General features: G+C 41.4%; 1 protein-coding gene across 1 annotated transcript; it reads right to left on the bottom strand.

Annotated features, from left to right (window-relative positions):
* Positions 1-54,340: 54,340 nt before the first annotated feature.
* Positions 54,341-55,657, bottom strand: LOC147435856 (uncharacterized). The gene is made up of 3 exons (XM_086488058.1): positions 55,342-55,657; positions 55,041-55,219; positions 54,341-54,953 (listed from the first exon to the last, which is right to left on the bottom strand). Exons 1-3 carry the CDS (start codon positions 55,460-55,462, stop codon positions 54,477-54,479), a joined length of 777 nt encoding a protein of 258 aa, XP_086344184.1. The 5' UTR covers positions 55,463-55,657; the 3' UTR covers positions 54,341-54,476.
* Between the last annotated feature and the right edge of the window lie 16,432 nt (positions 55,658-72,089).

The following is a 72,089-nucleotide window of genomic DNA, read 5'->3' as shown; positions in this document are numbered from 1 at the left end:
GACAAGATTTCCATTCCCTTCTTGGACATATGTCCTAACCAGCTATGCCACAAAGAAACGTTCGGCTGCTCGGTTACATTGATTACATTTTTAGAGACATTTGATACATAAATCATGTAAGGTCCTCCAGACTTTACTCGATGTGCTACTGTCATAGAACCCTTGGATATCTTCCACATGTTCTGTCCAAAAGTGGTGACGTAGTTAGCATCATCAAGTAAACCCATGCTGATCAAGCTCTTTGTAATTGCGGGAACATGTCTCACATTCTTCAGCGTGAAAGAAGAGCCATTTTGAATCTTCAATTGAACATATCCAACACCTAAGATCTCACATGTCTGCCCATTGCCTAGCCGAACATGATCTTTAGTGGTCACATAAGAGGTAAACCACTCCTTGTTTGGAGAGACATGAAGTGATGCCCTTGAGTCTATAATCAAGTCACTCAGTGCATTTCCATCAGATGCTGTAAGAAGAGCTGAGTCCATTGTATTCTTCAAAAAGTAGATGTCTCCTGACACTAGACTGTCATCCTCTGCAACAGTGTTTGTCACATTTTTTTCTTGAATCTTCACTGAGGACTTGTTCTTCTCACCATGGTCTTCAGCTTTCTCTTTGCCTTTTTCTGCTTTCCATTCTCTGCAGTCTCTTTTCATGTGACCCTTCTTGCCACAATGGTAGCATTCTATGTCACTCTTGCCTTTAGCACTGCGGGACTTGCTACGAGATTGATTCCTCTTTCCACCTTTGTACTTTTCTTTGGTCCTTCCCCTGACAACTAAGGCTGTTCCTTTGCCTTTGTCCATTGTCTTTCTATTGGTTTCTTCGGTAAGCAGACTTCCTTCTACACCTGCTATGTTCAAACCATCTAGAGGTGCAGAATTACTCAAAGCTGTGCGAAAAGTGTCCCAACTTTCCAGCAATGTGATCAACAGGAACATAGCTCTAACAGGTTCATCAAAATTGACACCTTGAGCTGACAACTGACTATAGATTGTGTTGAATTCATTCACATGATTGGACATAGGTGTCCCTTCTTTCATCTTCAAGTCAACAAGCTTCTGAAGCCAGTATACCTGTGAAGCTGCACTCTGCTTCTCATAAAGATCACTCAACTTTAACCATGCTTGATAAGCCGACATCTCGTCTGCTACATTGAAGTAAACGCTTTCTGCCAAAGTCAGCATAATGGTAGAAAGTGCCAATTCATCCATTTCACTCTATTCATCTTCGTCCATATCTTCTGGTTTTATCTTCTTGAGCTTTATAGGTTTTATCTGCTTCTGTTGTACCAACACGTGCCAAATCTGCTTCTTCCACAATGGGAAATTGGTTCCATCCAGCTTCTTGATATTGTAAAGAGCAGTGTCCTGTGATCCAGCCATAGCTACGCTTCACAGTAGTTTACTTTCCTGGGAAAAATTCGGCAGAGTTTCCCATGTAAACTGACCTCTGAACCAATATCAACCTGTCAAATGAAGCAAGAAAGCTTCAAATTCGGCAGAAATTTTGGCAGAGTCTCCTTTGTAAAATGGCTCTGGTGTACTCAAAAAACAAACCAAAAACAACTCAAAAAACCACTGTCTCTCTAACACTGTAAGCTGTGGGTAAACCTGTCCTGCACCTGTACTGTCTCTCACTGTCCTATAAGCATAGACTGCGACAATGCCTCAACGGCAGTAAAGTAAAGATGCAATCCCAACTGTCTAACTCACAATCAATACATCCTAGCTGCCTATCTAAGGGTGCTCGAGGGATTGCTCCAAGACCTGTATCACCGAAAGGATCTCAACATTCGAGAATCCCCCAGCTCAATAAAACCTCACTCGACCCTGAACAAAGGCTGCAGTAAATCTGGCAGTACATAGACTTCCCACAAAGTCATACATCCATAAATTTCCCACTATATGCTGTAACCGCTGCGGCGGTTGTTTGCTGCGTGACTCACAGCCAGCAAACCCTCAACAGACATACATCATCTCTAACAATACATCCCATGTGGAAGTACCTACAATGTCAGGATGAAATCTAGAATATCAAGCAGCAAACACAAGCTACCTGATGAGCTAGTGGATGTCACCTACAGTCTGTGTGTAGATGCGCTCGTGTCGTATGTGACACGCCTCCAAGAACTGTGAGCCGTCCTTCGATGTGTAGACAACCACAAATCAGCACTCTGGGAGTGCCGATATCCTCAGCACCTACAGTCGTAGGCCGAAACCCCAAATTTGCAGAGTCGGATCTGCACCCGCCGAGACCACGTAGTCAAAAATGGCCTGCGCAGAACTTTGTCGAAGCCGAACGGTGGCCGAGATGACCTAAGAATGAAATTCTGAGCACACCAAGCCCTTCGGGCTTGCCCACAAGATTTGGGGCCGTGTCTTTGCTTGTCGAATTTCACTCCAATCTGAGCTGGTGACTCTAGTCTCCTTCAGTGCTGCCCCGAGCCTCGATCTGAGCTCTGATACCAGTTGAAGGAGTACGAGCGGAAGTGCGACGCGAGAGAGAGTGCGAGAAGAAGAGCACGACGATATGGTGAACTTGCTCTACTGTAATGTGTAGAGCATAGTGAGTTCTTATTAGGTTTTCACAAAAGAATATGTGTACATACCTGGCGGCCCGCCCACTTACCTGGGCGACCACATTGGGCTTTATACCCCAACAAGAAAGTTAAGAGGGAAGGGAGCCAATGTTTGATGTAAGGATTCCCCCTTACTTGGGTAAATCATACCTTTTGGAAAGATGTCATCACTTTTTGAAACCAATTGTTTCAAGTTGTAATAGGTGAGGACTTTGGCCAATACTCTTCTGCCACTTTAGTTGCTTCAACGACCTGCAAGGGTGGTACTCACCCATGAACTAAAGTCAAAATATCTCTTTAGGCAATAACTTTACAATATAAGGTGTAGATTCATTAATGTTTTCGTGGAGATTGACAATGGTTGGTGGAGATTGTGTAGAAGCTTTTACATGAGGAGCTAGAAGGTTCATGTGACTCCCCCCTTCATGAGCTAGGAATAGATTATTCTCACTTCGGAATCCAAACTAGCTCCGAAACAAGTATGGAGTACTTCGTGATCTTTCCCTTCCTGCAATCCTCAATTGGCTTTGAAGTTACACGATTTTTCTTACATGGTTCTATAGGCGACAAGAAAGAACACAATTTACATTTAGGTACTTAAATTTTATCATTGTTGTCACAGTAGCCTTGGGCTTCCAATAGTCATGTAGAAATCCAACAAAATGTAACCTTGCATTTCTTGGGGTGAGTGGACGATTTTTTGCAAGGCTTCTTTTTTGAATGATTTTGAAGAGTAGAAGGGGCCATGAACAAAGCCTTTGGGGCCCATTGATATGTATCCTTGTCAAGCCATGATGAGTCTTGGGTGCAACATTATCTGTTTTAGCCATGGAAGTTGAAGCTTTAGAGGGCTGTGCCATAGAAAAGTATGTTTTAAATTTTTGGACCTGTGATGTTTTGTTATCATGTGTTTCCTCAAAATATGATAGCTCAAGGCTTGTTCCTTGCATGGTAGGACTGAGAGTTGGTTTCCATATTGTGATACTCATGGTCGCCCAATCTATAGTAGACTTAGTTGCAAACATCCAATTACACCCTAGGTTTATGTTGCACTCCATAGCACCATCATGCATCACCAAAAAGTTTTTAATTACGGTCCCATTGCCATAGATGACAGGAGTGTGTAGGATTTCAAAGACATTGGTTTTCTTCTTATTATTACCCTTGACTTGGATGGTACTCTTTAATAAAGGTGGTTTCCCCAAGTGAAACCACACTCCATAGCATAGCAAATTATGTTGAACCCATGTGTCCAATAATTCATTATATAGTACTTTTCCATAGGAGCTATTTAACTCAATTGGGTATCATAGTTCTTTTTTCCACATGGAATGCATGTGTAACTTCAAGATTACCCTCTCATTGGTGCCTAATACACTGCTATCATTCTTGAGCCTCAATTTGGGCTTGTATTTTTTCTCAATTCTACTTGTGCCTTGGCTGCCTTCTTTTGATGGATGGCATGTAATTCCCTTTGGCTTAGGGGATCATTGTATCTTTTACTAATTTCACATACATTGTGAGTACTCATTATGGTCCTTTTCCACAATATTTCAATTTTTCCTTTTTGTTATGCACTTCATAGATAAGGACTTTATCACCGACCTTGATATCCTTGTCCTTTAAATGGCAAAAAAACCACGTCTTTTTCCTATCCTTCTCCACAAAGGCATTTTGCACAACCAATTGCATCTCTTCGTCTAGCCTTTCAAGAATATATAAACGCTCGACTAATGGATTACCATCCCAATCTAATCGAGAAGCTACTCAAAGATTGGGAATGACAAACTCCCATGGCATAATTGCTTCTTGGTCATGTACCATCTTGTGCAATGTGCAATTAATAGCCACTTCTAAAGTAGTACGATAGGCCGTAAGCTTCAAATCCCAATATGTACGATAAGCCTCTATCATCTTAGTCAATAAAGACTTGTTGATGCTCTCAGCTTAGCCATTTGCTTGTGGATAACAAGGTGTAGACTTGTGGCAGGCTATCATGAAACTCGATTTGAGTTCTCTTATCACCTCATTTATAAAATGGGAACCATTATCACTTGTAATGGTAATGGCCTATGAACTTTGAGAATAGCGGAATTAAGAGAATTAGAGCAAGCATTTTCATGAGACTACTTTGAAAACATAGAGGGTGAACTTAATTAGCGGTAGCAACATAACCATAATACTTAGTTAACTTGGCATGAACAATACTTTTGCAAGAGAGAGAATTAGAGAACTTGACAACAGTTGAGGACCGTGCTTATGTGGAGCCAGTCCCCCCTCCAATAGGCTTTTGTATTATAGATTCTCCCATCAAGAGTGACTTGGTACTGTACAAACTTTGTGTTCCTTGTGACCTAAGTGATGCAATGAAGATGGAAAGCTTCATGCATCACGAGCATAACATGATCTTGTAAAATCATTAACCATCCCCGACCATGCCTCAAACACCATCAAAGGTGGAGAGAGCTAGCGGGGAATGAGGATAGGGAAAAGGGAGGAGAAGTAACATATGAGAAAGAGATAGTTCCTCACTTATCCTCACTCTTCTTTCATAACATAGCATAATAGCATAATAATGATGATGAAGAAGATGGAAAGCTTAAGCATTGGAGCATGGATCTTGGTTGGGTTTGCATTCAATAGCCAAGAGTGTTGGCGTAGGCTCTCAACTTCTCAACAAGCTTGGAGAAGGAGATGGAGCTTCTGCACTTTGCCAAGCAAGAATGAGCTTATGAGTGTGTGTGTGAGAGAGAGTATACCCCCCAAGCAGACCCCTAGCTTCACTTGGTCGACCCCTCCTTGTAGCTCATGAGAGAATTTAATTAAACCCCTACAAGCTTAGCCAATCACATGCTTTGGTTAAATCAAGCAACCATGCTAGCCTTGGGACAAGTGTCCCCCTTTCTCCTTTGAGAGAGAGACTTGATAAATGCATACAAAATTAATTAAATTAGCTAAATTATCATTGGACCCCTTGAGAGGCCAACCAATAGGCTTTAGGCACATGACGAGGGCAACATGGAGAGAAACTTAACAAGTGTCCTTGTTGCTTCTTTAGACTAAGCTTGCCTTGTGTGAGGGTGTGTGTGTTCTCTCTCATGCTCCTACAATGAGGGCTCGCCCCCCCTTGAGTAGGGATCTTGTTTGACTTTTGGAACTCCTCAAGCCCCTCAAGAAACTTAGTCATGGAGCACCTTATGTTAGGTTTAATGGCCATGTGGCTGACCGCCCATCACTAACTGCTAATAACCCTAAGTGTACAGCTATACACTTGTGTGAGCCACTAACACTAAGTACAATGTGTATTGTGACTCAGTGCATAAGATAGAGAAGAAAGAAAGGGGACACACAGTACGTGTTGGTTCTCCCCCTTCAACCTGTGTGTGTGGTTATGGTGGTGAGTGTATGTGTGCGTCCTCCTCTTCTGGTGTGCTCCTAGCTCCTCCCCTTCATATGGTATTAGAGCCATCTCATTCCCGAAATCGTGTCCGTGCACGCGTGCACTTTCAAGAGTGCAAACAGGGTTCCGATTTTGGCATCGACAAATTCAGCTTTCCGAGAGCGTTTCCAGCAGGTGTCTTGGCGTTTTACCCCCCTTTCAGAGCCATTCGAGCCATTCGAGCCATCAGAAACCCCATTCGAGCTACGGTTCAGGATCTGAAATTTTCAGCCCTCTTTTGGTAGTTTGTGCTGCACAGCTTCCATAGCCAGTTACAAGTACCATTGTTGCAGTCTCTTCCATCTACAAGAGTCTATGGCTCATTCGGGAGTGTGTAGCTTCTTTCGGAGTGACCTCATACACACACATAGAGTGGGAATTTGACGGCATTGTCTTCCTTGACTACAGGTACAAGTACAAGTACAAGTACAGGTACAGGTACATGTACATGTACAAATACAGGTACCTATACAGGTACAGGTTCATAGAGCCGCTTGATTAGCTTTCTCTGTGCTTCTCGGCCTCGATCTCAACATGGTCATCAACTCACAAGCTACAAGTTTCAGTGCTTGCAATACTCTGGTTCTAGTGGGAGCAGTTGTTTCTGTGTACATGCATATGTTGACACTTTTGACAGTGTTTGAGCTCTTTTGAGAGCGGTTTGACTCCTAGAGGGATGTTTATTTGCATGCACAAGCTTTTGATGCCTGTTTGAGCGTCATAACATACTTGTACGTCTTTGTGGATACTGCCATTGTATGCTTTTGTGGAGCCATCTTTTGGCTAGTACGGCAGTCCCGGCCATTTTTGAGACTTGGTCCGGAAGATAGCCATTTTTGAGACTTGGCTATAAATTTTGTTTTATAACCTACGTTGTTAAGGATCGATTGTGTGAGGTTTTCATTGAGCTGGGGTATTCTCAAATGTGGAGATACCTTCAGTGATACAGGTAGCTGGAGCATCCGTTACGAGGCCTCGCCATAGGACATGTATAGAGTGGTATAGGTGCTTTTGACACCGAGGTGGTGGTCTATGGTCAGTTTGATAGTTTATGCGCCTCAGTTGATCTCTATACAGTGTTCTTTTGAGAGGCATTGCTGTCTTAGATGCTTTGTAAGTGACATACTTGGTCATTTTGTCTCATATTTTGGTTGACATAGTCCCAAATACAATGGAGACTCTGCCGAAATTTTCCCAGAATCTTTTGGTGGTTTTGTCACCATGTCTACTAGCAAAGACCATGACATTTATGACATAAAGAAGTTTGATGGCACTAATTTTCAGCTCTGGAAGAACCAAATGCATGATGTGCTTGTCCAAAAGAAGCAAAAGTTGCCTATTGCCTATGCGGCTAGAACTGAAGATATGCACATGACTCAGTTTCAGTGGGAGGAGCTTGATGAGCTATGCAGGTCTATGATTAGACTGCACCTTGGTGAGTCGGTGTACTTTTTAGTGTTAGAATGCAAGACTGCTCATGCTTTATGGCAGAAATTATGCGACACTTACCAAAAGGATACGACTAGCAATAAGGTTTTCCTGATGCAAAAACTTTTCAAACTTTGTATGAAGGAGTCAACCATATCAATAATTTTGATTCTCTTTTTGCCCAGATTCGTGCACATTGCATGGTTGATGAGATGAAAGCAATCTTTTTGCTTTGTTCGTTGCCACCCTCTTGGGATATCTTTTGCATAGCTGTTAGTAACTCTGCTCCTAATGGTACGCTAAAGTACGGTGATGTTACTACTGCTCTTTTGTCAGAGGAGATGCGTCGAGAGACCATGACTAGCTCGCATTATGGCAAAGCTCATTATGTGCAAAGGGATGATAAGAAACATAAGGGCCATTCTTCGCAACGTGAGTCCAAGCAAGAGGGCAATATAGATGCATCAAAGGATAGATCAAAGTCTCGTGGTCGCCGCAATGTTCAATGCCATTATTGTGACAAGTTTGGTCACATAAAGAAGGATTGTTATGCTTGGAAGCGTGACAAAGAGAAGGGCAAAGGTAAAAGCAAAGATCAGGAAAATAAAGAGGAGAAACCAAAGAGTTCGGTTAAGATTGAAGAACTGAACATAGTTCAGGATTATAGTGATGCGCAAGACATAAATATGTTGACTAAATTTAATGATGTCTTTTATGATGCACAGGAAACTCTATCTTTGCAGAGTTCTATGCGCGCTGAACTCCTTGTTAGTGGTGAAGTAGCCCATAGATGGATCCTTGATTTGGGTGCTTTGTTGCATGTCACACCTCATAGGCATTGGTTTACTACATACGAGGAAACAATTGGCTCTGTTACACTTGGTGACAGTTACTCTGGTGACATTGTTGGTGTAGGTGATATTTCCATGGTTATGGCAAATGGGGTGAAGTTTATCATCCATAATGTGAGTCATGTTCCAGCCTTGACATGCAATTTGATTTTGGTTGGACGTCTTGATGACTTGGGTTACAAAGTCACTTTTCATCAGCAATCTTGGTGTGTTGCAAAGGGTCATCTTAATCATAGCCCATGGTTCTGAGGTTGGTTCAATTTCTGTAATCGAGCTGCCAACCGTTGCTTTGTGGCATAGCCGATTATGACATATGTCAAAGAAGGGAATGGAGACACTCTCTCATTTGGGCTACTTACCGTCTTTGTCGTTTTTTGATTTTCCCTTTTGTGAGCACTATCAATATGGAAAGCAAACACGGACACTTCGTACACATTCTTTTGACAAAGAAAGAAAACCCTTAGAGCTTGTGCACAGTGATTTATGTGGGCCTATGCCTTCTAAATCCCATGGTGGTGCGTCCTATTATGTTACATTTATTGACGATGCAACACGACATGTTTGAGTTTATGCCATGAAGTCTAAAGATGAGACATTTTCTTGCTTCAAGAAGTTCTTATCTTGTGTTGACACTCAGTCTGAACATAAGTTGAAAGCTTTGCGCTCAGACAATGGTGGAGAGTATGTCTCCAAAGAGTTTACAGACTTCTGTTCAAGTAGGGAAATTAAGCGTGAGTTTACAGCTCCTTATACCCCCGCACAAAATGGTGTTGCGGAACGAATGAATAGGACCATCCAAGAGCGGATTATGTCTATGCTATCACATGCTAATTTACCCCAAGCGTTTTTGGCTGAAGCATTATACACAACCGTGTACTTGATCAATAGATCACCACATGCTTCATTACAGTTTTGTGTACCTTTGGAGTTATGGTCAGGACATAAATTGTCTTATGAAAAACTCCGCATATTTGGCTGTGAAGCTTATGCACATGTACCAAAGGAATTGCGTGCTGAGCTAGATCGTAAGTCCAAGAAATGCGTCTTCATTGGCTATGGTGTAGATGCTCAATTTGGCTATCGTTTATGGGATCTAGAAAGTCGATTAGTGATCCATAGCAGTGATGTTGTCTTCAATGAGACTAAGATGCATAGACAGCCAGTGAAAGAGGTTGAATTTCAGAAAGTGACATTTTCGGATGTATCACCTCTTGTCCAAACAGCTCTCGAGCCACTTACTACATAGACTAGTACGAGTTCTGATCAGCCGTGGAGATCTCTAAGAGTCTCACATCTGCTAGAACGTTTTGTTCCATACGTGGATTTTGTTTTGTTGACATATAGTAGTGATCCTTCTTGCTACAAAGAGGCTATGCTGGCCAATGATAAGGTTCAATGGGAACATGCTATGAAGAGGGAGATGTCCAGTATTGCAAAGAACAAAACATGGGAACTTGTTCCATTGCCAAAAGGTAGGAAAGCATTGCCTTGTAAATGGGTTTACAAGAAGAAGATTGACAATTACAAAGCTTGTTTAGTGGCCAAAGGTTTCAAGCAAGAATATGGTGTCAATTTCAAGGAAATCTTTTCTCCAGTAGTCAAGATGACCACACTGAGAATGTTGCTTGCTTTGGTTGCCACCGAAGATATGGAGCTTGATCAAATGGATGTCATTACAACTTTCTTATATGGTGATGTCGAGGAAGAGATTTATATGCAGCAACCTGAAGGGTTTGTGCTAAAGGGCAAGGAACATTTGGTCTGTAAGCTTCTGAAAAGTCTCTATGGCTTGAAGCAATCATCTAGACAATGGTATCAAAAGTTTGATGCATTTATGCGTTCCCTAGGCTATAAGCGCAGTAATGAGGTTCTATGTCTTTATGTGAAAAGACAACCAAATGGACAACTTATTATGCTTATCCTTTATGTAGATGACATGCTTATTGCCGGTCATTCCAAGAAGGACATTGCTGACTTGAAAACCAAGCTGAAAAGTCAATTTGACATGAAAGATTTGGGTGAAGCCAATCACATTTGGGTATGCGCATCACTCGTGACCGTAAAAAGAGGTTGTTGTACCTTTCTCAAAAAGGGTATGTGCACAAGGTTCTTGATCGTTTCAATATGCAAAAGGGGAGGCTTTAAGTACTCCATTTCCTACATATTTGAAACTTAGCAAGAACGACTGTCCCAAATCTGCTCAGGAAAAAGCTGCGATGGCTAAGGTTGCTTATGCTTTAGCTTGTGATATTCTCATGTATGTCATGGTGGCTACAAGACGTGACATTGCACATGCAATGGGAGTTGTCATCAGATTTATGTCTTAACCTTGGTAAAAAGCATTGGGATGCTGTCAAGTCGATTCTCAGATACTTGAGTGGCACTGCAGATAGACATTTATGCTATGGTTGTGGAGAGTCATCCATTCAGGGATTTGTAGATGGTGATTATGCAGGCTGTGTTGACAGTTGTAAATCCACAACAGGTTGGATTTACACATTTGCTGGTTCTGCTATTTCTTGGAGATCCATTCTTCAAGATTGTATATCTATTTCTACCACAGAGGCAGAGTATGTTGCATTGAGTGAAGCATGCAAAGAAGCTATTTGGATTGCTCGCCTAGTGAAAGATCTTGGATTGGAGCAGCATACATTAGTTCTTCATGTGACAGTCAGAGTGCTATTGCCTTGGCTAACAATCCAGTGTTGCATTTAAGAATAAAACACATTGATGTGCGTTATCACTTCAGTTGTAAATGCATGGCAAACAAGAGCCTTAATTTAGTGAAGATTCCTACGTTAGAGAACACAACGGATGCACTCACTAAAAGTCTCTCCAGCCATCAGTTTCAACACTGTCGTAAGTTGATGGGCATTGGGTGAAGAGTGGTTCTCTTCCATTCTTATGGTCTCCCACATTGGCCATCAAGTGGGAGAATGTTAGGTTTAATGGCCATGTGGCCGACCGCCCATCACTAACTGCTACTAACCCTAAGTGTACAACTATACACTTGTGTGAGCCACTAACACTAAGTACAATGTGTATTGTGACTCAGTGCATAAGATAGAGAAGAAAGAAAGGGGGACACAATACGTTGTTGGGAAACAAACAAACCGAAACACCTCTATAGTGATGTCACCTAAGAGCGTTGAAAGAGAACTACAAGACACCAAAAGCTTCGCAAAATCCTTTTGAAACACCACAAGTCCAATAGGAGTATACCCTTGGGAATTTACTAGCCGTCGCCCACCCAAGAGACTATGTCACATAGGAGCAAAACCCTGCCAAAGCATGGATTTACAGCACACAGCGACCAATGCATATGAAGACAAGAGCCTCTCCTTTCACAATCAAACATCACAAACCCACAACTTCAACATCAATTCTACAATTCATAGATACATGCCCTCCGAATCTGTCTACACACAATTTGCCACTAGGCTGCCATAGCCATAACCCTGCAGAGAACTAGTCGTAACCTGATGAGCACAACTCCAATTGGGGCACTTTAAAGCTTGAGAGAAAGCTTGAAAAATGACTGGAGAGAAAGCTGAAGATGACTAAAATTGATTCCATACGCCCCCATGAGCAAAATTGACGCGAACAAAGAGCTGTCCCAGCACGACTACACGTAGAGAAGGCTAGTCGGGGCAAAAAACTGCATCCAAGAGCACCACGGAGACAGAACGAGCTAAAACCTGCAAATTTCTGATCTTTGGCTGAACTTTTTTTAGTTTTTACATGAGTTTAACTTATATACAAGGCTCACTTCAAAAAACTCACTCACGGGCACTTACTAGTAGCCCGACAACTGTCACTAGACTAGCGACTTGCAGTGCATGTACATGTGCTTGCTAAAGCAAGCTAAAAAACCCACAAAAAGAAAGCCCACACGTCCTTTTGACATCGGGCGTCATGTCCGTATGTACAAATTTACAAAAAACGGGGTGTTAGAAATGCGCCCAACATAGTTTGCCACACCCCAACCTGCTAGATCATTCATGATCAGCAGCACGAAAGAGATCCTGTAAACCACATGAGGGAGTCTTCACCTCATCTTCATCATTAACCACATGATCAACAAATTCTTCAAAAGAAGGCTCATCCTCAATCACAGTCATCAACCTTGCAATATACTTCTTCAACCTGTAGCCATTCACACGTGCTTTATGCTGGGTACCATCCAAGTCAGCAAGCTAATATGTGCCATTCGCAAACCTGTTTAAGACCAAGAAAGGACCTTGCCACTTGATTTGAAATTTCTTTTGAAAAGTGCTATCAAGCTTACTATTTTAACGAAGCACCATGTCACCCTTCTTGATGTCCTTGTTCTTTACCTTCTCATTTGCCTTTGCTTCATAATGCTCAAAAGCTAACACCCTATCCAATTGTACACATTGCAAATATAAAAGTCTTTCCTTGAATGCATCCTTGGGCTCTTCTTCAAGCTTTAGCATCATCTTCAAGGATGGTATCTCCACCTCAATAGGAAGTAAAGCCTCTTTGCCAAAAATTGGATGGAAGGGAGAAAAACCAGTACCTGATTTGATGGCAGTCCTATAAGCCCATAGAGCACAAGGTAGCTCTAAATCCCAAGTCTTCACATTGTTTCTTGTCATCTTTGTAAGCATCCTCATGATCTCTCCATTAAACCTTTCATTCATGCCATTGCATTAGGGATAATATGGAGTAGTAAACCTGCGATGCACATGAAGCTTCTCACATAGATAATCCACCAACTCTCCCCTGAAACCTGGACCCTTGTCAGAAAGTAACTCCATTGGCATGCCAAATTTGTAGCAAATATCTTCATATATAAATAAGGAAACATCTTTACTCGTGATGTGCTTAACAGCTTTGGCTTCGGCCCACCTGGATAGATAGTCAACAGCAGTAAGTATGTAACATTTGCCTCTAGCTGTCATAGGTAGAGGACCTATTGCATCAATACCCCACTTCTCAAACACATCATAAGCCACAATGGTGCCTCTAATTTATTATTTGAGAACCCTATTTGCCATGCTTTGACACTCTTTACAAGACTTGCACCAATGATGAACATCACGTTGAACACTTGGCCACACATAACCCTCCTGCAAGACTTTATGCAAAGTGATCTTTGCAGCAAAGTGACCACCACAAGAACCCTCATGATTGTCCTCTAAAATTTTGTAAATTTCCTCTTTCCAAGGCACTTTTCTCATCACAAGATCAGCCCCCTTCATATACAAGGGATCACCAAGTAGAACATACCTTTTGGCACGACGTAGGAAGGCGTACTTTTTTGGCTTTTCCAACTCTGATGGAAGCATATCTGTTTGTAGAAACTCTTCCTCCCTCTGTAAAGCTTCCCTTCCCAAATAAAGAGGAGAATCAGCCCTTATCACATACAATTGCCCAATTGAAGCTTGCGCTGCACCATGTGCTTCTTCATTTTGAGACCTGTCCACATGCCTTAAACTCCAAGCTTCAAAATGCTTAAGCAGATTCTTCACTTGAAAACACATATTTTTCAGCCTTGGATTCTTACTTTGCCACACCCCAAGTACTTGCTTAACCACCAAAATGGCATCACCTCTTACCCTCACATGACGGATGCCCAGCTCAAGGCAAAGGTTGAGACCTTTCTCCAAAGTAGCATACTCAGCTTCATTGTTGCTTTGTGCTGTAAGCTTCAAACTCCTTTTAGTTACCAAAGCACCTTGAGGATCATAAACTACCACACCTCCTGAAGCTTCACCATGCGCTTTCCTGTAAGAGCCATCAAAAAACAATAGATAGGCATTGTCTATGTCAGGAGCTTCCATGTGTTGCTTCTTTACTGCATCCTCTTTAAGAAAAAGAGGGCTTTCCTTATAGGTAAGCAAATCAGCCAATGTAGCCCTTGTACTCTCCTCAATAAGAAAAGAGAATTGGAATTTTTGTAGCTCCACAATCCACTTCATGAGCCTCTTTGACAAAGTAGGGCTATTCACCAATTGAGGTAGAAGAGTGTAGCTAGTGAGGAATGTGAATGGTTTAGGGAGAAGGTAGTGCCTAAACCTTCTACATGCATAAATCACACTCACCATAATGAGCTCCACCTCAGTATAGCCTCTCTCCACCTCTAGCTTCACTCTGCTAGCACAATAGATAGGCTTCATGTAGTGGGAATTGTTACCTCGTTGAAGAAGCATAGCTCCAATAGCATCCTCACCTACTGATGGATTCACATAAAACTCCTTATCCCAATTAGGAGCTTGCATAGCAGGAAGAGAACCAAGAACCTCTTTGATACCTTGAAAAACCTCTTCACATTCATTTGCCCATTGTAGAGGATCCAACCTTGCTACTTGTTGTAGAGGATAAAGAATTTGAGAGGAAAAAGGAATGAACCTTGCCATATACTTCACCTTTTGAATAAAAGTAGAAAGTTGCTTTGTATCTTTAGGTGATGGGAGGAGCACCAAAGCCTTCATTTTGTCAGGATCCGCTTCAATCCCATTCTCTGAGATCAGATGCCCCAAAAACTTCACTCTTGGTTGAGCAAGATGAGATTTCTTTGGGTTGAGTTGACCTCCACTTTCATCATATTGCTTCAATGCCATCCCAAGCTTTGCACAATGATCCTTTCTAGAGCTATAAACACAAAAGTCATCAATAAGATCCTTCACAAACTTGCCAAGAAAGGGAGAGAACACCTTGTTGACGCGCTTTTGATACCACGCACAGCCATTCATAAGACCAAAAGGAAGTACACAATAACAAAAGCATCCCCATGGCGTGATAAATGTGGTCTTCTTTCGATCTTACAAAGCCAAGGTGAGCTGAAAATATCTAGAGAATCCATCACATACGCTATACCTCTCATGCCCTGCAATAGAATCAAGTATGTCATCTATGAAAGGAAGAGGGTATGGATCCCTCTTCATGGCTGCGTTTAGAGGCTTAAAATCAACACATATCCTCCACTTTCCATCCTTCTTGGGTTTGACCACAACAGGACTCACCCATTCTGCAGTGCTCACAGGACATATGAAACCTGCTTCAAGAAGCTTGTCTACCTCTTCCTTTAAAGCATTAAGTTGTACCTGTCCCATTCTGCTTAGCTTTTGGCGTACGGGCTGAGCTCCTTCCTTGATTGGAATGTGGATTTCCTCTCCCTTAAAGCCTCTAATTCCCTCCTAAGAAGTGATGAATAAATGGGGAAATTGTTGTATCATATGTAGGTACTCACCCTTCTCATGACTAGTCAAGTCGGAAGACAACATACCTTGTATCAGCTCCTGTTTGACATTAGGTTGAACTTTGGGTTGCATCAGCTCTTCAATTTGCTCAGAAGGACCAGAGATATCCTCATTCTCCATAAGGCCAAGAAATCTTTGTTTCTCATCATGCTCTTCTTCAAGAAACAAGGAGGAAACATCTAGATCACTATCGCTGCTATCTTCCACTTCACTGCCCTCATCCCCATTGTCTTCTTCTTCACTTGAGTACTCTTCTTCATCACTTTTCTCATCAAAATCAGCATCCAAAGATTGCTTGCTAGCCATGTCAAACCTCTTCTTATCACCCCTTCTATTGTAGACAGTGATGGTACCATGTCCCCAATCTTGTATAGCTTTGGTTGGCTGTAACCATGGTCTTCCAAGGATGAGAGGGAAAGCACCAATACCCGCGGGCATAACATGGCAATTGACCAGCACTTGAACATCAAATACATCCACCTCCAAGTCCTTTACAACTCCCAAGCACCTCACCCTTGATTGGTTGGCAAGCTTTATGAGAAAACCTGAATTCTTCACCATGTTGAGTCCCAACTTTGATACACAAGCTTGAGTAATAACACATACCTGTGCACCTCCATCAATATAAGACTCTCCAATGCACTTCCTCTTATGCCATGCATCCATAGTAGGACATATATCAGGTAGCTCATTCAAAGACAAGACTCTCACTGACCCCCTTGCAGGCTCCTTCTTCATGGGGTTGACTACGTGCTTCCATTGCCTCTTTAACTTGGGACACATCTCCATGAGTTGCCCAAAGGTAACATCAGCCTTTCTACCCACCAAATCAGCCCTTAAACTATAATTTGGTTGCCCTTCCCCCAAAGGAAAGTCAGATGCATTGTAATGTTTCCTGGGGTTTCTCTTCTTCTTCTCTTTACCTGTACCTGTTTCAACCTGTTTCCCTCTTTTATGGCTGGGACTTGCATCACTCATGTCATGATCTCTTGTAACCCTCTTACCTACAGGCATGACCATCGCTCCCAAATCATCCTCTTTCTTCTCCAAACGGATTATGCTTACCACTTTTGTTTTGCCCTTCTCTTCTGCTGTCAATCCACTTGGTCCTGCTTCCCCTTTAATCTCAATACCATAATCTTGAGCTCGAGAAGGAATTTGTGGAGGAAGAGGAAACATGTCACCACCCATTCTTTGGCTTGTCACATTGAGGGCTTTTATGACCCCATTCACCACAATTGTAGCATTGAAACATATCCCCTCTTCCAGCCATGCCTCTTCCTCTACCACCTGTATAACCCTCATTGCTTCCATAACCACGTCCATATCCATAACTTTGATCTCTTCCACCTCCCATCATATGCACACTAAGATTCTTCATAAGACCTACCACCTCTTGCATCTCCTTGTGAAAGACATTCACATCATGAGAAGGTTGTCGATCATAACCTGGCTCCTTGATGAGGACCCTTGGTTGCTCTATCGCTTTCACTTCAAGCTTTGGCTCCACATTGATTCCAAGTTGATGAAGACGCTCTGCTTTCCACTCTTTATTCTTTGCAATTTCAACTGCCTCCTCAAAGGTCCTTGGCGGCTTAAGCTCTACCTTCAAGCGTAGGTTACTCCTCAAGCTTGCAAGAAACCTGTCCTTCTTCAACATGGCTGGAGGAATTTCAGCCCCCAAAGATGTACACCACTTTGCCCATAACGCATTGAATGCCTTGACAAAGTCTTCTATGGTTTGGCCTTCATCTTGTACTAAGCCTTGAATAGACTGCCATACCTTTTGTGGGTCTTCCACCTATTGAAAGTGTGTAAGAAAAGCATGCCTTATCATTTCATAAGTCATAACTTGAGGAGGTTGGGATGATTGTAGATCCTTTTCGTAGCCTTCCAACCATTCCCTAGCATCTCCCTTCAAACAGAAGTAGAAGATTCGTAGCACCAACGCTGGGTCTTGCTTGTCAGCAAGAAGGCAAGCAAACTCCATCCTCTCAATGAAAGCTTTGGAACTTTCATTTAATTTCCCACTAAACTCCGGAAAATTAAACGCCATGTCTTCAAAACCTGTAAACTGAAGGTAACTTGAAGCGATTCCTCGGTGGCAGGCACCAAAACACTGTTGGGAAACAAACAAACTGAAACACCTCTATAGTGATGTCACCCAAGAGCGTTGAAAGAGAACTACAAGACACCAAAAGCTTCGCAAAATCCATTTGAAACACCACAAGTCCAATAGGAGTAGACCCTTGGGAATTTACTAGCCGTCGCCCACCCAAGAGACTATGTCACATAGGAGCAAAACCCTGCCAAAGCATGGATTTACTGCACACGCTGACCAATGCATATGAAGACAAGAGCCTCTCCTTTCACAATCAAACATCACAAACCCACAACTTCAACATCAATTCCACAATTCATAGATACATGCCCTCCGAATCTGTCTACACACAATTTGCCACTAGGCTGCCATAGCCATAACCCTGCAGAGAACTAGTCGTAACCTGATGAGCACAACTCCAATTGGGGCACTTTAAAGCTTGAGAGAAAGCTTGAAAAATGACTGGCGAGAAAGCTGAAGATGACTAAAATTGATTCCATACGCCCCCATGAGCAAAATTGACGCGAACAAAGAGCTGTCCCAGCACGACTACACGTAGAGAAGGCTAGTCGGGGCAAAAAACTGCATCCAAGAGCACCACGGAGACAAAACGAGCTAAAACCTGAAAATTTCTGATCTTTGGCTGAACTTTTTTTAGTTTGTACTGAGTTTAACTTATATACAAGGCTCACTTCAAAAAACTCACTCACGGGCACTTACAGTAGCCCGACAGCTGTCACTAGACTAGCGACTTGCAGTGCATGTACATGTGCTTGCTAAAGCAAGCTAAAAAACCCACACGCCCTTTTGACATCGGGCGTCATGTCCGTATGTACAAATTTACAAAAAACGGGGTGTCAGAAATGCGCCCAATAACGTGTTGGTTCTTCCCCATCAACCTGTGTGTGTGTGGCTATGGTGGTGAGTGTGTGTGTGCGTCTTCCTCTTCCGCTGTGCTCCCAGCTTCCCTTCACCTTAGCACCTTAGTCATTTAAGCACCTCAAGCACCTTAGTCACCAAGCACGGCAAGCAGCTTAGTCAGCTAGCACGACAAGCACCTCAAGCTTGGGCCAGGTTCCCACTTCAAGCACAACCCTAGATTGCCTAAGGTCAAAGGACTTCTAACACTAACCTTTGGAAGTTTTTAATGAAGCTAACGCTAAGGTCTTTAAGCTCCATTAGCTAGCCTTGCTCTTTGACAGACCATCTCCCATTTGGACCTCTTTAACCTTGGCCCTATGTTCAGATAGATCCATAAGCACATGTCTATATTCTAACCCTTGTTCTTGTTTATTCTCCCATATTGAATGATCATTTTAATATGAGAAAATCATTTGGGATGGTTATGTTGAGATGTCGAGCTCTACATCTTGAGCTGGCCTCCACTACGGGTCCTGGCCACTTACGACATTTACTCACTGGCGCGTTAAGTGACCGACATAAAGGATCTCTGCCAGTGATTCTACAACTGGACTACACTTATAGTGCCAGCCTAGTACGCTTCTAGCGAGTTCACACTTAGTGACCGCATGTACATATGTGCTACTTTTCAGTTTTAGTACTTAGTCATTTTGTACTCTCTTTTCTGTGAGAAGAAGAAGAAGCTTTCCATCTCTGTGTGCTTTGTTCTTGTCTTGTGTAGCTCTCTTGCATCCTCATTCTTTACATGGTATCAGAGCCTGGTGTAGGCAAGAGAGGCTAAGAGAGCAAGAGCATCACAATTCCCTTGTTCGTAATCCACTTATAGCTTTATGTGGATTGGATCTCCCCTTCTATGTATGTTTTATCCTTCATTTTGTACATAAACACCTTGCTAAAATTAATAGCTTTGCCTGCCTTCACCCCACCTTCCTTGCATGTCATAACCCACAATTTTATCATCCATGACCTTACCTTGAAAGTTAAATACCTTTTTCCCCCCCCTTGTACATCCCCCAATCTTTGCCTCGCCTAGTTGGTGTCTTGTAACTAAGCTGAACCTGACCTCATAAAACTCTAATACTAGCCATATTAAGCCTTGCCTCACTTTGGTTGTCTTAAAACCTTTCATACCTTAACCTATCACCTCTCCATGCTTGTTATTTGCACCTACCTAAGTGGCTTCAATGTTATTATCATAACCAACATCTATTTTCTTGACTATCCACTCCTAGGACCCAATTAACAACCTACCTACACAGACTTGCATCCCACCTTACAATTGTTCTAAAATGTAATTTCTAAGTCTCCACATGCATCCAGTGGAGATGCAACCCTTCCAAGTTTCTTTTATCACTTTTGATTAAATCACACCAATTTTATAGCTTGTCACCGCTTTTTGCTTCCACCACATTCTTGGCCCAAAACTCAACCTAACCTTCCACTACGTTGGGCCCAAAACATAATCTAAGCTAGCCATGTACACTCCATGCACAGCTCAAGATTTCAATTTTTGTATAACAAAGTAGGGGTTACGACAAAATCTCTTGGAGAAATCTTATTTTTAAGATGACCCTTATCAAGGAATCTAGTACTTCATGAAACCCCCTAGCCATTGGTACCACTTTTTGTAATCTCTCTAACATTGCCAGAAGTTAACACCTTAATTTTTTCCACTCCCAAGAAATTGCACTTACGTTCAACAAAGCCAGGCTATTTCTTGGTATACATCCATCACCATTTAAAACTCTTGGAGATGTACACAAACCCATTGAATGCCCAACTAGAGAAAGCCAATCCCCTTGGTATACACCCATCACCTTTGTAAATTCTTGAAGTGTACACAAGCCCAACAAAGCCCAAGGAATGCCCAACAAAGCCAATCTATTTTCTTGGGATGCATCCATCACCATTTTAAAACTCTTCAAGTTGTACTCAAACCTAATAAATGCCCAACTACCCACATTTCCCTCCAAAAGTCTTAGAATTTTTTCCCTCCAAAAGTGCTTATAAAACCATAAGCCTAAAGAGAGTATTTTGTATTCATGGAATGCCCTGATGAGACTCAATAAAGTCGAAACGCGTTGGCAATTGCCATGTTTAGTGAAATCTCTCTTTTTCCTTTATGACTCCCTTCCCTTTCGTTATGCTTATGTGAAGTACTTGCACGCTTGGCTTCTATAACTAATAAAGTTTTTCTATGATAATATAAGCGTTGCTACTTTCACACCCTTGTTGCTTCCCTACCAATCTTGCGTTACCGGCTTTCCATAGCCAAGCAAAAAACCCCTATAGTGGAGCTATGGTGCTACACTTTCCTTCATCATATCCCTACTAACTCTCTTTGGCCTCCTCCAATTCAATATCCGGGTTTTACTTCGATACCCTCTCTTAAATTTTGGGAATACCATCCTCGTTTTAACTTTTAATTTCTCTTTCTACTTTAAGCCTCTCTCTAACCCTGTGTATGTTGCTGTATTGTGCACATGCCTTCAATGGAGTCTTCGACGAACAAGCTCAGGCGGCCTTTTGATTTGCAGACAGAATATCGATTCTCATACTACAAGCTGGTGCTCGTCCCTCTCCAAACCCCTCCATCAAAGACTCCCTTCCCCACTCATCCTCATCCCTTGCTCTGCAAACCCTATGCTGCATCTCTCTCTTCGAATGTAGGTCCACCATTTATGTATACGCTCGTATCATCCCAGCCTTCAACGGCCTTTCTTTCCTTCCCCAGTAACCCTTCTGGACGTCGATTGACCCGCATCCTGCTACGCTTCACCTTCTGTAGTGTCGTCTTTCTCAGGCTCTGCAGGCGATGCCTCACCTTACCACCAGGTCCACGAGCTATCTTTCTCAGGCTTTTGCAGACGACGCCTCACCTTACCACCAAGTCCCTGTTGTCGGCCAGTTTTGGATACTATTCTGTGGGCTTCCTTGTCGCCGAGCATACCCGATCCCTGTGTGCATCATTGCCCAATTCCCAACCCGCCGCCTTTGGCCCTGTACCTTGCACCACACCCATCAAACCCATGGATTTTGGATGCCAGTACACCCGTGCACCCACCACTTTAGTAGGACCAAGGCAGAACAGCAGCACCCCCTCCCTCATGTTGCTGTGTTGCTTTCTACAACCTTCAAACTTTGAAACTGGGATAGCTACGGCACCCACTTTTGAAAGTTCTACGGCTTGGAGGTTGGCCAGTTTTTTTGCATATCTGTTTTCGAGAGAGAGGATTTTTTCTTCAACATGACAGAGATACTCTTTTCTCTTCAACATGAAAGAGATACTCGGGCCTGCCATGTGTAGGCCATCCCTTTCCATGGCCTTCCATTACACAAGAGCATGCCATTTTTTACAATCAAAGGAAATGCTTCATCAACATTGGCATGTAATACCTATGATTCCGGCTCGACAAGCTATTTTGCTCTCCCAAGCTACTTCCCCCTTACTTTGGTAAGCACCTCTATCAAAACACTCTGTTTTTGCACAACCATGACCGATGGGATGCTTCATCTAACTTTGCCCTGGTATACTCGTTCATCTGCCTTGGCCCAAGTTATAATACCTTATTTCCCTCTCCAAAGCCCCTTTTCCATTACTCTGAAGAGTTCCTTTGCCAAATCTCCCTCTATACCTTACTTATGATAGTAAATTAATCTTTTCTGTGGTTATCTCCCTTGCTTTACTCTTTTGAGTAGTTACTTGAGCCAAGAAACAAGAGGTTAAACCCTGCAACATGCCCTTACTGCATTTTCCCCCCCACTTGCCCTTTCTCTATATTTTTTAACTAATCAGCAAGTTCTACTCATTATCTCCTACTTTACTTGTAGATGCAATGAGTATGTTTTGGAAAGAATGGACAAGCCAGCAAACTTTAGCTATTTCCTTAGTACCAAGAGTTTGAGTGTCTAATGTGTTAGAACCATCCAAAACTTGCATCCACAAGTGATGATCCTGGGTGTTGTGAATTCCCTTATTCCACCGGTGATGATCCATGATAGATATCGGTCCCTTGCCCTTGAAAAAATCTCAAGTCCAACCAATTCTCTTGGCATTGAGACCTATAGTGTAGCTAGCTCAAGCCTTATTCCTTTGCCGCCGCTGCTTTTGATAAACATCCGTTTGTTCCATTTATTTGCTTGCTTCTGGATACCCAAGCCGAGAAACCACCATTTCCATCAATCCCAGGAGCAGAGAAAGCCTCACTTTCCCACCTTCAAGCGCCTTGCCTAATTTGATTCATATAATACACTATTTGCTTGAGGCCGCTTTGCCTTTGACATCCACTTGTAGATATTCATATATTACATTATTTTCCTGAGGCCGCTTTGACTTTGACATCCACTTGTAGATATTTTTACCTAGCCATTGGCAATCCCTCTTCATCAAGCTCCCTAGCCCTTAACATCCACACTATTGGATAGCTATCACCCTTGAAAATCCATTTACTCTTAGGCACTTGTCCCGTGGAATGGTGGAATCCTCAGTAAACCTTGGCAAAACGACCAACACCGACCAAAACCCAGCAAAACGAGCAACCGGCGGCCAAAACCCCTCATTTTGCTATCTTTTTACTGCCCTGATTTTAGCCTCTTTAACCCTAGCCCCACCTTGTAGGTTTTTTCTTTTTGTAACAGAACTTGAGATACTTGACTATCCACTACCATAACAAATTTTTCAACATACAATGTCCGTTTTATCTTTGCTAACCCAAGGCAACCTATCTATCCATTGCTAGAAGACCTTAGTGATCAACCTACCCTCACGGCCTTGGACCCCACCTTACAATTGTACAATTTGTTTATTAATCTCCACATACATTTGGTGCAGATGAAACCCTTCCAAGTAAATTATCACTTTACCCTCATTTAAAAGGCACCAGTCTTATAGCTTTATGTGGATTGGATCTCCCCTTCTATGTATGTTTTATCCTTCATTTTGTACATCAACACCTTGCTAAAACTAATAGCTTTGCCTGCCTTGACCCCACCTTCCTTGCATGTCATAACCCACAATTTTATCATCCATGACCTTACCTTGAAAGTTAAATACCTTTTCCCCCCCCCTTGTACATCCCCCAATCTTTGCCTCGCCTAGTTGGTGTCTTGTAACTAAGCTGAACCTGACCTCATAAAACTCTAATACTAGCCATATTAAGCCTTGCCTCACTTTGGTTGTCTTAAAACCTTTCATAACTTAACCTATCACCTCTCCATGCTTGTTATTTGCACCTACCTAAGTGGCTTCAATGTTATTATCATAACCAACATCTATTTTCTTGACTATCCACTCCTAGGACCCAATTAACAACCTACCTACACAGACTTGCACCCCACCTTACAATTGTTCTAAAATGTAATTTCTAAGTCTCCACATGCATCCAGTGGAGATGCAACCCTTCCAAGTTTCTTTTATCACTTTTGATTAAATCACACCAATTTTATAGCTTGTCACCGCTTTTTGCTTCCACCACATTCTTGGCCCAAAACTCAACCTAACCTTCCACTACGTTGGGCCCAAAACATAATCTAAGCTAGCCATGTACACTCCATGCACAGCTCAAGATTTCAATTTTTGTATAACAAAGTAGGGGTTACGACAAAATCTCTTGGAGAAATCTTATTTTTAAGATGACCCTTATCAAGGAATCTAGTACTTCATGAAACCCCCTAGCCATTGGTACCACTTTTTGTAATCTCTCTAACATTGCCAGAAGTTAACACCTTAATTTTTTCCACTCCCAAGAAATTGCACTTACGTTCAACAAAGCCAGGCTATTTCTTGGTATACATCCATCACCATTTAAAACTCTTGGAGATGTACACAAACCCATTGAATGCCCAACTAGAGAAAGCCAATCCCCTTGGTATACACCCATCACCTTTGTAAATTCTTGAAGTGTACACAAGCCCAACAAAGCCCAAGGAATGCCCAACAAAGCCAATCTATTTTCTTGGGATGCATCCATCACCATTTTAAAACTCTTCAAGTTGTACTCAAACCTAATAAATGCCCAACTACCCACATTTCCCTCCAAAAGTCTTAGAATTTTTTCCCTCCAAAAGTGCTTATAAAACCATAAGCCTAAAGAGAGTATTTTGTATTCATGGAATGCCCTGATGAGACTCAATAAAGTCGAAACGCGTTGGCAATTGCCATGTTTAGTGAAATCTCTCTTTTTCCTTTATGACTCCCTTCCCTTTCGTTATGCTTATGTGAAGTACTTGCACGCTTGGCTTCTATAACTAATAAAGTTTTTCTATGATAATATAAGCGTTGCTACTTTCACACCCTTGTTGCTTCCCTACCAATCTTGCGTTACCGGCTTTCCATAGCCAAGCAAAAAACCCCTATAGTGGAGCTATGGTGCTACACTTTCCTTCATCATATCCCTACTAACTCTCTTTGGCCTCCTCCAATTCAATATCCGGGTTTTACTTCGATACCCTCTCTTAAATTTTGGGAATACCATCCTCGTTTTAACTTTTAATTTCTCTTTCTACTTTAAGCCTCTCTCTAACCCTGTGTATGTTGCTGTATTGTGCACATGCCTTCAATGGAGTCTTCGACGAACAAGCTCAGGCGGACTTTTGATTTGCAGACAGAATATCGACTCTCATACTACAAGATGGTGCTCGTCCCTCTCCAAACCCCTCCATCAAAGACTCCCTTCCCCACTCATCCTCGTACCTTGCTCTGCAAACCCTATGCTGCATCTCTCTCTTCGAATGTAGGTCCACCATTTATGTATACGCTCGTATCATCCCAACCTTCAACGGCCTTTCTTTCCTTCCCCAGTAACCCTTCTGGACGTCGATTGACCCGCATCCTGCTACGCTTCACCTTCTGTAGTGTCGTCTTTCTCAGGCTCTGCAGGCGATGCCTCACCTTACCACCAGGTCCACGAGCTATCTTTCTCAGGCTTTTGTAGAAGATGCCTCACCTTACCACCAAGTCCCTGTTGTCGGCCAGTTTTGGATACTATTCTGTGGGCTTCCTTGTCGCCGAGCATACCCGATCCCTGTGTGCATCATTGCCCAATTCCCAACCCGCCGCCTTTGGCCCTGTACCTTGCACCACACCCATCAAACCCATCGATTTTGGATGCCAGTACACCCGTGCACCCACCACTTTAGTAGGACCAAGGCAGAACAGCAGCACCCCCTCCCTCATGTTGCTGTGTTGCTTTCTACAACCTTCAAACTTTGAAACTGGGATAGCTACGGCACCCACTTTTGAAAGTTCTACGGCTTGGAGGTTGGCCAGTTTTTTTGCATATCTGTTTTCGAGAGAGAGGATTTTTTCTTCAACATGACAGAGATACTCTTTTCTCTTCAACATGAAAGAGATACTCGGGCCTGCCATGTGTAGGCCATCCCTTTCCATGGCCTTCCATTACACAAGAGCATGCCATTTTTTACAATCAAAGGAAATGCTTCATCAACATTGGCATGTAATACCTATGATTCCGACTCGACAAGATATTTTGCTCTCCCAAGCTACTTCCCCCTTACTTTGGTAAGCACCTCTATCAAAACACTCTGTTTTTGCACAACCATGACCGATGGGATGCTTCATCTAACTTTGCCTTGGTATACTCGTTCATCTGCCTTGGCCCAAGTTATAATACCTTATTTCCCTCTCCAAATCCCCTTTTCCATTACTCTGAAGAGTTCCTTTGCCAAATCTCCCTCTATACCTTACTTATGATAGTAAATGAATCTTTTCTGTGGTTATCTCCCTTGCTTTACTCTTTTGAGTAGTTACTTGAGCCAAGAAACAAGAGGTTAAACCCTGCAACATGCCCTTACTGCATTTTCCCCCCCACTTGCCCTTTCTCTATATTTTTTAACTAATCAGCAAGTTCTACTCATTATCTCCTACTTTACTTGTAGATGCAATGAGTATGTTTTGGAAAGAATGGACAAGCCAGCAAACTTTAGCTATTTCCTTAGTACCAAGAGTTTGAGTGTCTAATGTGTTAGAACCATCCAAAACTTGCATCCACAAGTGATGATCCTGGGTGTTGTGAATTCCCTTATTCCACCGGTGATGATCCATGATAGATATCGGTCCCTTGCCCTTGAAAAAATCTCAAGTCCAACCAATTCTCTTGGCATTGAGACCTATAGTGTAGCTAGCTCAAGCCTTATTCCTTTGCTGCCGCTGCTTTTGATAAACATCCGTTTGTTCCATTTATTCGCTTGCTTCTGGATACCCAAGCCGAGAAACCACCATTTCCATCAATCCCAGGAGCAGAGAAAACCTCACTTTCCCACCTTCAAGCGCCTTGCCTAATTTGATTCATATAATACACTATTTGCTTGAGGCCGCTTTGCCTTTGACATCCACTTGTAGATATTCATATATTACATTATTTTCCTGAGGCTGCTTTGACTTTGACATCCACTTGTAGATATTTTTACCTAGCCATTGGCAATCCCTCTTCATCAAGCTCCCTAGCCCTTAACATCCACACTATTGGATAGCTATCACCCTTGAAAATCCATTTACTCTTAGGCACTTGTCCCGTGGAATGGTGGAATCCTCAGTAAACCTTGGCAAAACGACCAACACCGACCAAAACCCAGCAAAACGAGCAACCGGCGGCCAAAACCCCTCATTTTGCTATCTTTTTACTGCCCTGATTTTAGCCTCTTTAACCCTAGCCCCACCTTGTAGGTTTTTTCTTTTTGTAACAGAACTTGAGATACTTGACTATCCACTACCATAACAAATTTTTTAACATACAATGTCCGTTTTATCTTTGCTAACACAAGGAAACCTATCTATCCGTTGCTAGAAGACCTTAGTGATCAACCTACCCTCACGGCCTTGGACCCCACCTTACAATTGTACAATTTGTTTATTAATCTCCACATACATTTGGTGCAGATGAAACCCTTCCAAGTAAATTATCACTTTACCCTCATTTAAAAGGCACCAGTCTTATAGCTTTATGTGGATTGGATCTCCCCTTCTATGTATGTTTTATCCTTCATTTTGTACATCAACACCTTACTAAAACTAATAGCTTTGCCTGCCTTGACCCCACCTTCCTTGCATGTCATAACCCACAATTTTATCATCCATGACCTTACCTTGAAAGTTAAATACCTTTTTTCCCCCCCCTTGTACATCCCCCAATCTTTGCCTCGCCTAGTTGGTGTCTTGTAACTAAGCTGAACCTGACCTCATAAAACTCTAATACTAGCCATATTAAGCCTTGCCTCACTTTGGTTGTCTTAAAACCTTTCATAACTTAACCTATCACCTCTCCATGCTTGTTATTTGCACCTACCTAAGTGGCTTCAATGTTATTATCATAACCAACATCTATTTTCTTGACTATCCACTCCTAGGACCCAATTAACAACCTACCTACACAGACTTGCACCCCACCTTACAATTGTTCTAAAATGTAATTTCTAAGTCTCCACATGCATCCAGTGGAGATGCAACCCTTCCAAGTTTCTTTTATCACTTTTGATTAAATCACACCAATTTTATAGCTTGTCACCGCTTTTTGCTTCCACCACATTCTTGGCCCAAAACTCAACCTAACCTTCCACTACGTTGGGCCCAAAACTTAATCTAAGCTAGCCATGTACACTCCATGCACAGCTCAAGATTTCAATTTTTGTATAACAAAGTAGGGGTTACGACAAAATCTCTTGGAGAAATCTTATTTTTAAGATGACCCTTATCAAGGAATCTAGTACTTCATGAAACCCCCTAGCCATTGGTACCACTTTTTGTAATCTCTCTAACATTGCCAGAAGTTAACACCTTAATTTTTTCCACTCCCAAGAAATTGCACTTACGTTCAACAAAGCCAGGCTATTTCTTGGTATACATCCATCACCATTTAAAAACTCTTGGAATGTACACAAAAACCCATTGAATGCCCAACTAGAGAAAGCCAACCCCTTGTATAAACCATCACCTTGGTAATTCTTGAAGTGTACACAAGCCAACAAAGCCCAAGGAATCCCAACAAAGCCAATCTATTTCTTGGATGCATCCATCACCAATTTTAAACTCTTCAAGTTGTACTCAAACCTAATAAATGCCCACTACCCACATTTCCCTCCAAAAGTCGAGAATTTTTCCCCTCCAAAAGTGCTTAAAACCATAAGCCTAAGAGAGTATTTGTATTCATGGAATGCCCTGATGAGACTCAATAAAGTCGAAACGCATTGGCAATTGCCATGTTTAGTGAAATCTCTCTTTTCCTTTATGACTCCCTTCCCTTTCTTATGCTTATGTGAAGTACTTGCACGCTTGGCTTCTATAACTAAATAAAGTTTTCTATGATAATATAAGCGTTCTACTTTCACACCCTTGTTGCTTCCCTACCAATCTGCGTTACCGCTTTCCATAGCCAAGCAAAAAACCCCTATAGTGGAGCTATGGTGCTACACTTTCCTTCATCATATCCCTACTAACTCTCTTTGGCCTCCTCCAATTCAATATCCGGGTTTTTACTTCGATACCCTCTCTTAATTTTGGGAATACCATCCTCGTTTTAACTTTTGGTTTCTCTTTCTACTTTAAGCCTCTCTCTAACCCGTGTATAGTTGCTGTATTGTGCACATGCCTTCAATGGAGTCTTCGACGAACAAGCTCAGGCGGACTTTTGATTTGCAGACAGAATATCGACTCTCATACTACAAGCTGGTGCTCGTCCCTCTCCAAACCCCTCCATCAAGACTCCCTTCCCCACTCATCCTCGTACCTTCTCTGCAAACCCTATGCTGCATCTCTCTCTTCGAATGTAGGTCCACCATTTATGTATACGCTCGTATCATCCCAACCTTCAACGGCCTTTCTTTCCTTCCCCAGTAACCCTTCTGGACGTCGATTGACCCGCATCCTGCTACGCTTCACCTTCTGTAGTGTCGTCTTTCTCAGGCTCTGCAGGCGATGCCTCACCTTACCACCAGGTCCACGAGCTATCTTTCTCAGGCTTTTGTAGAAGATGCCTCACCTTACCACCAAGTCCCTGTTGTCGGCCAGTTTTGGATACTAATCTGTGGGCTTCCTTGTCGCCGAGCATACCCGATCCCTGTGTGCATCATTGCCCAATTCCCAACCCGCCGCCTTTGGCCCTGTACCTTGCACCACACCCATCAAACCCATGGATTTTGGATGCCAGTACACCCTGCACCCACCACTTAGTAGGACCAAGGCAGAACAACAGCACCCCCTCCCTCATGTTGCTGTGTTGCTTTCTACAACCTTCAAACTTTGAAACTGGGATAGCTACGGCACCCACTTTTGAAAGTTCTACGGCTTGGAGGCTGGCCAGTTTTTTTGCATATCTGTTTTCGAGAGAGAGGATTTTTTCTTCAACATGACAGAGATACTCTTTTCTCTTCAACATGAAAGAGATACTCGGGCCTGCCATGTGTAGGCCATCCCTTTCCATGGCCTTCCATTACACAAGAGCATGCCATTTTTTACAATCAAAGGAAATGCTTCATCAACATTGGCATGTAATACCTATGATTTCGGGTTTGCAGGGTTTGCAGGTTCGCTTCAATCCAAATGGTTGTTATGTAGAAGATTTCTAGAATGGCTGTAAGGTGATCACAGAGGGCAAATGTGTGGGCAGAATGTTTACGTTGAATGTAGACATGCCTGAGGTAAAAGATGCATTATTTGCACAGGGCACAGGTGTTGTGGCTGATGTTGACATTTGGCACAAACGCATTGGCCATGTCAATGAGCAAAGATTGCGCAGCATGCAATCAAAACAGATTGTAAAAGGTTTGCCCAAATTCAAGGTCGATGGTATGCATAAAGTGTGTGCAGCATGCAAATTTGGAAAACAGTCAAAGGGCTCATTTCCACATGAGCGCAATGTATGTAAAAAGCCACTTGAGGTGGTGCACACAGATGTTTGGGGTCCAACCGATACTGCAAGTATACATGGTTGCAAGTATTATGTCTCTTTCATTGATGACCATACAAGGAAAGTATGGGTCTACTTCATGCGTAACAAAAGTGAAGTGTTTGGTCACTTTTAGGACTTCAAAGTCATGATTGAGAAGGAGACAGATATGCAAATCAAGACATTGAGGTCAGATGGAGGGGGAGAGTACTTCTCCAACGATTTTCAGATTTTCTGCCAATGCATGGTATATGCAGGCAGTTTACATGCAGATATACTCCACAACAGAATGGGGTCGCAGAAAGGAAAAACAGGCACATTGCAGAGGTTGCATGTGCATTGATGAACGAGAAGAACATGCCTCATCATTTCTGGGCTGAAGCTGTAATACAGTTGTGTACATTATGAACAGGACACCTACAGCTGCGGTGCATGATGTAACACCTGAGGAAAAGTTTACAGGTACAAAGCCTGATTTGGCACACTTGAAAGTGTTTGGCTGCATAGCTTACGTGCATGTACCAGATGAGTTGCGTAGGAAATTGGATCCTAAAGCAGAGAAATGTATTCTTGTGGGATATTCCCTTGAACAAAAGGGGTACAGGTGCTACAATCCTACTACACGAGAATTACGAGTGAGCAGAGATGTAGTCTTTGATGAGATGAGCAACTGGTATAGTAATGCACATGGCACTATTGGGGCTGATGTAAAAGATGATGTGGTTCTACAAAATGTGAGGCCACAGTCACAAGTTTTGAGTGGACCACAAGAGTCCTCTTCTTGTGGCTCTCTTGAGAAGCCATGGAATGGTAGACTACGTACGCAGGTTACTCCACCAGCAGGTACAGGGAATGTATCATGAAAAGGAAAGGAAAAGGTTGATGAACCTCCCTTTATGGCTGATGCATCATCAGGTTTTTCACATGTAGACATGGATTCAGATGGTTGTGAACAAAGTCTTGATGAGGAATTTGGAATTCCGGCTGTCAGGACACCTGGTGTAAGGAAAGTACAAGAAGATGTTAGAGGGCAAAGGAGTGACCCAGGACCGCGCAGATCTAATAGAGTCAGAAATCTAGTTCAGAAATTGACTTATGATGGGTATCTAGCTCATCACCAAGCCTACATGGCTAAGGTGATACAAGATGTGGAGCCCACATGTTTTGAGGATGCAGTTGGAAATGTGCATTGGGATGATGCAATGAATGAAGAGATGGCTGCATTGGAAGCAAACGACACATGGGAGTTGGTGCCATTGCCAAGTGGCAAGAAAGCTATTGGCTGTAAATGGGTGTATAAAACCAAGCATAAGGTTGATGGTAACATTGAGCGTCACAAGGCAAGGCCGGTCGCAAAGGGTTATGCACAGACGTATGGCATAGACTATGAGGAGACCTTTGCTCCAATGGCAAAGATGACGGCTGTGAGAGCTGTCATAGCAGTGGCTGCATCTAGAGGATGGATTATGCATCAAATGGATGTAAAGAATGCCTTCTTGAATGGTGAGTTGCAAGAGGAAGTGTATATGGATCAGCCACCTGGTTATGTCGATCCAGGTCACCCAGATTATGTATGCAAGCTTCTCAAAGCTTTGTATGGTTTGAAGCAAGGTTCTAGAGCATGGTATGACAAGATTGCCACGTATCTTGTCAATATTGGTTTTAGGAGAGCTCATGTTGATCATTCACTCTATGTACGTGAGAGTGATGTGGGGATTGTGGTCATTACCATATATGTAGATGACCTTATTATTGTGGGTGACAATGCTATGGAGATTGACCATGTGAAGGGTCTTCTCAAACAGGAGTTTGAAATGAAAAAATTTGGGCGAGTTGCGCTACTTTCTTGGCATTGAGGTGATCAGGACTCCAGAGGGTGTATGGCTGTCACAGAGACAGTATGATTTGGACATGTTGTCAAAGTATGGTATGGCTGATTGTAAGCCAATTTCTATTCCCTTGGATGTGAATGCAAAGCTGAGTGCAGAGAAGGGTGATGTTGTTGAGGATGTCAAGATGTACAGGAAGATTGTGGGTAGTCTAATCTACGTGACTATCATGAGGCCAGACTTGAGCTACACAGTAGGCTTGGAGAGTCAGTTCATGCAGCTTTCGAGGAAGCCACATTTGGATGGAGTACGACGCACACTTCGGTATGTGCAAGGGACTCTTGACTACGCATTGTTCTATGTAGCAGATGCGCCATTAGCATTGTATGGGTATACAGATGCAGATTGGGCAGGTAGCATTGTTGATAGGAGATCTACAAGTGGCTTCATGTTATCTTTTGGGAGTGATGCTGTTACTTGGAGCAGCAAAAAAGCAGCCTACGATTGCTTTATCGAGCACAGAGGCTGAGTACAGAGGTGCAACAGTTGCGGTGTGCGAGGTAGATTGGCTACGCACGTTACTTGAGGACTTGGGAGTGCAGGTGGACCAGCAGATTGTCATCCATTGTGACAACCTCAACAGCATGTAGTTGGCTAGGAACCCAGTGTTCCATGCCAGGACCAAGCACATAGAGGTCCATTACCACTACGTTTGAGAGCGATTGTTGGCAGGCGACATCGACTTGGTCTGCGTCAGCACAGAGGAGCAGATAGCGGATATCTTTACCAAGGCCCTCGGAGCTGAGAAGCTTCGACGTTTCCGGACTATGCTGGGACTCTGTGACATGCAGAGCTCAAGGGGGAGTGTTGAGATGTCGAGCTCTACATCTTGAGCTGTCATCCACTACGGGTCTTGGCCGCTTACGGCATTTACTCACTGGCGCGTTAGGTGACCAACACGGAGGATCTCTGCCAGTGATTCTACAGCTAGACTACACTTATAGTGCCAGCCTAGTACGCTGCTAGCGAGTTCACACTTAGTGACCGCATGTACATATGTGCTACTTTTCAGTTTTAGCACTTAGTCATTTTGTACTCTCTTTTCTGTGAGAAGAAGAAGAAGCTTTCCATCTCTGTGTGCTTTGTGCTTGTCTTGTGTAGCTCTCTTGCATCCTCATTCTTTACAGGTTAGATATTATTTTTTATGACATCACTCATAATTTCAAAGAGACATCCGAATCCTGTAATATTGTTCCTAAAGAGAAACTTAGTTGTTGTCCTTGCATCAGCCTTGTGCGTGTGTAGCCTTAGCTTCAACCGGCTTTTCACATAATCAGTGGCAACAATGATATATCGGGATTGAGTGTTACGGGCTGCAACACTAATGGGACCTAGAAAGTCTAAGCCCCACTTTTCAAATAATTGGATGACCTTAGTAGGATGTAAGGGCATTTTATCCTTTCGCTATATTGTTTTGTAACGCTCACATTCGTCACACCCTTTTATAAAAAGTGATACATTCTTAAATAAGGTGAGCCACCAATAGCTTGCTTGTAACAATTTTCTAGCAGTCAAATCTCCTGAAAAGTGACCTCCAACTACGTCCATATGTGCTTCTTGCGAAATGTACAAATACTCATCCTTATGGGCACAATGCCTCATTGTAACAATTTTCTAGCAATAAAATCTCCTGAAAAATGACCTCCAGCTACACCCATATGTGCTTCTTGCAAGATGTACAAATAGTCATCCTCATGGGCACAATGCGTAAGAATGTCATCTTTTTCTCAGTTATACTGAGTTTTGGCAATCAAGAAGTAAGGTTCACATTCCCCAAGCTAAATCCTTTCGAAGATCTTTGGGTGGAAAACCATTAATTAAAAATTTAACAATCTTCTCACTCCATTCAGGGATGGTCTCAACCATAAAGATGGAAGTATTGGGCAACTCATCATCGACTCCAATTGGGGCTTCTCTGTTGGGTATGCAAGGCAAATGATCAACCATGACATGTTTTTTGGCGGGCCTCGTAGTCATTGTGAAATCAAATTTAAGGAGAATCAGTACCCATAATTCTTCCCATGGATATTAGATATAGTAATGCTTGATGATCAATATAAAACACAAACCTAGTGGTAAGAAGATAATATCAAAATTTCTTTACTACATATATTATAGCAAAACCTTCTTGCTTTGTAGTGGTGTACTTCATCTTGGCATCATTTAACTGGTGACTAGCAAAGCTAATGGGGTAATCCAATTTATGCTCTCCTAGCTGAGCTAGAACACACCCAATGAAGTGTAAAATAAACCGCCGATAATAACCGACATGGCCATGAATCTCTAAACCCCCTTATAGTTTGTAGGTGGTGGCAATTCTAGAATGGATTTACATTTTCACTCATCTATAGAAATCCCATTCTTGGATACTTTGTGCCCTAAAATGACTCCATGTTTAACCCAAAATTGGCATTTGAAATGGTTCAATGAAATGAAATATAATTTGCACCTTTCAAACACCTTTTGTAAACAAGACAATGCTTTTTTCAAGAGAATAAACACAAAGTTCATTTAAGAAAGCTTTAAAAAATTCCCTTAAATACTCCTTGAAAACACTGTTCATTAATAATTGGAAGGTTGTAGGGACATTCGTTAAGCCAAAGGCCATGACACAAAATGTGAACACTCCAAATTATATTATAAAAGGAGTTTTAGCTTGATCCTCTAGTGAATCGTGATTTGACTGTACCAGAGTACCCATTTAAAAATCTATAAGCCTCCTTACCTAAAACTCTTTCAAGCACATGTTCCGAATATGGCAAGGGATAGTGATCTCTCCTAGTGGCCACTGGCTACATTAACCTTTTTGAGGTCCACGAACACTTTGAGTTTCACATTCTTCTTTGGCACAATGACTACCGAAGAAACCTATTCCAAGCGCTCAATAGGAGATATGAATCCACATTTGATAAGTTTTTCAAGTTGTTCTTCAACAATCTTTGCATGCTTAGGATTCATTGGTGGGTAGGGTTCTTGCTAGACTCGATAGTGCTAATCAACACTATGAAGGGTGAAACGCCCTTCATATCATGATAGAACCAAGAAAATATACCTTTTATTTGAGGATATCCTTAAATACAACCTCTTCAATCTCTATAAGGTCTTGGGCGATAAAAATTGGTCTAGACTCCTCATCATGATCTTCCAATTCTATCTCATCAACTACTGTCAAACCATTGTAGACTCCACTACTTTTATCGATAGGCATTCATTGGGCTTTGGTGTGCACAACTTTTTGTTGTCCCATGGTATAAGCTTTGAAATATTCAAGTGCAAGATGTAAGTCTACGGGCTCTTAATGTTGTGCAAGGTTTTTCGCTTTGATTTCTTTTTCCTTTTGTTGTTGAGTTAACTCTTGGTTTTGGCATCTCCTTGCAATACGCCTCAATTTTGGCTTTTGTGCGATCTCTAATTGTGCGATCTCAAGGGGTCATGGACTGGACCACATCACTCTGAAGGTATTCGTCCCAAGTGTCTACCAAATTTTGATGAGCATCACATGCCCCCACATAACTGAGCCATTCTTTGGTGGGTTTCTTTTCTTTTATCTAGCATGCACATTCGCTCGATATGGTTGCCTTTTATAACTTTTCCTTCTCTTGTCTAGTTTTTGGTTTTGAGTTGCTTCAGATGCAGACTCACTAGATTCATCCTCATCTTGTCCTTTTCACTCTAGGATAAATTGTCATAGGATATTATACTAGGCCTGAAAGTTTTGTTTCCAAACTTGATGTAATATGTGATTCTACTTCCCTATCAAGGTCGTAGTCAGTTTTTGTTGATGATTTGGTCTTTGAGACACATTGGTCACAATCTTTTGAGGCACTACCGGTTCGGATGTCATTTAAGTCTTCACCTTTTACGTCATCAAAGAGTATATGCATTGCACTTAATATATTTATTGGTGCAAATTGTGGCACTTCGTCCCCCTTAGCTATTACCCAAGTTATTCCTCTATTTTCCAAGGTGTCTATGGTTGCAGCTAGGTGTACCCAATCAACGTTGTTTTGACTCAACCATTCCAGGTAGGACATCCATATAAGGCGAGCCCTCCCCAATATATGCCTTCTTCTTACAAGTAAAATAATACTATAGTGAGATTGAGTGAATCGTAGTATCAAATTGACTATCAATTATAAATATATTCCCTGAAGGATGCGCTTGACCATTTACAAGATCAACTCAAATGGCAAAGTCTTCGAACTATAAGTAGACATTTTTTTTAGACTAGTCATGCACCTTTTTTGCTTCCCTCATGAAATGAAATCCTAAGATCGATCCATGAGTAAAGGAAGTCTCACCATCATTCTCATCCTTAGCCTTGTTAGATTGCTGCTTTGAGTGGGTGATCTCTAATGCTCATGTCTTTTTGGACTATCTAGCTGAACCATAAAGAGGCACACCAATAAAAATCATTCAATGCCTATAGGGATCCAACTCCTTGTAGCCAAAACAACTTACCATCAGCGTGTTTCTTTTCCTTCTTTGAGTTATTCACCATATCACTAAGGATGACAAGGGAATCTAGATTTGCATCACAATGAACCATGTCTCAACCATGTGTTGCACCGCTTCCACTACACTCCAGAATTTGTTATCTTAACATCAACATCGTCCATTGGTTCAGTTTCCTTTGGTTTTGGTTCACCTTTCGTCTGTTCAGAGGGCTCCACCTCAACAGCTGGGGTTTCCTCACTTGCCACATTGTACCACATGTGTAGTTGTGGTGTCCCATTAGTAATCTCAATTAAGTTTGATGGTGTGATCTTTGGTGCGTTTGGATTATTGGGACATTGGACAATCAAATGATCTACGCCATAGGATTACACACAAGTATTGGCATTATAGATGTGATCCCTTGGCTTGTTTGCACTAGTGTAGTATTCCTTTGCATTCTAATAGGACATTCAACTACACAATGTGGTCCACTACATTGCTAGCATTGAGGAAGCGGTCTTTTGGTAATGATATTGATATCTTGGCCTCTTGCTACAAGGGCATCTGCTTTATATGGAGGCTTGACTTGTCCCAAGTATCCTCCATGTAGTACTGGGGATACTTCTCATGTGTATCAAGTCCATATGTAGCACTATAGTCTATGGCATCTCGCTGTCCAAATAAGCACTAGATGGCTCACAACCTACTTGGTTTATAGGGGTAACTCTAGGATGTGGAGGTTGTAGTAGTAGCACTTGAGGTGGTAATGGTGTGATCTGGACAACATTTTAGGTTCTAAGAACTATGTGCTACTATGATTGGTCAATAGGTGGGGTAGGCATTAATGCAAGAACTCAAGGCAAGTCAATCCAAGCCAAAGGTATTCCATTATGTGCTTAAGCACTAAGAAACTCTTAGCTTGATGGCCATACCTACCACATGCATTGCAATTCCCATTAAAATTTTCTCTGAAGGTAGGGCATTCACTTTTGCTATGTGGACCCAAACAAACTGAGCACCATTGTTGTACCCTCCTCAACGGATACATATGATTGTTTTCTTGAGTACAATTATCTTTAAGGCTTTCTTGAATAGCCTTGGTGAAATTTTCCAAATCCATCTCAAATATCTTTTGCTCTTTAACAATAGGCTTTATTGTCATCAGCTCATGCTAAGATTCTTTTGAGATGGCAGACTTTGGTTCAAAAGACACCCTTTCTCCTGCAATCATTATCATGTCTTCTAATTTGATTGCATTGGTAGTGACTACTTCTGAATACCTCTAATGACTAGACCAATATAGAAATCCTCATGTCCTAAACCTCTAATGAATCTATCAAGCAGCTGATTATTGTTGAAATGCTCATTTGGGGTACAACAAGAATTCAAATGCTTCAAACGACTAATAAAATCTCTCATTTACTCCCCTTCCTCCCGTTGGATTTTTTGAGTTGAGAAGCTATGCCCCATAGCACACCTTCTTGTATGTAATCTTTCCAAAAAAATCTCCTAAGAGTAGGGTACGGCATGCTCTCTTCAACCCTTAAGGTCCTATACAAATCTCCAACCTTCCCGCTCTAGGTCACTCCTGAGGCCTTACACTTATGTAGCTTATTTTGCTCTTTGGGAATCACATATGTGTTTGAATACCTCAATATGCTTTCTAACGTCTCCATCACCATTGAATTTCTATGTGAGCTTGGCCCCTTGTACTTCTAGGTGGTCTCTCAGATATCTCATGCATATTCTAAATCACCTTAATGAGAAAATGCTACCAAATCACCTAAATGAGTAGGTATAGTAGGTGTAGGTGCTCTTGAAACCACATATCATCAACTTTTTCCTTTCCTTTCCTGGACACATTTGAAGAGTTCGCAAGACTCACTCTTTCACGTAACCTGTCACTCCATGGATTCTCACCATGACTTGCACTAGAGGACCCTTGCAGGCCCACTCAAAACTTGTGGTTGCACACATGTATTCTCTGCAGTCACATTATCTGTTACATTAGCCCCCAAATCATGCTTTACATCAGCATAACAACTTGTCATTTCATAAAAAATGACATCCTTGCTCACTCTGACTTTACCCGTGACAAAATTGTAACACTTGTACCCTTTTTGCTCGAGGGAATAACAAACAAACACGCATTTTTTTGCTTTTGGATCAAGCTTACTTCTAGCTCATCTGGCACATGCACATAAGAAATACATACGAACACTTTAAAATCTGATACGTCCGGTTTTTCACCACTAAACTTTTCTTTGGGTGTCATGTCATGTATTGCAGCATTAGGGGTCCTGTTCATAATGTAGATACCTATATCAACAGCCTTAGCCCAATAACAATGAGGTATGTTCTTCTGATTCATCAATGCTCTAGCCACTTCTGCAATGTGCCTATTCTTCAACTCAACAACACCAATTTGCTGCGAAGTATACCTGCATGAAAACTACCTTTGAATTCCATGCTTTTTTAGAAAACCATTGAATTCATTGGAGAAGTATTCTCCCCCTCCATTTGACCTCAGGCACTTACATGTTTCCCATTTTTTTTTTAAACCACCATAACTTTGAAATTTTGTATATGCATAAATACCTCACTTTTTTGTTTCCTGAAGTGAACCCATACCTTGCTTGTATGGTCATCAATGAAATTCACATAGTATCTACATCCACCCATAGATGCAGTCTTTGTTGGACCCATACATCAGTATGCACTAAATCCAATGCATTCCTGCTTACATGCTTATATGAGGAAAGGATGATTTTGCGTGCTTTCCAAATTGACAAGCTTCACATACTTTGTGCATTTTAGCAACTCGAAACATAGGAAAACGTGTAACCTTCTCTTTAGACAGCATCATTTTCAATCTCTGCAAATTTACATGACCAATACGTTTGTGCCAAATCTCTATATGTGGAACAACACCTTCACCTTGTGCAAACATGGAAACATTCACCTTGGGCACATTTACATCCAAAGTAAACATTCTACCCACTTTCTTTCTTTGCACAACCATCCTTGCATCCTTCTTATGCTCTTCAACAAAGAGACCATCGGAGTTAAACTTGACTTGTAAACCCTGCTCAACCATTTGCCCAACAGAAACCAGGTTCTTTGTAATGTTGGGTACATGTAGTACATCAGCCAGGTACTTCAATTTACCATCTGTCATAGACAATGGCACATTTCCTGTATGCATAATAGGATGTGCAGTATCATCCCCAATTTCTACATAGCCAAGACTTTGTAAAGTCTGCATTTCCTTAAACCATTCACCATGGCTAATCATGTGATTCGATGCACCAGAATCCACATACTAGACATTATCACTGGATTTTGCCACATTTGAAGACATAGTATTTAGCATGTGTTGCACCACAAATAGCCTCTCAGGCTCATTTGCATTCATGCTAGTAGTTGCATAATTGTTTTGCTGCCTCCTATCTTGACAGTCACGTTCAAAGTGAGCATGCCTTTCTCAGCCCCAACATACTACATATCTATGTTGACTTGCATTATTGCATTGCGCATTTCCACAACCTCATGGACTCCCCATGCCTCAAATGTTTCCTCGACCAGTGTTCTGACCATGATTGTTGTTCTATTGTTGTGCTTGGTGGCTGCCTCTTCCTTGGCCTCGTCCACGACTTGTACCACATCCTCTTCCTTTGTTGTTGAAGAGGACCTGTTTAGAATTGTTTCCACCCCGCATAGAGGATTCTTCCTTAAGTTCCTTCTCTTCCACAATCAATAAGGACACTAAATCTGTAAACGAGGGAATGTTATCTTGAAGATGGATGCTAGTTTTAAATTGTTTGTACTCAGGACCCAAACCTTGCAGACAAACTTCTATTTATCATCATTATCGACTATAACATCAATCAATGCAAGTGATCCACGTATGTTCTTTATTTTCAATGAATGGTCATTGATGGATAGAATTTTCTTTTGAACAGTATTCAACTCATTCTTCAACATCAGATTCCTTGCCTTTGTGTTGGTCACATTCAATGACAACAAAGTGTCCCAAGCCTCCTTTGGAGATTGAGTATTCTATATATGCCCAATCATAGTGTCCTGTACACTAACAAAAATCCAATACATGACCTTTCGAGCTCCTTGGTTCCAACTTTAAATGTCTTAATTTGCGTAGTACTCACACCTTCCTCTGGCAGTAGTGGTGCTACCTCATGCTCTCCATCAATGTAGTCCCAATAACCTTTGCCCATAAGGAAATCGGTCATTCTAAAGTTCCAAGCATGGAAGTTGTTCTTGTCCACCTTCTCACTGACAACTTGGTTAAGCCCATCATTGTTGGACGACATGTTTCCAACCCTTCACATAGTTTTCAAGCAGCCTGCTAAAAATAGTCGATTACCATATGTAACCACAATCTGTGTACATACACTTGTTTCACTATACTAAACAATGTCTGCACACTGCATCCAAACCAAAGCTTTCTGCACTACCTATATGTAGATCTATAGAATCTTGAACCTTTGCGTTTTTGCACGCAAACACCTTCTAACTCCAAAACAGGGGTCGAAACGTGCTTGGAATGGAAATTTGGATGCACAGTCCTAGTCCAAAGGACTCTATAAAACTCTGAGATGCACACTCTCCAAAAGAAATCACCTCAATCGGAGATCGTTGACGATGGCTCCCGGGAATATCAAAGCCGCTTCCGAGACTGCTCCAAGCTCCTCAGACACAACCAGATACCATGTCAAGATATAGAGAAGGAGAAGCTTGAACTCTTGCAAGCACACACACACACAAAGATGGAGGCAAAAGATTGTACTTCCTCTTCTTCACAAACTCAAGATAAGAGGTCTACAAAACATAAGAGACCATACAACATAAAATGGGAACTAGTACGACGGTCTAGTATGAACCACTAGTGAGTGAGGTGAGTAGATAAGTGGTAGACCAGCTCGGTGTAGTCCAGCTGTGGTATCACTGACAAAGGTATGCATATCCACCAAGGCGCACCAGTGATGATGATTGTTGGTGATAGTTATCCAGGAGTCGTACATGTTGAGCTTGACATCTCAACAATCAACTCAAGGTAGGGAGAAGTCCCACTACCAAGCAAAAACCAAGTTTTTCAAACACAATAGACATGGTGGAGGAGATCAAAAAGCTAATAGCTTGCTTGAAGTATTACATTGGTTTTACAGAAAAATGTGGCACAGAATAAGATCACAAGAAGCCAAAATTATTAGAAAATTTTGATATTGCTATAGCTATGTAGAGGATTATACAAAAAAGGACAGATGCATATAGTATGTCATCTCCAAATGAAAGATTTTTACAATGGCTTTCCACTAGAGAGAGACAAGGAAGAAAATGGGAAATAATACAAGGATCAATTGTGGCTGCTTGATCCAACATCATGCTCTTCATTTTTTCCCTCCACTTCAAGTACTCTTTCTTCTGCTTGTACCTGCTTGCCTATGTCACTAGAAGAAGCAAAGACATAACTAGCCATAGTGCCATAGAATGCACTTCTTAGCCCATAAATCCTAGAGCAAGTTCAAAAACTCTAATGGCTTCTTGCTTTTCAAGAATTATGATTTTTTCCACTCCAAGTTATAAATCTTCTTTCATTCAACTTGAAGTAATGTCAACTTCTTGGCCTCTGTGTTCTTTGTAAGATTCTTGCTTTGAAAATATCATAAAAGTATACAAAATTTCCAACCTTGTGCTCCTTTGTAAGGTTGGTAAAGACCTTGAGAAAGTCTAAAATTTCATTGTTGAATTCCGTCTTCAAGAAATCCCTCCAACTTGAAGGGAACATCAAATATTTCCTTGACATAGAAAAACTTTGATAATTGCTTGACTTGATGGAGTACATCCATCATCTATCATCATTCATCTCTTCAATATCCATGCCTTCCAAACTCTTCCTGCTAGACTCCTTTTTTGTAAAGAGAGAAAAGCAATAAAACTCATATATTAAGACCACTCAACCATATACATAACACCATATTCCATTACTCAATACATATGGAAGGTGTCCAACTTAAGAGATTCTATATTTAATACATGTGTCCTCCCTATGTGAAAATGCAATGCATTGAGAGCCACCCATATACATAGTTTTTGTGCAAAGAGAACACATCTTGAAATAACTTGATCAAAAGATTATACTCCAAGAAGTGTCCTCCATATGCAAAAATACAATGCATGGAGAGCCACCCGTTTACGGACACAAGCTCAATGAAAGATACACATCACTACCAATAGATTAATTGAAAAATATGTCTTACTTACTCGAAAATACAATGCATAGAGAGTCACCTGTATACAAAGTTTTTGTGCAAAGAGGACACGTGTTGAAAAAACTATAAAAAAAAAAGCTTATACTCCAAGAAGTGTCCTCCCTACGTGATTTTAGTAGGTAAGCTAAATTCGCGTAGGGAGGACACAAGTTCAATGGAGAAAATGAATTTTGTTTACACTAAAGAAATAATTAAGGAAAAAAATGCACCTTGATGTCCTCTAAGCATCATTTTGAATCAAAGGTCATGCTCAAAAATTTGGACAAAATTGAAAAGATTAAGAAAAATGAGGTTTGGAAGATTTTTGGGGTATATATAGCATGCCAATTATGAGCCTTGAAATTTGTGCACAACGGCAAAAAATGAGGTGTAGAAATTTTTTGGGGTATGTCAACTATGAGCCTTGAAATTTGTGCACAACGGTCAAATCCATGCAAAACGGTTATTTTCATCTCGTAATTTGTGCAAAATCAAATCTCGTTTAGATATTTGTGCACTGCTATATAAAGGGGAGAGTGCACCCAAACAACATTTTCTACTCATTTTGCTTCAAATTTCTTTCGAATACCTGCTCTGCTCTAATTTATTTCATCTACACTTTTGGATACTTCATATCCTAAACACAAAATATAAATCTACATACTCTATCAGAAGCTCCAATTGTGGGCACGTTTTCAACATTGGCACGCAATTACTACTACAATTGCCATCGTTTAGCTAAGTATAATTTTCACAGGGAGGAATCATCATTTTTGGAGGCTTTTTTGACATTTTTCACTCTCCAGGTGTCCAAAAGAGGCGACTTAGCCTATGATTTTTTTTCCAGATGCATCGACGGGGTCAAAATCACCATTTTTTGAGTCACATTGTTGGTTTTTTTTTAAATTCTGGTTAATTGTAGTACCTTGCTTGAAGAATTTCAAGGATACTCAAATTTCGTGCATAAGGGACACCCTTATGCAAAGAATCTATAATATCCCTTTTTGAAAATCAACATTTTGTATGGCTATAAACCCCTTGTAAAATCAAGCATTTTTTTTTTAAAATTAAGTAAATACTTTCAATTTTTGTTGCAATTGTGACAGTCCTTGGATATGTCTTTGCATGTTTAGTCTCATCTAATTTTGTTGAAATTAGCATGTCAAGCCCCAAAGCATAAACCATGCCATCTTCTAGATCTACACCTAGAGGGCCTAAGAGTTGAGATGATGAAAATTGCCTCAAAGTATGCCTCTACCTTCTCTTCTACTTCCTCCTCTACCTTCTACTCCTCTATGGTCTTCTCCTCATCCTCTTTTCTCTTTTTCGTCTTCTCCTTGTTCTGGCCCATATGAAATGAGTAAGAGGAGCATGTATCGTTATCCATATTTCTATCCGTATTGCCCATTGTAAGGGTATATGGGTGATTTCTTAAAACTAGCTTGAGCTACTTATAGTGTGATAAAGCAAGGGCATGACAAGATTATGGTATGATAGCACTTTCTTTTTTTAACATACAAAAACTATATAATATTGAGGGCATGACGTTGACACACCTTTTTCCATCTAACCACAAAAAAGACTTACAAAATGGAAACCAACAAGATGAGACATTTGCACCAAACAAGTAATTGCCAAAATTACTTGTTATTGATATCAAAATATTTTGTACAAAATGCCACTTGTAGGGAACAATTGATATAAACTGCCAACAATACTTGAAATAGTGTAGGACTCTAACTAAGGAGTAGGCTTTCGCTTGGCAGTAGATGGGAAATCCCTTCTGGCACTTCTTGGCATAGAAATTTCTTTCAATCCTTATCAAGACCTGCAAGCCATATTATAAAAAAGGGAAGTAAAACTAAGGAGTAGGCTTTCGCTTGGAAGTAGATGGGCAATCCCTTCTAGCACTTCTTGGTATAGAAATTTCTTTCAATCCTTATCAGGACCTGCAAGCCATATTATAAAAAGGGGAAAGTAGAACTATGCTTCATAGAAGCAAAGAATGGTAGAAAGAAAGACATCATCATCTACACACCTTTCCATCTATTTCAAAAGCAAAAGCCAGAAAAAAATTTGTATGCGCATTCTGTAGATCTTGCCTCATTTGGTGCAATGTGCACATGGATCTTATCGTCAAGGTGGCCATGTGCTCACTGTTCATCCACATATCAATGTCATGGAACATGGAAGAATATCCTCTTCTCTGCCAGAGACCCACGAGTTCTCCATTTGTAAAGCTCCTCCCCAATGGAGCCAAGGCTAGACATCCAAAATGTCCATGGCACACTGCACCAATTTCCATTCGTCTATGCTTTAGAGATAGAGATGTGTAAGAAGCATAGTAGCATAAAAACAAGCAAGAAATATAAAAAGCATAAGAGCAAAGTACCCCAAACAACCATATGAATCACTTACAATAATCTCTGTGCAAAGGAAGATTAGAGCTCCGAGGATGGAGATGAAGCTCCTTGTGCATGTAAACATGCTGCACTAAAACTTCCTTTCGTGTCTTCTTGGCTCTTGAAAGCCTAAAATGTTTCACTCTTTCTTTCCAACATTACAAGAATTGGTTTTTTGAGGAGTCTTTTCTTCTCCTGCTTTGCTACACTATAATCCAACTACCCTTGGCTATGGATTTGGGATCCACTATTGCTACATTATAATCCAGCTACTCTTGGCTATGGATATTGGGATTCACTATTTTTTCTCCTTAATGTTGCATAGGGGATAATGGTTTCAATGGATGTGCTAGGGTGTTTAGAATGTGTGGTCTCCATTGCTTGAGGAAGATGACACACAAAAGATCCTTGGGAAGGCAAGGATGCCCCGTGTCAACTTTCCTTCTTCAGTCTCTCTTAGATTGCACCGGACCCCGCCCCTTGAGCGCCACAAGGGGGTCTCCCTTTATGCCCACCCAAAGGGGGAGGGCCCATGCCCCCCACATGTGAACTGCCCCAACTCGGCTTGCCAAGAATCACCACCAATCGTCACCATCGGCTACACAGTGAGTGCCAACCATGCGTGTGCAAGTACGCCTCCAGAGCAGTGCACGCATGTCAAGGGGAGGGGAGGGAGCCATTGATCTCTCTCTCTCTCTCTCTCTCTCTCTCTCTCTCTCTCTCTCTCTCTCTCTCTCTTTCAATACCCACCAAATGGAAATGTTCCACTATATAAACCCTGCACTCCTACTTCTTGTCCCCATATGTGGGTTAATGTCCACTCCAAGTGGCGGCTTCACACACCTGCACCCCTTGGGGGTTAAGCAGAAAACATTAAAATCCTCCCAAAAGACTTTTTTTTGCTGAGTTTGGAGTGCTCCCGTTTTCTCTTCCATTTTCAAACGCCCATGCTATAAAGCCTATCTAGGAGTCCACCTTTTGCACTTAAAACCTCTAGGACACCGCCACATGTCAACAACTCGATGATCATAAACAACGAGATGCAAAATTGGAAAAAATCATTTGCACTCTCCTCTCCATCGTCAATTGCCAGATTCAAACGTTAATATCTCGATGATTGCAACTCCATTTGGCAAACCGTCACTTTTGACTAGCTCTATATGCTTCATACTATCCTTGCAAATCGTGGCTAGCTTGAAAAAACATCTAATGGAACTCTTTCTGAGGTAGTCAAAATGGTGCAGAACTGATCCTTGACAAAAGTGTAACAGCTCATATCTAGGTCCGATTGCCGATCCAAAAAGACCACCATGCTTCATAAATTGAACACTTCAACCCTATCAGATCATATATATTTTTTCCATCATGCTGCACCCGTCAAATCCAGTGGGAATCTGCAAAGCACCCTTTTTCTTCAAATCACAATAACTTGAGCTATACATCATCGATTGACAGGTAATTTGGACCAATCTATAGAGGACTTTAAAAATCACCTTTTGCACTCCCACTTTTTCACTTTAAGATCTCCAATCATCCACCTTTAAGAAGCCCCATAGTAGAACACTTTGGCCAAAACAACCCCAAAATGCATACACATTCGGATCAACCTGTGTGCCCTTGACCTTCGTACCTGGTTTTTCACCCTAGCATGCACTTGAAGATATCCTTGGCCTTGCTTCTTGCTCGTCCTAGCACAAACTCACTTTAGCTTCACCAATGTTGTAGGCGCAGTTGATCCGGCCATGGGAGATGCACTACACGGGCTACCAGATTCATGGTCACTGGTCTTTAGCAATTTGGTCAAAGACTAGATGCCTTGCCTAACATCTGAGCAGGCTCAACCATAAAAGCCACCTCAATTCCTCTCTTTCCCCGTGCTACACCCTGCACTACCAACCTCTATGAGACTTACATATTAAGACATGCCCTGTAGTCCATCTTTATTCATTTTTTAGAAAATTTTGTTTACAAGGTGAAAAAATTACACTAGCTTGCACTAGTCCAATTCCATTGAGATTTCTCTCTACACCTTTGTTTGATGACTTTGTTGTGCTTGTTTTGGCTTGTTCACATTTAGGGATGATGATAACAAGAAAAAGGGATCCTGAATCACTACATGTTGAAGCCCTTGAATCATTGCAAATGCACGGACAAGCCTTTCTTATCTCAGCTAGGTGTTTCTTCGCTGATCGAGGCAAGAGCAAAACTTAGGACCGAAATTACTATAAATTGCGGTATAATTATCTAGGTGTGGAGAATGCTTAAAACTAGAGTGTATAGGGCACATAAAGAAAAGTAGGGTAGACTAACTGGATATGTGGTATAAAGCATACCTGCATGGTGACACATACATTTAGTGAAGATGCATTTGAAACATGCCTATATGAACAACCAAACAAAATTAGGGCTCCAAAGATACCCAACTATCAAGCACAATGTTTTTAGATTCACAGGTGCAAAATTGATTGATGCATTAAATACGAGCGGATATTGAAGCAATTGGTAAATTGACAAGCCACACATAGTGATGTGGGGGGAATAAGACCAAGTCTAACTTTATCTCTAACTCATCCAAACTATTGTAACCCATAACTGTTGATCTCTTTTCACAACATCTTTTGCACCAGAAATCATATTTGTGGTAGTTTTTGACACATACACAACCCCTTCCTTCAATCACACGACCCACAAGATCCACAAAGCAACTAGGATCAATAAAATGTGAAACCCTACCATAGTAAACAGTGGGCAACTCAAGTTTCAAAGCTTAAACCCCTTTTGAAGAGCCTTATGAGAAACTCACTTGTGCTAGAAGCAAAATATTTTTATTGACCTTGTTTTTAAGCTCAAACTAACAAACCAACCAGGATTTATGTCCAAAACCCAAGTTTTTCATATCATTTACAAGTAAAATGCCCATAAATTTCCCTTGAAAATTAAGGACCAATGCACTAAAACTAAAAAAAATTCACTACAAACTGGGCTATGTGACCACTACTAAAAATTGCAGTGGCTTTGTAACCCCTCTATAAAATCTCCCACCCTCCCCTTCCTAAACATAAAAATGCAACTTTCAAATAGTAAAAGTCCCTCCATCCATTTTTTATCTCACTTTTTTATACTTTCTCTAGATAATGCTTTTAATTTCCAATTATATTTTTATACAAAATTTTAAAATTGATGCTCTTATCCTTGTCCCACTGCATGATCAATTTTTTGCACCTTTACAGGCTTTATTTCAATAACCGCTTGTAAGCACAAAATTAATACAGTTAATTATACTTTGGTATGAGTATTGACAATTGAAGGTCTCCCTAGCTTGTCATAGTAATTCCATTTGAAAAGATTCTTGACATCCAAGGAGATGTCAAATATAACCCTCCCAAGTACATTTTTTGTGTGGAGCAGATCTTCTAGATATGTGTATCTAATGGCATTCCTATTTCTATCTTTTCCTTACCTACACACATTATCTCTTAAACCAATGGTCGTACTTGACTTGAATGAAATTTATAATGAGATGATTTATCTCTTTCATTCAACTAGTTCATTGCTACAATATATCTGTGAATACCATCCGGCTCACTAATATCCTCCCATCTTCGACCTCAAGAACAATTGTAAGTTTTCTTCTACTACTCATTTTAACGATTTTAGAGGTCAATTTTCATTTTGCATACTAACTCCCTAATAAAAAGCCTCACACTACTATTCCAAAGTACAACATAGGTACACGACTCAACTTAGATGGTTTACTTATCGGTTGATTACCAAATGTTGCTTTAGAGAACCTCCAGGTACATAATTTCTTGAGGTATTCTCTTAATATATATATCTAATGACATTAATTAAATTTTCGTTGATGTGCCAGTTCTCTCTTTAGGCCTCCATATATATATTGCCCCATCCCTTACAAAAACATCTTATACGGCACTTAATAAACAAATGCTCACTTTCTTTTCTTTTTTTAAGTTACTCTCCTTGCAGATACACCTAGTAAGATATACTCAAGCAACTTACAACAACATAGAATACCACATGACATTTTTCAGAAGTCATGGCTCTTTTTACTTATTTGCATTATTGTATGAGCTGTGGAATTAACTGATTCTAACATCGTGGCTTGGACTTGCACTGACTGGAATAACTCTTGAGATGACTAATCATTAAGCATGAGCTTAGGTGATTTGAGATGGTTGACAACAACTTGTGTGTACTTCACTATTCCAATCTCCTTCAGTTTGGTATCAAACAAGTAGTATAGGTTTTGTCTTTTATGCCTTGCCTGATCCATTGGTCACTCCACAACCTCTTTGGCTCCCCCTATCTTCGAAATTTTTCTCGATCACATGTGTTGTGTCTTTGGAAATCACTATGTTGTTGCACTTAGTACCTCCATGGAACTATACTGCATCCTCTTCTTTTTCCTCTCTTGTTGAAGAAGAACTCTTTAAAATTATTTTTGCCTTGTGTAAATGACTCTTCCTCAATTTAATTTTCTTCCAAAATCAGCAGCGATACTAAATCTATAAACACGAAAATGTTCTCTCCAAGGTGGACACCATTCTTAAATGGTTTGTATTCTGTACTTAAACCTCACAAACATACTTCCACCTTATCATCGTAAATTATAGCACCGGTTTATGTAAGAGACTCACATATGTTGTTTATCTTCAATGCATAGTCATTGATAAACATATTTTTCTTTTGCACTGTATTGATCTTGGTCTTCAACTATAGATTCTTTCCTTTTGTATCAGTCACATTCAATGATAGTAAGATGTATCAATCCTTTTTAGAGGTGCCCAATCACTACTGATTTTTATCATTTTACTCTCAATAACCGTTACCCATAAGGAAATTGGTCATTTTGAACTTCCAAGCATGGAAGTGGTTCTTGTCCTGATAATCTGGTTAAGTTTATCATTATTCGATGGCATACTTATGAAACTTCACTACTCTACAATATCTCTAAGCAACATGCCAAAAATAATAAGGTGCCACTTGTAACCACAATATGCGTACAAACACCTATTCTATACTAAACAATATTTGAGAACATTGCATCCAAACTAGAGCTTTCCACACCATATGCGTACAAACACCTATTCTATACTAAACAATATTTGAGAATATTGCATCCAAACTAGAGCTTTCCACACCACCAAAATGTAAATCTACAGAAATATAAATGTAAATTTACAAAAACTTAGACCTTAATGTTCTTGCATGTATATGCACTCTTAACTCCAAAACGGGGATTGAAACACACGTTTGTATAGAAAATTTGGCTACACAATGTACAAATTTGAGACGCACAAGCTCCAAAAAGAAGCACTTCGATCAGGGGTCATTTGATGATTACTCGTAAGAGTCTAGAGGGAGTGTAGTACCAACATTTGAAGACGGAGAATCGGGAGATTCTTACTGTCAACCGCTTCTACTGCTCGTACTTGCTTCTCCAAATGTTTTAGACACAACCAAGCTCTAATACCATGTTAAGAGATAGAGAAGGAGAGAGCTTGAGCTCTTGCAAAACCACATACACATACACATACACATACACACAAATATTGAGGCTAAACCTTCTTCTTTTCCTTCTCTAATACTAGAAGTAGGGGGTACCCAATCAAATCAAATAAAAAAATAGAAGGAATCCAAGGAGATACGGATGAGGGTGGAATAGGGTCGAGACTTTGTCGAGTGACGCAGCAGTCAGACCAGAAGGGTGTGTGGGCGAGTTGGCGGACAGAGGAGCAGGGGGCGCACAGAAGACGGAGAGGCCTGGACGAGGGTGGAATAGGGTCGGGACTTTGTCAAGCGACGCAACAGTCAGACCAGAAGGGTGTGTGGACGAGTTGGCGGACAGAGGAGCAGGGGACGAACAGAAGACGGAGAGGCCTTTCGCCTCGCAAGCTTGCGACATTTTTGAGCTGCGCCACTTCTGCAACTCAACCTTTGCGCACCTGGCGGGGAGGGGGGGCTGCATATATTTTTTCAAATTTGATATGCAAGGCTTTGACATCCGAGGGCGGCTGTGTTTGTGGTCTACAGTAATTCACAGTACGTCACAGCTCTGCACGCACGTGTTCGACTCTCCAATCCCAGTTTTTAGAGGGAGACCCTCTATTGAGGGGTATGAGTTGCTAAGGCAAGGTTGGATTCTGAGGAATCTTGGGACGAATGAATAAATAGAAGAACCTGCCAGTAGGAGCCAGTAGAAGATACGAAGTTTACAATGAATAAAAGAAATAATACAACATAAGGAATAGTAGAACGGACTAATGTGAACCATTAGTGAGTAAGCTCATAGGATAAATGGACCATTACTCAGATAAGTAGACCAAGTCCATGTAGTATTGCTACGGTATCACTAGAGAAGATACGAGTATCCATTAAAGTGCACGGGTAATGATGACTATTGATGCTAGTTATTAAGGAGTAGCACATGTTGAGCTTGACATCTCAATACGAGAGATATAAACACCAAAAGAAAAAAGGTGGATAGAGTACTCAAGATAACTATACACTCATATTCATTATTCAAAAACTTAATTAACTTCTATAAAAATGGGATTATATACCTTAGCCAATTAGTTAAAATAGGATTTTCGAATTAAACTAACTCTCTACTGTTGCAATTTAAGTGCCAATGATAAATCAGATATAATTTAAAGCTCATGGTGCCACTCTAATCAATTCAATTGTCATATATGTTCCTAAAAATAATGAATTACAAAGTAGTCGAAACAAAACTTATGCAGTCCAAAGAGTATAAATGTGTCATATCCAATCTTGCAATCCATAACAGTGATAGCTCAACAACTAAGAACACATCCCTCTTTTGTGAAGGTGTCCACTGAATTAAGAAGAGCACATTTGTGTATCTTTTCGAACTTAGGCTTACATTGACAGTTTTGAAATCACGAAAAAAAAAAACATTGCATTAGTAGTTCGTTGTGTTTTCATAAAGATATATAGAAACAACGTGAAGGACCACTTCATCATTTCAAAACAAAAAACAAAAGGAAAATCCTATGAAGATACCATCTACAAACTAAAATAAGTCGTTTTAAAGCAAAAGGTCGATGAAGACATGAAGGTCTTCAATGAACGGATCCATTACGAACTTAACAAGGTTAAAATTCCCTATGGCCTACATAAGGCTATTGAGAAGAGTTTCACAATAAAGGCTTCTTTGTGAGAGAAAACAATAAAAAGTGACTAATATTTGAACATTTATCGCAATAACAGATTACATTTCTTTTTTAAAAAAAAATTGCGACAACAATGAACTATTTAGTTTATTTACAATATATTACAAAAGCATAGAAAATAAAGTTTGATACAATACTCAATGTCCCTCTTTAAAGAGAAGTACACAAATGTAAAAACCCTCACAAGTGCTTTAAAGTTTATTATCATTAACTTGCCATGTAACATTAATCGACATGCATTTTCCAATGGTCTAGATTTGCACCCAAAAATCCACCCTCTACTAAGAACTACTTATGTAGTCCAAAAATTGGATTCAAATATTTGTACATCCGTCTACTTGTTCACTCACCGTGGCACATGTTTTAAAAAAAAGAACAAAACTCACAATTGTAAGTGACTTATATTTATCAACCCAAATAATTACAAGTTCTTGTCATGCTCGTGTTGAGCCATAACGTCATCTAGGGACCATAATTACATCAGCTATATGAAGGCATATGTTAACATGCTAAAATGTGTGGGTGAGGTAAGAAGAGCCAATGATGGTACCGGTTGCTAATCTCTATAATCAAACCCAAATATTATTGCCTTACTTAGGGTGGCAAAGCCTAGGACAACCTCATATCACATTTAATATATCAGTCATACTTCGGGTTCAATCTTTGGAATGATTGGAGCTTGCCATTAGCTTTCTTTTCACGTATTTTTACTTGAGAAGAGTCCCGCCAACTAGGGTTATAGTGATTACAACTTAAATTTCCTTTCTACAAGCAACTACTTTTTTCCTTCTTAAATTGAAACCTTTGCCCTATTGAGATCAAGGAAAGAAAGCTGTTTGTCATTGCCAAGCTTATACTTACAAAAGGCATTCGAGTAATACCCACGAGAAGATTTTCACAATAATTCCCACATTATGACTAGGGGGCCAGAGGTCCCTTGCCCCCAATCTTACCTAGCTAGGTATGGAATGCCTCTTGAGCAGAAGCTCATGATATGCATTGTATGAAAAACACTGAAAAAGGCTCCCTTCTCCTACATGAGAATTTCTAAATCTTCTTGTGACCCCAAAATCAAGTTTTAGGCTACAATTAGTGTCTTTACTTTAAGTCATGATTCGTTAATCTTTTTCTCAACTTAAGTCTTCACTTTGTTTTGGCTTCAACTCTACTTTCATAGTGAAATTCATGAGCCCAATCAAATAATTGTCACAAGAATAATATATCATTATGAGTTCTCAGGAACAATCTTGATGATCCACATTCTAATGTTGGTTTACAATGTTTAACATGGAGTTGAGATGAGCCAATTACAAACTAATGGAACTTATATTTCTTCAAACATCAGATGGTTTTGAAAATGCTGATTTAATGGACATGACACAGAGCGAGCACAAAGGCTATGCGGCCAATCTGCTCACCTCCTTGCAGATCTGTTAACATTTTGTATGAATTTGTACATTTCTATAACCTGTCAACTAATATACTATACATGTTGGCATAGCGAACTGCAATCATCATAAAACTCCAGCCTCACATTGGTGAGACATATCTTAATAGTTATCATTCTTCTTGTATGGCTCGTTGAATAAAAACTGCGTATCTTTTCCTGTTGAAATCGAGGCAGACGTGCTTCTGTTTCCAGCCTCATTGGTGTGAAAATCCATGATATCCCATGATGCCAAATACCATCAATCATGCACTAGAAGACATTCTATCACTCACATCAATGCCATTACTGTTTTTACACCCACTTTAATGGCAGCCAGACTTCTGTGCGGAAATAATCTGCAAAGAGAAAGAAGACATTGCTCAAAACTATCAATCCTCTGTTTTGAGCAACCAACTGTTTTGAATTTGATCACTGAAAGAGGGACCAAAACAGTGAGCCTTTGTCAAACAAAAGCGCGTGCACATGCCAAAAGAAGATGCAACACTTGTGGTCTCAAGAATGTAGCAAGCACTTTCGGTAATAGTTTTTCCAAGAAGAAAAACTCCCCATAAATGTGTCCCATCAATCCTCGCCTCCTTATGCCCAAGATTGACCCCTCTATTTTGCTTTTCCAATCCTTCTTCCACATTGCAGCCCTCAATGTAGCTATTGCACAAGTCATCTACAAGGATGACTGCATCTGGTGATGCTTCACCTAAATGACTCTTCATCTCCCTCCATTTCTCATCTGCACTCAAAGCATCACCAATCGGAACTCTCTGACGTTGCGTCAAGGTTACTGTAGATGTATCCTCATGATTAACTAACATTTGCATAAAAGGAGCCTCGTGGATGTGCCTCACAATCTACAAAATACAAACTTCCAAGTGAGAAAAGAATGCAAAAGCAGAAATACATGACCAAAAATACTGAACTTGCTGCCCATTACTCACTTCGCAGATGCAATCCTCTATCCACCGCGCCGAAAATGAGGATCTATTGCATGAATCAACAGGAGTTTGATTCAATGCAAGGGCACTATGCTTCAGCAAAGTCTCGTGTGATCTAGCACATGTGAGATCAAGTCTGTCTATGGTGTTGCTGGCGACCGACGGGAAGTTCTTGCAAGAAACTGCACACAAAGTAGAGACAATGAGACCCTAGTTGCCGAAAGAACAAGAAAGCAACCGTTTCATTCCCAACCTAGCGTCTGCGTATACATTCAAAGAATAAGGGCAAGGGATAGAGAATCACCTTTCGGAAATGCGACTCTAGCAGACAAGCTGCAAGGTGACTTTGGTATGGCGATTCGAGAATAGCTACGGAAAGGGCCAAATGTGTTGGTGAAGCCCTGCATGAGGGATCCACGAACCATGGCCCTGATGCGGAAGCTTGCACGTTCGCTAAAGAGTACAGAATTCGGCAGAGACAAGCGGGCCTGCTTCTAGGTGAAGCGTTTCTGCTTGGATGGAGTAAGGCTGCGGCAGAGACACGCTATGGAGATCGGGCCTGCTTCTCTCTGAAGCTTGGATCAAGAAAGGCTGCTTTAGCATGCCAAGCTTCAGAGACGTGAAAGCAAGCGGGCGTAAATTGCTGGCAAACAATTTTTATACGAGGCCGACCTGGCAGTGGAGTCTGCTTACGTGGTGTATTACCATTGGATGAACCAGTTGAACACGCTCCATCCACGCTCCTTTCTCCTGGCCGCCACATGCATCTGCAGGGTGGGTTCCTGCACTGTGCTCACAAAACCTCGTCACTAAATGACACCTCCCCTGGGAGGTGGGATCAATGGCCCACAGTAGGCGTCGCGAGGCGGGTGCAATCCGGGTCGTCCGATCGACATTTAAACTAGGTGTGAACTAAGCGTGAACTCGGAGATATGTGCACCACACCAAATTTGGTGTGAACTCGGTGTGAACTCGACGTGAACACGGTATGAACTCGAGAGGGCTTGCACACCACACCAAATTTGGTGCGAACTCAGTGCGAACTCGGTGGGGATTGCCTTTGACTTTTGTAGGCTATGGCGTGCTCTTCTTGTAGCAAAACAAGTCCAAGGCAATCACCACAGGCGTCACATTGGACCTCAAATGACTTTGAGAGATCCAATAGTGTAAGCACAGGTTGAGAGATAAGCTTCTCTTTAAGATTTTTGAAAGCATCGTTCTCCTTGGTGGACCATATATACCTAACATTTTTCTTTGTTAGGTCATGTAATGGTCACTCAATTTGTGAGAACTTTTCTATGAAGCGTCTATAGTATGCACACATACCTATAAAGCTTCTTAGTTCATGAAAATTCCTTGGATTAGGCCATCCTTTTATTACCTCTAGCTTTGATGGATCCATTTGGATGCCATCTTGAGAGATAATGTGACCCAAATCTTGAATCTCTTGTAAGAAAAAATCACTTTTCTTTCAATTAATATAAAGTTTATTCTCTCTTAAAACTTGAAATACTACCTAGAGGTGTTGCTTGTGTTCGTCTAATGAGTTAGAGTAGATGATTATATCATCAAAGAACACTCCAGTAAAGGTTCGATGAGGCCTGAATAGCTTCTCCATCGGGTGGTTAAATGTGGCTGGTGCATTGGTCAAGTCAAAAGGCATGACAATGTACTCGTAAAGACCAGATGTAGTGCGAAATGTGGTCTTTACAATGTCTTGATCAACTATCCTTATTTGATGGTAGTCACTTTTTAGGTTAATCCTACTAAAGTAGGTCGACCCCTGTAGCTTATCAAATAGGTCTTCTACCCATGGAACGGGAAACCTATTCTTGATAGTGATCCTATTTAGTGCTCTATAGTCGACACACATACGATATGTACCATCTTTCTTTTGCACTAATAACACCGATGAACAAAATGGAGATGATCTAGGCCTAACCATGCCTTTCTCAACCAACTCATGCACTTGCGACATAATCTCCTCTTGTTGAGCTTGAGAAACTCTATAAGGAGGTTTATTAGGCGGCAAGCTTCCTGGAAGAAGTTCAATTGCATGGTCGTCATCCCCTCATTTGGGAGGTAGCTCACAAGGGATGTTGTCAATAAAAACATCTTGGAATCCCTTGAGGAACTTGGATAACTCTAATTCCCTTTGATTGACTATATCTTCTTTTGCTAAAGCATTAGGTTCATCTTGAGAATCTTTAACAAAAATCTTGTACATGGAAATAGAGCTCTTTATTGACTTATTGAAAGCTTGCTTATGTACAATGGGTATGGTGTTACCCAACTCCTTAGCATCTATGTACATATCTTTTTCCCTGAACCTAAAGTAGATTTGTCTTTCAGGGAATTTAACATTGGCAGCCATGGGATCAAACCATGGTGCCCCTAGGATTACATCCTCATGCTTGAGAGGAGAGATGAAGAAATCCTCCTTGTCCACATAGCTTTGGACATGGAGTCTCAATTTCCCAATTAAGGGAGTGATTGAGGCTTCTTACCCCTTGAAAGCACCATCGGCAGGTAGGACATCTCCCATTTCATAGGCTTGGATGCCTAGCTTGGTGGCCAACTCTGTGGATATGAAATTGTGAGTAGAACCATGGTCAAAGAGAATGAAAGCATCATGTTCTCTTACCTTTCCCCAAGCAAGACATAGAGGATATCCTTTGTGATGAGCATCCTCTTCTTGAATTTCGACCAAGGTAGCTCTAGGAGGCTCATTACGTTTATCCTTGTGGGGGCAAGCACGATAGGCATGCCCTTGCTCCCCACACTTGAAACAACGGTTATCTTTTTGATAACACTCTAGCTCTTCAAGAGAGAGTTTATTTTTGCCTTTATAAACTCCCTTCTCCTTAGCTTTGTTGTTGTTGGTGTTGCCTTTGGGAGACTTTTGGACATTGTCCTTCCCCTTAGGCTCGTTATGATCCTTGTTTTCCATGGGGTTAAGATTTCTCTTAGCCCCTTGTTGGAAGTTGATTCTTGAAACCACCATAGTATAGTGTATGACCAGAAATATGGTGCGTGGTCTTTGGGAGTTAACATAATCCGCCATATCCTCAGATAAACCCGCACAAAATTGTTGTTTTGCTCTCCAAAATCCATCTTTTTGTAGACAATGGCTTTGAGATGTAAATCCCAAAACTTGTCTACAATGGCCTCCTATGGCCTCTTCTTTTGGGTGGCTTGAGCACTGCACCATCACTTTCTTCAGAAGAGGAAGAGTATGAGGAGGATGGAGAAGAGGGTGACCTCTTTCTCGCCTTTTTCTTCCCTTGTTCCGCCTTGTTTGCACCATCACTTTCTTCAGAAGAGGAAGAGGATGAAGAAGATGGAGAAGAGGGTGACCTCTTTCTTGCCTTTTTCTTCTCTTGTTTTCTGTCTTCTCTCTTTGAATTATGGTGAAGAGGAGTATGCGATGGTCTTCTCCATTTAGGGGGTGTTGGAGAGCATTTCCCATGCCGTCTTCGTGGAGCCATCTCCTCCGAGGTGGCACGAGACGCACTTCTTTCTCGTTCTTTTGGTGGGGGCTCTATCGTTGAAACTTGGGTTCTCCTTTGGGAGGGAGACGCCTCATCGAGTAGTGAGTTTTTGAGCCCTTCGTATGGATCTTCCTCTTCTTCCCTTATTGGAGAGAGTCCTCTTTTGGAAGTCTCATCAAGAGATTTCCTAGGTACTCTCTCTTCTTGGTGGAGAGTTTGGAGAATACTAAGGGTGCACAATTGCTGTCGACTTCACCTTGGAGGGATGGATTGCCTAGGGCTTGCCCAGGGCTTGTTGAAGCCTAGAAACAAGATAGTTTACAAGCATAGGGGCATCATTAGTTGCTCTTTCATTAGAAAAATCAAATCTATCAACATTCATCTCAATCTCTTTTCCCTTATAGCCATACTAGTAAATTCTAGGTGTAAATATTTACTTGTACTTTGGCACTTCAAGCCCTAGTTACTACTCCTATTTACCTTCAAAGCTAAGCACTCAAGCATCTATACCCGTGGCTAGAATATTATTAATTGCAAGGAATAGAAGAGAGGGTTTAACAGAGCCAAGACAACACCCGTTCCTGTCAAGCTTCTAATAGCTCAATAATGGTTAAGCCATAGGCAAGCCCCCTAGGACTCCATTATTAAGACCATAGCTCTCGACGGTATCCCCGTTAACTGCATAAAGCAGGCGTGCTTCAAGGATGAAAATCCCTATTCTACTTACTCTTTTGCAATTAATAACACCAACCATTTGTAGCAAGCTTGAGGACCTCTCTTCTTGAGCAAGAAAAGAGAAACCAATAGCTATGATACCAATGTAACATTTAATGCACTTGTAACTTGTGTGTAGCCGAAATTGATAACGTAGTGAGCATTTCATTAAGAATAAATTCTCAATGAGCATAGAAAGAGTACTTAGTTTGATAAAGCAACATAACAATTTACATCTAGCTAATTTGGCATAGACAATACTTGAAAAGAGAGAGAAATAGAACAATTGACAACAGTTGAAGACCGGATTTACATGGAGGCGGTCCCCTCTCCAAAAAGGCTTTGTATTATAGCTTCTCCCATTAAAGGAGACTTTTGTACAATAAAATCTTTTTGTTCCTTGACAAAAATTGTTGGTGCAATGAAGATGGAAGCTTCATGCTTGAAAAACACACCTAGTGTTCATAGCCTTAGTCCCAAGACCTCACACACCTTTAAAAATGGTGAGAGCTAGTAGGGAATGAGGAAAGATTGAGAGGAAGAAGATGTATCTTACTAGAAAGAAGTATTATCCTCACATAATTACTCTAAGAGCATAGCTTAGCTTAGTAATTGGCATGGTAGAGGAGATGAGCATGCCATTGAAGCTTGGCTCTTGGTTGGATTTGCATTCCATAGCCAAGAGTTGTTGGTGTAGGCCTCTACTTCTCAATGCTTGGAGAAGGAGATGGAGTTCTTCTTGCACACATGAGTTGTGTGTGTGTGTGTGTGTAGCAATGTGTTGGTAAAAAATGCAACCATCTCTCTCTTCTTGGTCGACCCCTCTTGCCAATCACTCTTGCTGGCCTCCCATTGGCTCTTGCAAAGCTTAGCCAATCACAAATTAGAAGCTTAATTGATAGCCTTGTGACATGTGTCCCGCTTTCCCCTTTTGTGAGAACTTTAGGTAATTAAAATAATTTATCAAACTTTCATTGGACCTTTTAGTCTTCTGGTCAATAGAAATCAGGCAAGCCATTGGGCTGCTCGATGCTCATTGGACCCCTTGGTAGACTGTCCAATAGTCTTCTGGGGAGCTTAATTTCTATTGGTTCTTTGAAAATTAATTAGACTAATTTTACTCTAGCCTAATTCTCATTGATCCACCTCTATGGCCATCCAATATGATTTGAGGGAAGATTGGGGGCAACTGGGCTAGGAGTCTGCCATGTGTCCAATATTTCCTTGTGGGAAGCTTTGTAGTGTGTGTGTGTGTGTTTCTCTCTCCTCCCATACTCTTAGGACTTGTCCCCTCCTTGATAGGGATGTGGGAAGACTCAGATGCACATTGCTCTTTTGCAGACTGTCCCCCTTTGGATCCCTATTTTCTCTCCTTTGGATCCCAACTGAGACCGGTCTGGCACCCTTACCTTTTACTCCCCTGGTACCTTCCCATATTAAATGATCAGTTTAACATGAGAAAATCATTTGGGAGCATTAGATATTAGTTTTTATGACATACGACGTACACCGGATGCAGTCAGAGCATTGTAGACAAGTTTGACTCTGGAAGGCAAGGTCTATAAATGGTGGATGTTTCTCAAGGAGAAGAATATCATACCACAGAGTTGGACAGCCTTTGAGGCTATGTTTAGAAAGGAGTTTTTGCCCACAAATGAGGTAGATAGGAATTGAACGGCTTGGGACACGTGTTCCATGCGCCAACACCCATCATTGCTTGACTATATCTCGCACTATCGGGATGTTATCCTCAAGTTGGAAGGGTTAGACACCTTTCAACAAGTACGTGGGTTTATCTGTGGTCTGACGCAAGAGCTTAAGAAGCACGTCAAGACTCAAGACCCTAAAACACTTGAGGAGACCATAGTGAAAGCACATGATGATCCAGATGAGAAAAATCACATAGTACTCACGTGCCTGGTAATATACGCACACGTCATGGGCACAATAAAGGAAATTTATAGTAGCCAACTTTGACACAACTAAAAAACCCAAGGGATCTCGAGGGCCTCTCTCTCTTGAGGAATTTGAGACGGCTAAAGAAGTTTGTTTTCAATGCTTGGGAAGTGACCATGGCAAAAAGGATTTTCCCAAGGGGAAATCTGTTGCTCAAGGCAAGGAGAAAGCACTGCACATGGTGCAGTTGTTGCCTCTTGAGTCTTCCTCACGTTTCTCCAAGGTGGAGGTAACACACACTGAGGTGGTGCATGAATGTTGTATCATAGCTTCCATGTGGCAACAGACCTTCGGTTCACATGAGTTAGTGCGTATGCACGGATCTCTTCAAGGGAACAAGGTGCATATCTTGGTAGATGATGGTGCTTCTCACAATTTCATTATTTACAAATTAGTGAAAAAACTCAAATTGCCCCAAACTTCAAGTTTCCACCGCTACAAGGTAGCCATGATGAACAGTTATGATGCCGAAGTATGGGATACTCAACTTAGAGCCGTACTGTTGGAAATTCAAGGCTATTCCACATCCTTGGATTTCTAGGTTATGAATATGGAGCGGGCAAATGTGGTACTTGGTAGAGAGTGGTTGCATAGCCTAGGACCATCATTGAAGCGTAGCTACGAGCACAACAGTCTGATGTTTGAATCCCATGGCGCACATGTGTTGTTGTTAGGAGAGAAGGATGTGCCTTCCTCACCATTGATATGTACAGCAGAGCTTATGAAGCTCACTTCTAATAATGAAATAGAAGAAGCTTTCATGTGTTACTCATTGTGTCATTTTCTTGCCAATGTTGAATCTGTTGAACATTCCTCAACGCCGCATGCTTCTCTCTCATCTCTTCCAGCAATGGCTACTTCTCAACAAGCAAAGGTTGCTAGTACTGGAATTTCAAGATGTTTTTCCTAATGATTTACCATCCGGATTACCGTCGACACGATCTGTGCAACATGGCATAGACGTGGTTGCAAGCAGTAAACCAATGAGTAAACCACCCTACAGAATGAGTCATTCTGAGGCTACTGAGGTAGAACGTCAACTTGCTGACTATCTTAGCAGAGGGTTTATTCACCATGGGCTTCTCCTATCCTATTGGTGAAGAAAAAGGATGGTAGTATGCGCATGTGCAAAGACTACCGTGGGTTAAATGCAATCACTGTTAAGAAAAAGTACCCATTACCATGCATAGATGAGCTGTTCGACAAGCTAACTCATGCTCGTACTTTTACAAAGATAGAGTTGCGGTCGGTGGGCTATCACCAAGTACATATTCAACTTGCTGATATACAAACTGCATCCCGAACAAGGTTTGGACATTACAAGTTTTTGATTATGCCTTTTGGGTTAACCCATGCGCCCGCAAGGTTCATGACACTCATGGATAGTGTCTTGAGACCGTACTTGGGCAAATTTGTTATTGTTTTTCTCGTTGACATTCTTGTATACAGTGCTTCTGAGGAAGAGCACTTGCAACATTTGAGGCAGGTGTTTGAATTGCTACGAGCAAATAATTTATATGTCAAAGAATCAAAGTGTGACTTTCTCAAGGAGGAAATTCACTATCTCGGGTATGTTATCTCAGCTGATGGGTGGTTGCACATGGATCAATCCAAAGTGGATGCCATTTGGAGGTGGCCTTTTCCTAAAAATATGGAAGATTTACATATGTTATTGGGATTTGCAGGTTTTTAACGATGGCTCGTTAAAAACTACGCTAATATTGCTGTTCCAATGACGGACCAACTGAAGGGCAAAGGAAAAACCTTCCAGTGGGGGGACCACTCAACAACAAAGTTTTGATACACTCAAGGATGCATTAGCTACAACTCCTATTCTAGCTATTGTGGATCCTTTAACATTTTGGAAACGAATGCCAGTAACCGTGCTATTGGAGCAGTCCTTCTCTAGGGGGGGAGGCCAATTGTATTTGAAAGCAAGAAGCTTGATTCAGCGCAGCCGAATTATTCTGCTTATGAACACGAACTCTACGCAATAGTGTTTGCCTTAAAGACATGGCAACATTATTTGTATGGAGCTCAGTTTGAGATTGTGTTTGACCACGAAAGCATAAAATGGTTTACACAACAAACGGACTTGAAGGGTCGAAAGGCCAGGTGGGCTGAGATTCTTCAGGAGTATGATGCAAAGCTCCGGTATCATAAAGGACAATACAATGTGGTGACTGATGCTCTTAGTCGTATGCCGGAGATCAATTCTCTTTTGTTCATGAAACTTTGAAGTGAGTTTTTGGATTCTGTGAAGGGAAAATATGAGCATGATGCCGCATACTCCAAAGTGGAGCCATGTGCAAATGAAGGATCCTTCTCACTCCAATGCTGGTAGTGTTTTGTTTACCTCCACACACAGTTCTTCTTCGTTGAATGATGAATTGCAAAGATGGAAGAATTTTTCCATCAATAATGGGTACCTACTCCACAAGGGGAGAGTTTGTGTACCGACGAACAAGGACATTCGGCGCCAAATTCTTTATGAATGTCACGACAATCCAAGTGCAGGGCACCTGGGTATTTAAAAAACTTATGCTCTTGTAAGACGATAGTTTTACTAGCTAGGTTCACATGGATTTGTTCAAGACTATGTCTTGCATTGCCAAAAATGTCAAGTTAACAAAGTAGAGCGCCTGAAGGCAGGAGGACTCTTACATCCTTTGAAGATTCCCAATGGGAAATGGGAAAGTATCTCTATGGATTTTATTGTGGGTTTACCAACCACTGTATGAGGTCATGACTCGGTATGAGTGGTCGTAGACCGGTTGACTAAACTATGCAAGTTTATTCCAACCAAGTCGACCATAAAGAGTCCAGAATTAGCTAAGTTATTTGTGGACAATTTGTACATGTTGTATGGATTGCCAAGTAACATTGTGAGTGATTGTGATCCAGAGTTTAACAATCATTTTTGGAGGGCTGTGTTTAAATGATTGGGTACACAACTCAACCTCAGTACAGCAGATCATCCAGAAATGGATAGTCAAACTAAACAAGTTAATCAAGTGCTAGAGTATATGCTACGAGCATACATTAGCAAGAAACAAACAGACTGGGAAGAGTATCTACCTCTTCTTGAGTTTGCTTACAACAATGCTAAGCATGTCATGACGGGATTTAGCCCTTTCATGCTCATGTATCGTTTTCATCCTAGGTCACCCGTTATGGTGGGGTTGGCAACTGAAAAACTCTAGCAGGTTAAGGATTTTCTCCAAGACCATATGGATATGCTCAAACTCGCTCGTCAGCATGTTTGACAAGTGCAAGATCGGTATAAGAAGTACGCTGATGAGAAACATCGGCAAGTTACCTTTGAGGAAGGGCAAGAGGTGTTTTTGTGTGTGCCAGAGCATTCAAAAAGTTTGAAGACTGGGCCAACACCTAAATTATCGCCAAGATATTGTGGGCCTTTCAAGATAATCAAGCTAGTTGGTGATTGTGCTTACAAACTTTTGTTACCAACACACTCTCATGTCCATCCGATATTTCATGTAAGCCGTTTATGTAAACAATTACATGGGGAGGACAATGTCATTGACCAACAGATTCTGGTCAATATTGTTGAACCTCCTACCCCATCGCATGAACCTAAGAAAATTCTTGACTATTATGATTTACGTGTGAGTCATCATGTACGTTGTCAAGCATTAATCAAGTGGAAAGATCGACGTGAAGAAGGCGCCACTTGGGAAAACATTAGTGTTCTTAAGAAGAAGTTTCCCACTTTTGTTTTCGAGGATGAAAACACTTCTCCAAGGGGGGAGTAATGTCATGCCAAGGGATTCTTGGGGGGGTCACGGACTTGGGCCAAAAGGCCGGCTACCAGTGTGGACTGGGGATTCAGGCCAAGGGTGGGAGGTTGGGCGGTGAATCCTAGAAGGTAGTTCCCTGGGTTTCATATTGAAAAATGCTTTAAACAATTAATTAAATAACTAAATTCTCATTGGACCCCTTAAGAGGTCAACCAATAGGCTTTAGGCACCTTATGAGGGCAACATTGGGATGAACTTAACATGTGTCCTTGTTGCCTCTTTAGACTTGGCTTTCATGGAGTGTGTGTGTATGTGTTCTCTCTCATGCCCCTACTTGTAGGGATCACCCCCCCTTGTGTAGGATGTGTTTGACTTTTTGGAACACCTCAACCCTTAAGCACCTTAGTCATGAAGCACCTTAAGCACCTTAGTCATTAAGCAACTCAAGCACGACAAGCACCTCAAGCACCTTAGTCAGCAAGCACGACAAGCACCTCAAGCTTGGGCCGAGTTTCCACCTCAAGCACAACCCTAGCTTGCTTAAGGTCCTAGGTCTAAGAACTTTTAACACTAACCTTTGGAGGTATTTAATGAAGATAACCCTAAGGTCTTTCAAGCTCCATTAGCTAGCATTGCTCTTCGACTGACCATCTCTCATTTGGACCCATTAACTTTGGCCTCGTGTCGAGATAGATCCATAAGCACATGTCTATATTCTAACTCTTGTTCCCATTTATTCTCCCACATTAAATTATCGGTTTAATATGAGAAAATCATTTGGGTTAGTTAGATATTAGATTTTATGATAGAAAATATGTGGTGAATATGTGTGAGGAGCAGGGTCAAGTGCAAGCCGATATGCTTGAAGGAGACCAAGTGGAGGAACCCAGGCCTACAACTGGTGATGTGCAGGTGAAGATGGTGTGTGGTGCCATGTTAATGGCCATATTTGTTAAAGGTTGCAGTGGAGTGCGCTATGATGGTGAAACTGGTACAAAATTCTATTAAAAAGGATAAAGTGTCCTTGTATATGAAAGAAGACCAGGATGATGTGGTAGAAAATGAGTTCCTGTCTTCTTTGGCAGAGCATGATGCAATGGTAGAAGAGGTGATTGAGGAGAAGATAGGTGAAGATGACAATCAAGAGGTGTTGGTTGACCTTGAAGGGCCAATCGAAGAGGAAGGGCTTGATGATGCTGGAATAGAGTTCGTGGGGGCAAATGTGGAGGAGAGCGTGGAGCCAAAGGTGGAAATGCCTCTAGTGTAGCATGTGTTGCGGGAGCGATTCACAACACCTATAAAGTGCATGCAAGACTACCTAGATCAAAATAATGTCAATCAAGGACATAGATGACACGATAGCTGCACGGAGGTGATCTCTTTAGCTTGTTAGGCTGAGACCATCCCACACATACTGTTGGGGTATAAAGCCCAATGTGGTCGCCTAGGTAAGTGGGCGGGCCGCCAGGTATGTACACATATTCTTTTGTAAAAACCTAATAAGAACTCACTATGCTCTACACATTACAGTAGAGCGAGTTCACCATATCGTCGTGCTCTTCTTCTTGCACTCTCTCTCGTGTCGCACTTCCACTCGTACTCCTTCAACTGGTATCAGAGCTCAGATCGAGGCTGGAGGCAGCACTGCAGGAGGCTAGCGTCACCAGCTCAGATTGGAGTGAAATTCGACAGGCAAAGACACGGCCCCAAATCTTGTGGGAGAGGCCGTAGTGCTCTGTGTGCTCATAATTTCATTCTGAAGTCATCTCGGTTACCGTTCGGCTTCGACAAAGTTCTGCGTGGGCCATTTTCGACTACGTGGTCTCAGCGGGTGCAGATCCGACTCTGCAAGTTTGGGGTTTTCGGCCTACGACTGCAGGTGCTGAGGATATCGACACTCCCAGAGTGTTGATTTGTGGCTGTCTACACATCGAAGGACGACTCACAGTTCTTGGAGGCGTGTCACATACGACACGGGCGCATCTACACACAGACTGTAGGTGACATCCACTAGTTCATCAGGTAGCTTGTGTTTGCTGCTTGATATTCCAGATTTCATCCTAACATTGCAGGTACTTCCACATGGGATGTATTGTCAGAGATAATGTATGTCTATTGAGGGTTTGCTGGCTGTGAGTCACGCAGCAAACAACCGCCGCAGCAGTTACAACATACAGTGGGAAATTTGTGGATGTATGACTTGGTGGGAAGTCTATGTACTGTCAGATTTACTGCAGCCTTTGTTGAGGGTCGAGTGAGGTTTTATTGAGCTGGGGGATTCTCGAATGTTGAGATCCTTTCGGTGATACAGGTCTTGGAGCGATCCCTCGAGCACCCTTAGATAGGCAGCTAGGATGTATTGACTGTGAGTTAGATAGTTGGGATTGCATCTTTGCTTTACTGCCGTTGAGGCATTGTCGCAGTCTATGCTTACAGGACACTGACAGGACAGTCAGAGACAGTACAGGTGCAGGACGGGTTTACCCACAGCTTACAGTGTTAGAGAGACAATGGTTTTTTGAGCTGTTTTTTGGTCTGTTTTTAGTACACCAGAGCCATTTTACAAATGAGACTCTGCCAAAATTTCTGCAGAATCTGAAGCTTTCTTGGTTCATTTGACAGGTTGATATTGGTTTAGAGATCAGTTTACAGGGGAAACTCTGTCGAATTTTTCCCAGGAAAGTGAACTACTGTGAATCGTAGCTATGGCTGGATCACAGGACACTGCTCTTTACAATATCAAGAAGCTGGATGAAACCAATTTCCCATTGTGGAAGCAACAAATTTGGCACGTGTTGGTACAAAAGAAGCAGATAAAACCTATAAAGCTCAAGGGGATAAAACCAGAAGATATGGACGAAGATGAATGGAGCGAAATGGATGAATTGGCACTTTCTACCATTATGCTGACTTTGGCAGAAAGCGTTTACTTCAATGTAGCAGACGAGATGTCGGCTTATCAAGCATGGTTAAAGCTGAGTGATGTTTATGAGAAGCAGAGTGCAGCTTCAAAGGTATACTGGCTTAAGAATCTTGTTGACTTGAAGATGAAAGAAGGGACACCTATGTCCAATCATCTGAATGAATTCAACACAATCTATAGTCAGTTGTCAGCTCAAGGTGTCAAGTTTGATGAACCTGTTAGAGCTATGTTCCTGTTGATCACATTGCCGAAAAGTTGGGACACTTTTCGCACAGCTTTGAGTAATTCTGCACCTCCAGATGGTTTGAACATAGTAGGTGTAGAAGGAAGTCTGCTTACTGAAGAAACCAATAGAAAGACAATGGACAAAGGCAGAGGAACAGCCTTAGTTGTCAGGGGAAGGACCAAAGAAAAGTACAAAGGTGGAAAGAGGAATCAGTCTCGTAGCAAGTCCCGCAGTGCTAAAGGCAAGAGTGACATAGAATGCTACCATTGTGGCAAGAAGGGTCACATGAAAAGAGACTGCAGAGAATGGAAAGCAGAAAAAGGCAAAGAGAAAGCTGAAGACCATGGTGAGAAGAACAAGTCCTCAATGAAGATTCAAGAAATAAATGTGACAAACACTGTTGCAAAGGATGATAGTCTAGTGTCAGGAGACATCTACTTCTTGAAGAATACAATGGACTCAGCTCTTCTTACAGCATCTGATGGAAATGCACTGAGTGATTGGATTATAGACTCAGGGGCATCACTTCATGTGTCTCCAAACAAGGAGTGGTTTACCTCTTATGTGACCACTAAGATCATGTTTGGCTAGGCAATGGGCAGACATGTGAGATCTTAGGTGTTGGAGATGTTCAATTGAAGTTTCAGAATGGCTCTTCTTTCACGCTGAAGAATGTGAGACATGTTCCCGCAATTACAAAGAGCTTGATCAGCACAGGTTTAATTGATGATGCTGGCTACGTCACTACTTTTGGACAGAACATGTGGAAGATATCCAAGGGTTCTATGACAGTAGCACATGGAGTAAAGTCTGGAGGACTTTACATGATTTATGTATCAAATGTCTCTAAAAATGTAATCAATGTAACCGAGCAGCCGAACGTTTCTTTGTGGAATAGCCGGTTAGGACATATGTCCAAGAAGGAAATGGAAATCTTGTCTCGTTCTGGTTATTTTCTTGGCTTTTCATTTAATGATTTTGAATTCTGTGAACATTGTCTGTATGGTAAGCAAACACAACAGCCACATAAGCATAGAAGCAGTAGAAGAGATACACAGTTGGCACTTGTTCATAGTGATTTGTGTGGACCTATGTCTAACCTATCTCTAGGGGGAGCTTATTACTTTGTGACATTTATAGATGATTACTCGAGGAAAGTATGGGTTTACTTTCTCAAGCACAAGGATGAAGCGTTTAGTGTTTTCAAAACGTTTGTGACACTTGTGGAGAATCAGAGTGGCAAGAAGCTTAAATGCTTACGCACTGACAATGGTGGAGAGTATGTTTCAAAGGCCTTTCAGGGCTTTTGTGAGTCAAAAGGTATAAAACGTGAACTTACTGCTCCTTACAATCCTCCTCAAAATGGTGTTGCTGAGAGGATGAATAGGACCATACAAGAGAAGGTCAGAAGTATGTTGTCTAATGCACAGCTTCCAAATGGGTTTTGGGCTGAAGCTGTATCAACAGCTGTTCATCTTGTAAATAGATCTCCTAGAAAGGTTTTGCAGAAGGATTCAGTGCCAGAGATGGTATGGTCAGGCAAAATGCCCTCATACAAGCATCTCAGAGTCTTTGGCTGTGAGGCATATACTCACGTTCCAAAGGAATTTAGGAACAAACTTGAGCCAAAGAGTAGAAAGTGCATCTTTCTAGGCTATTGGTTGCCATATTAGATTTGGTGTTGCACCAAATGGATGTCAAGACAGCGTTCTTGCATGGTGATTTAGATGTGGAAATTTACATGCAGCAGCCAGAAGGGTTTGTTGACAAAGGCAAGGAAGATTGGGTATGCCAGTTGCTAAAGAGTCTTTATGGCTTAAAACAATCACCGAGGGCATGGTACCATAAGTTCCACAAGTTTATGCTTTCTCAAGGCTACAAACGTAGTGAGTTCGATCACTATGTATATACAAAGAAGGCTAAGGATGGTAGTTGGCTGATCCTTATTTTGTATGTGGATGACATGTTGATTGCTGGCAAGCACTTGGAAGAAATTTCAGCTTTGAAGTCAAAGATGGAAAAATCGTTTGACATGAAAGACATGGGTGAGGCAAGTCATATACTTGGTATGCTCATTGAGAGAGACAGATCAAAGAAGTTGATTTGGTTATCTCAAACAGAGTATATTGACAAGGTTTTGCAACGTTTCAATATGGAGAAGGGAAAGGCACTGAGCGTTCCATTGCCACTATATGTGAAACTTAGCAAACAAGATTGTCCTGTGTCTGAGGAAGAATAGGCTAAAATGGATAAGATTCCATATGCATCTGCAGTGGGTAGTTTGATGTATGCAATGATTGCTACTCGCCCAGACATTGCATTTGCAGTGGGAGTAGTAAGTCGATACATGTCAAACCCAGGCAAGAAACATTGGGAGGCAGTGAAAGGAATATTGAGATACCTGAAAGCTACAAAGAGTATGCGTATATGCTATGGGAGTCAGGAGTTAAATGTAAAGGGTTTTACAGACTCAGATTATGCAGGTGACTTAGACAACCGAAGGTCTACGTCAGGGTATGTCTTTACATTAGCTGGTGGAGCAGTATCATGGCGTTCTAGATTACAAGATTGTGTTACTCAGTCTACTACAGAGGCTGAATATGTTGCAGCATCAGAGGCATGCAAAGAATCAATTTGGCTTAATCGACTAGTAACAGATTTGGGAATCAAAGAAGAGATGCTTGTGTTATATTGTGATAGTCAAAGTGCTATACAATTGGCTCGCAATCCAGTTTATCACTCAAAGACAAAGCATGTGGACGTGAAGTATCATTTCATCAGGGAAATGCTCGAGGATAAGCAACTTCAGCTTGTCAAAGTTCACACCACAGAAAATCCTGCTGATCTACTTACAAAAGGACTTCCCTCAGAGAGCTTTGTGCATTTTCGCAAGCAGTTAGGTGTAGGGTAGTACATCACTTCTCTACATCTCTTGTATATTAGCTTGTATAGTAGCTTCTCTCACACTTAAAGTACCACATTGGACTTTAAGTGGGAGGTTGTTGGGGTATAAAGCCCAATGTGGTCGCCCAGGTAAGTGGGCGGGCCGCCAGGTATGTACACATATTTTTTTGTAAAAACCTAATAAGAACTCACTATGCTCTACACATTATAGTAGAGCGAGTTCACCATATCGTCGTGCTCTTCTTCTCGCACTCTCTCTCGCGTCGCACTTCCACTCGTACTCCTTCACATACAACACTCTGGAAGGCTAACTAAACCACAATATGGAATCTCACTACTCTCAACTACACCACCCAACCCACATACATACAAACTGAAGGAACTCACCAAATCATAGTAGAATTGTATAAATCTTAAGGAACACCATCCCCTCACTAGGATACACCTCTCCCAAAGCCTCTACACTCAAAATCCTCACTCTAGACCCATATGTGGAAAACGCCTATGAAGATAGAGCCAAATTTTGAAAGTGCCCAAACTGAAATCTACGAGTACCAATGCGTAGCTTATGTAGCTACGATTCTAATGACTACTTGCACACAGAAAACAGACATCGTTTGAAATACTTACAACCGCAAATAGCTCGTAGATGCATTAACGCGCATGCTTCGTTTCGTGTGGAGTGTTTGGTGTTGTCGCGTAGCTCTCACCAAGCCTCTTACACTGGTGCAGTCGGTTCTCCAATGTGATGAACAAGCGGGGAGTAGCACTAGGATGAAGCTCACACTCTCTCTCTTTCTCTCTCACACACAGTTGACGGCAGCTTCACAACTTGATTATGATAAAAGTTCTTCTTACAAAATGACCTAGGTACCTTACATACTAAGGATACCATATGTTCAACCTAAAAATGGAATTCAAGGGGTAAAATGGCTTTGTATGTACAATCTGGAAGTGCATTGCACCCCGGCTTCTGCAACTAGACTAGCTACTTATTACAAATGATGTTTTTAACCATAATCCACATCATTTCATAACTCTCAGAAAATAAGGCTTTGTTGAGTTATGTCGTACTGT

The sequence above is a fragment of the Adiantum capillus-veneris genome, chromosome 18, assembly GCF_014529385.1.
Source record: "Adiantum capillus-veneris isolate H3 chromosome 18, ASM1452938v2, whole genome shotgun sequence".
NCBI lineage: Eukaryota > Viridiplantae > Streptophyta > Polypodiopsida > Polypodiales > Pteridaceae > Adiantum > Adiantum capillus-veneris.
The sequence above is the reverse complement of the archived record's forward strand: the minus strand, read 5'-3'. Positions and strand labels throughout refer to the sequence as shown.

Bases quoted from the DNA above. Each gene is read 5' to 3' on its own strand.
- LOC147435856 (XM_086488058.1), bottom strand. From the start codon at position 55,462: ATGGTTCGTGGATCCCTCATGCAGGGCTTCACCAACACATTTGGCCCT. The intron at 55,220-55,341 runs GTGATTCTCTAT...CTTTGTGTGCAG, and splicing joins TAGAGTCGCATTTCCGAAAG to TTTCTTGCAAGAACTTCCCG. The intron at 54,954-55,040 runs GTGAGTAATGGG...TGTATTTTGTAG, and splicing joins TAGAGGATTGCATCTGCGAA to ATTGTGAGGCACATCCACGA.